At 38.4% G+C, this 72089-nt stretch overlaps 1 protein-coding gene across 1 annotated transcript; it reads left to right on the forward strand.

Annotated features, from left to right (window-relative positions):
* Positions 1–3993: 3993 nt before the first annotated feature.
* Positions 3994–49923, forward strand: LOC145984476 (uncharacterized). Its single transcript, XM_083118135.1, has 3 exons — positions 3994–4052; positions 30239–30423; positions 49745–49923. Exons 1-3 carry the CDS (start codon positions 4040–4042, stop codon positions 49904–49906), a joined length of 360 nt encoding a protein of 119 aa, XP_082974261.1. The 5' UTR covers positions 3994–4039; the 3' UTR covers positions 49907–49923.
* The last annotated feature ends 22166 nt before the right edge of the window (positions 49924–72089 follow it).

Below are 72089 nucleotides of genomic sequence, written 5' to 3' on the forward strand. Positions count from 1 at the left end.
AATATTGATGTTTTGTCAGAGGGACCACCCCCGAATAAATATCTGTGGATGTTTTACAGGATTCATCGTTTTTAAGAAGGTAATTTTTCCGGTGCAGCTTTCCTCCGTACAACATGTATTTTGCCACTCAAGCTGAAGAGCCAATTCATAGGTGCAACGACCTTGGCAGAAAGAAACTCTGATTGGCACCATGTTGACAAAAGACTCAAGAAGTCCCGCAACCGACAGAACTCGAAGCGCTCGGATCCTACGGTGATATACACTTTGGTTGAACACAAACGGATGCATTGGTAGGAAATGCAGTGATTTTATGGGCCGTCCCTTTCTGGGAAGTCGGGGACCTTTTGTAAACACACTTTCCCTTCATGCACACCAGGGGGCCTAAGCCAGGTCACCCCCTCCCACAAAATCTCCTCTTCATCTGACTCTGGTTATCGGCCGCGCCGAAACGCACTGCAGGTAGCTAGGACTTTCTGGGTTAATTACTTTATGGTTCAGGATGGACATAGGCTTTTCAAATTGCAAGAGACAAAATTCTATTGTTTGTCCCTTTTCTGGCGGGAGATGAATGACAAAGATGTCGCGGTTCCTTCAGATTCCCACATTCAACCCTTATGCTCATAACCTGCAATGAAGGGAAAGGCCATAATAAGCCATTGTAATATAGCGACTTTATATCCTTCCTTGGTAACTTTACACGCATTTTCAAGAACAATCTGCTTCTTTTTGCCTTACTGTGTTGATTGGTCGACAATTGATGACTGTCAGCTAGTTCGAAGAACAGTTTGATCCGAGAAGTGGTTTCATAGTTATCTTCTGTAAACGCGATTCCGGTAGGATCACGGAGTGCTTGAGATCTCTTTTCATACATTGCGAGTGAAAATTCGATTGATTTGTTTCATTTTATGCCGCTTTTCTGCCACATTTGGATAATTGCGAGGATGGCGATTAGTGATGATATGATGAAATTGATCAATGGACACTACAAACACCCATGCTCAGTCAGGGATTCGAATCCGGGACCCCTGGTGTCGTAGCACGATGTGATAACCACTCCGTCACGGAGGCCGGCGAAGCTGCCAGCTTGTCTTCCTCTCGAAAAAATTGAAGTAGGGTCGACTGATCAACCACATGTTTGATCTCACATGTGATGAAGAATAAGTCACGTTTCATTTATGGAAGGAAACGAGGTATGTAGTCAACTTTTTATTAGTAGTGTGCATGCTCTAGAAATATTACGTTTCAAATTCTGCACATTTTTATGACTTTTTCTGATTTTTCATCATTTAGCGTCCACCAGGGTGGCCAAAGGTCCAGGAACCAGTAAGTTTTAATGGGTTTTATTGGGTTCCGTTGCAGGACCGGAAGCGTTTTTCTCGCACAATATAAATTCGGTCCAAGTAGTGTATTGTTCCATTAAAAAAAGGTTACTGGATCGTATTTAAATTGATCTGGAAAAAGATTCATGCACGGAATTTTAATTGATCCGTGAAAAAAAGGTTCCTGGACAGTGTTAAAATTCAGCCGCAAACAAGATTCCCGGACTGTATTTAAATTCAACCGGAAAAAAGAGTTCCTGCACCGTATTTAAATTCATACGGAAAAAAAAGTTCCTGGACCGAATTGAGGCCTAGAACATATTTACACTTGCTGATTTTCTCTCTCGGATGGGAAATGAATTTATTTACAATTCCTGGAACTCTAACAACCCTGGGATTGTTAAAGATCAAGAAACGCATACATTCTAATTTGTTCTACAGGGTTCCGTAACAGGACCGGAACCTTTTCTCTCGCACAATTGAAATTCGTACCAAGTTGCAAATTGCTCATGTCAATATGGAACTTGGACCCTATTTAAACTGATCCGGAAAAAAATGTTTGACCGTATTTAAATTCAACCCGAAATAAGGTTCCTGGACCGATTTTAAATTCATCTGGAACAATATTCCTAGACCGAATTGAAAACATTACAGATAAAAAGGTTCTTTACGGTCCAGAACCCATTTACGCTTGCTGATTTTCTCTCCTGGACTGGAATTGAATTCATTTAAAATTCCTGGACCTTTAACAACCCTGGCCTCCACCCGCAAATGCAGTGGCTGCTGCTTAGGCGGGAAAGTTGACTACACATACAAATAGAATTAATTTGAAGTTATATAACGAATAATACATACTTACATAATAATATCATGAAATATGGAGAGTCAAATTACTTATCAAGCATATTCTGTTATTTACCTATCCTAGTGGGAGCGAGAATCTTTTGCCCATGGTGATGAACTCTGTTCCAAAAAATTCAAGACGGCATTTTGTAATTTTCATTTCTATTTGGGCCGACAACTCCGTGGTGGAATGGTTAGCAGGTTCCGCTAGGAATCAGTGTGTCCCGGGTTCGAATCCCGGCCTGGGCATGTGTCATGTTTGTGATGGTTCTTTCATCAATTTAATCTTAACTCATTCTCATCTTCACGATTAGCAAAAAGGGTCAGAAAAGTGAAGTAAAAATGAACCAAGTCAATCAATCATTTATATTTCGTTATATTACGCCGCTTTTCTACCTCTTGGGTTAAATGCGACGATGAGATTGAATGATGATCCTAAGGAATAGCGATGCGAGATACATGATGCAACCACACCTGTCGAAGGTCCGAAACTGGGACCTATGGTTTCGTAGCGCGTTTGCTCATGCTTCGGGAGTGGAATCGTTTGAATGAATGTATGTATAAATATAAAAGTAGGGGGAAAGAAAACAACATTGTACTGTGCTAAAAAGCCATGTTTAGGTCCTCTAAAGAAAACTACAATTATTCAGTAAAATTAATTTTGAAGCATAAAACATGCGAAGAGTTTTTCCGTTCGGTGACGCGTGGTCATCACATCGAGTACCATCTAGTTTTGAGAGTGGAATTCGCTTACATATTGATTTGAAGTAGCATCCCAATTGTCCTCACGATGTTGGGCCATCACAGAAATTTTGGAGTTCCTTCCAGGGATCAAACCTTGAATCTGTCGTACTAAAGACGAGAGCACAATAATTTTAGTGCGCGGGAATTTTGTTATTTCTATTGCCATCGTATATTCAGTTTCGCACGTACAAAGAAGATTACTTTTAAGAAATGAGATGTGTGCATAAAATTTCTTATATACGACGCCACAAAGACTCGGACATGTCCCATAGAATAGTGGTTGACGCTGTCGCCTTGCAGTAAAGGGCGCCAGATTCGATTCTGCTATAAACAAAAGCCATGGTGTTCTCTACTTCTCAATTTTCTTCGATCAAATTTACATATCCAAGGAGTAAGGACTAATGGTATTGTTCTTGGTGTCTCAAATCTAACATTAGAGAAAATACATGGATTTTTGAAGACTGTCTAGATTGCATTAAGTTAATGAGTTCATTCTGCATTTACATTCCCGAATAATGGCCGTGGATTTCGCGAGTCTATATTCGTAAATTTTTTATGTAATATATATATATATATATATATATATATAAATAAAGCACACACACACACTCACATACTGTACATATTTATATGTAGGCTTATATGGTATATTAATAGTTTGTTAGTTTTTAATGGTTTGAAAGAAAAAAATCTTAAGTTTTGGGTCCCCCCAAACTGATCAACCTAGCTACGTCCCTGACGAATCGTAAATTTTTAGTACGTGTTTTTGTGTATTTTTGTCATTTTTAGGCGAATACTTTCATGTATATATTGCCATTTTTAGTACATGTGAAATGATCCTATACTAGATAGTATCTCAAATGCCCGACGGTAATTGCGTGAACAATACCAAGAACAATGAATGTGTACAAGAGAGAATGACATTCTTGGAGTCTAATTCATTGCCATAAGGCATACAATAGGAACACAGGACATGATGACTTTCGTTTCAGGAACGCACTTGCGTTTGTATGTGTGTGTGTGTGTGTGTGTTTGTGTGTGTGTGTGTGTAAACTCCTCTGGCCACTTCTGAGAGCACATAAGGTCAGCCAACTCATTAGTGCGTCGTTCGGTGCTTCAGTTTGGTAGGAGACATGGATTGCTTCCGTAAGAATATTGCGATACTTTCTTCTATTCATTTAAAAACTCATTGCTTGACTTTTTCCCGCTATGATCTCGAACTTCAATTTTCATACTAATTACGTATTAACATTTTTTAATTAATGAACGTTACCCGTTTGTCTGCGTTGAAAGATAACCAAGAAAATTAGTAAAATGGTTAGTGGTAAATGCTTGATATGACTAAGGAAATTGTTGTGTTGTAGTGTGTTAGCAGTGTGCATACTGGTAAGAGATAACTAAATTTTTTACGTTGTTTGGGCCTAAAGTTTTAAGAATACATCCAGATTTGTAAGAAGTTAGATGTTGTAGTACTTTATATGATATTGATAGAATGGCAGGGGAAAATAGGTAGATGTAAAGTACTAGATAGTTAAAACTGCGGACAACCTCTGTTTCAGGGTAATCATCTAACATTGATACTACAGTTATAAATTGTAATTAACTTTGAGGATACATGTGTAACTTTATAAAGTTTTCAATTTGAAATTACATCGTTCAACAATAAGAAATACAAATTAAATAAAAGTAGTCAATTCTTACCAGTTTGGTGGTGCTGATATAACAAGAAATGTTATAATGAACATATTTGTATGTACTTATTTTAGTGTACTTCAATAATTCACGTTTACTTTTGGTAAATATCATCAAAGCTGCCACACTACGTTTATCATTCTGTTGGTGGACTTTCTAGTTAAAATCTTGTACACGAAAAGACAACAGTGTAAGGAACGGTTAAAGGAATGATTCATATAATCGGTTCACATACCATGCGGGATTACGGTTTCCGGGCCGATTCTGGACAGAAAAATTGTTGTGTTGATTATGTGAGTAATGTGATATTCTAATAAGTGGATTTAAGTGAAAACTCTAACTTAACGAGTGAATTTGAAGCAGCGGAGTTCGAAACATTGAACTTATTACGGCGAATCGAAGAGCGGACTCGTTTGTTGACGAACGGGTAAAAGATCCATTGAGTACGTTCGTTCGTCCGGGAAAAGGAAGATGGAAAGCCCATAAGGTTTTGTTCGGACAAGAATATCAAGGAATATCCGAACATCTGGAAATTTGCCATGCAATCCATATGGCGTAAATGATCCACAAAGGTTCAGGAAACATGCAACGCAAAGAATATCGGTCCACCAAGTAAGGATACAGCCGATATTTGATAACTTTGTTGTGCAAGTGATCTACGGATCGTGGTTCGGGCATTGGCTGTAAGTACCAAACTTTATATATTAAGTGCACCCAGACGTCTGTACGAATAACTGCATTAAAGATTTCTACTTCGCAAAATATGCTAGCATTCGTGTGCGTCGTTATTGGCCATTAATCAGTATGCATCGCACCGTTAGTTTGAGCGGGAAAGCAGCGCGTGGGGTAGCCATATTGGCGTAAAAATACCGCTGATCAGCAATTGCAAACTGTAAATCGTTAAATGTAAATATTCGTTGAATATTCTACTTAATGCACACAATTCATATTATTACTATGTTGTCAGAGTTTTGTTAGCTGAATAAGGGTAAAACATTGTGCTGCATATAGAAATAACTTTGCCTGCTGTAAGCACGAAAAGTTGAAGTTTTGCAGTAGTGTTTCAATATTGAATACACGATCTATTAAGGACTAAATAATTAATGTAGGTTCAAGCGAGGTATAAGCAAAGTTCTGTTATTGAATTTCTTTAACTATATCCACAAAAGTAATCGATAGAACTTGTCGAATTAATTGTGCTGGATTATTAGGTCATGAGATGACAGCCTAAAACAGCTGATTCATTGTATCGCATTTTCTTTTGTTATTTTAGTCACAGGGAGTAATAATTTTCTTCAAGTTGAATGAAACAATATGTAACCTGCTATAGGGCACAGTAGGTAAATTGAATGCCATAAGTACTGAAAATTAGTTTATTGGTTTATTTTCCTCTCTAGTAATAATAAAATATATTAATATCTCATTTCATTGTGTTGACATTTATCAAAACAAAGGCTCCTTCTGTGCATTATGAATATACATATATGAATTAATGTAAATGTTGCTTTTCAGGAAGAAGTTCATTTTGTGCTGGTCACTTAAGTATGAATAATGCCCAGTAATATTTTGACAGTTGGGTTATCAATTAGGTCAGGCTAAAGGGTTATGTTCACTGAAGTTCAGATCTTAATCTATGCACACAGCCTCCCTTGGGTAACTTTTCTTGAGACCCAGTTTTCTGTACATCAGCTGATATTAACACAAGCGAGTCAGGTCCAAGAGAGAGGGTAAAATTGTATGGTGAATCAAAATTTTATCAATTGGAATGGGAATTGTTGTTTACTATTCAGTTTTTCATGAACCGTAAATAGTATGCGAGTTATTCAGTTTCACATATAGGGTGAACTGATGTAAATTGGCACTTCAATCACAGAAAATACAATTTCAGTTGGGTGTAACTTACTGGTTTCTCTACGAATTTCATGTAATTGAATGAAGTGAACATGTATGCAAATTTTTACTTTATTGCTTAGTATGCCTATTGATACGTAATCCTGTAGATTATCGGACACAGCAACCAGCGCTACCAGAGTAATGGGTTACATTGAAATTGTGGGCAGAATTAAACTAATTTCAGTGTTCATCTAAATGGGATTGTTCGTAATGTGGTAGTTTCCATTTAGCATACCTATTCATCAAGGCGACGAAACTCCCATAGTGTGTACTGGCACACGTTGAGTACGTCACATTAAGATTACGAGACGTCAGTGTTAAAAGTTTTATAGGCATTAAGCAAATTTTTATTTTAATTTTTGGGCAAAAAAAAAAAAGATGGGAACGGAAAACGAACCTGTGACGTTGGAATCGTTGTTCGCGTTCATCAAGCAGAGTGATGAAAGGAATGATCAACGGTTCCAAGCGTCAAAAGCAAGTATTGAGTTGCTGAAGTCAGAATTAAATGACAGTAACCAATTGCTAAAGTCAGAATTAAATGACAGTAACCAATTGCTGAAGTCAGAATTAGATGACAGTAACAAAGTGCTGAAGTCTGAACTTACTGCTCACACTAGTAGGTTGGTGGGAAAACTTCAGTCAGACCTCAGTGATACCAGCAAATGTATCTTAGACTTGCAACAAGATGTGGTCAAAACAAGTGAGGGTCTTCATGATCTCACTTTGACAGTATCTCAATACAGATTAGAATGCATGAGTAGAGCTGAAGGGTTAGACAGGAAGTATGATGAATTGGCACGTAGGTTAGATTCGGAAGTACAGGGTGTGCGGAAATCGTTGGAACAAATTAAAACTGATAACGAAAGTCACATTAGATCTTTGGAAGGGCAAATTGTTGAAAAGGTTTTGTTTAAGATTGCAGGTAGAAGTCAGGACTCCAATCGAGTTTCTAAGGATTATCAATTAGGAAAGTCGATCAGTGATAGTGAAGTGGTAGTGGTAAAGAGGGAGTCTCAATCATCCTCTCAACCGGTTGTGCATGTTTCTTCTCAGCACCTAGGGTCGGAAACTTCGGTTGTGAATACTCTGCCGCCAGAAGTTATGGTAACACTAAAGTCTCTCGAAAATTCTATGGATAGGGTTAGCAGAGTTATGGCCAACTGGGAGCAGGGGAGTCCTCGTAAGGTATTTGAAATGCAGAATAGTGGAGAAAAACCGGTTAAGGGTAAAAGTGTCGATCCCTCGGTAACTGAAATCACTGGGGTGGGTCGTTTGGATAAGGCCACTTCCACAGACAATTCGGATGCAGGGAATGTCAAGTCAGGTATAATGCGGAAACCATTTGCGGGCTATTGTGTTTCTAGTGCAGAGTCATCGACTGATGCTGAGAAATCTTGGAGAGTTAATTCAGCGATAAGTAAGAAGGGTTACCTAAAAACCAGGCACAGAAGATCTAAAATGTGTGGGTTTGGGGAAAAAGATGATGATCCGAAGGGAGTGAATGAAGGGAAGAAGGAACAATCTGATTTTAATGCTGTTCATGGTGTTGCTCCTGTGAAAGCATATAGCATAAAGCCTCAGGACTTAGTAAAGTTCCCGAAATTCAATGGCTTGATCACGAATGTAACTCCAACCGAATTCCTGGAAAAGGTAGAGGAACTTTTGGAGTTATATGGAATTGATCAAGCACATTACATTAAATATGTTCCTAAACTACTGACTGAAAGTGCGAAGCTCTGGTTTTCAGAGAGAAAAGCTCAGTTGGTTTCTTATGATGCATTTAAATTGGAATTCATAAGCCATTATGAAAGTTCTAGATGGCGTAGTACATGTCTTGCCAAAATCTTGAACTCTCCTTACCAGAAAACCTCTGAGGAAAGTGTATTACAGTATTTTTCTAAGAACTTCAAGTTGCTACGTTCAATACAACCTAAGGCGGAAGAGTCTCATATTGTTGCTCAATTAGGCTCACTTTTGCCATATAAATTGAGGGAGCACTTCGTAATGCAGGACATCTCGTCATTTGCAGATGCCACGCATGCTATAGAAAATTTTGAATCGTTTAGGGATTTACCCATGAGGCGAGATCTAGCTCCGCTTCAAAAGGGCAAAAGCTTTAAAGCTGGGGTAAACAAAGTCACGATCGCCGCGTCTCAGGGTTCTGAGGTGAAGGGTAAACCAGGGGCTCAGACTTTAAAGACTTCACCCACTAGCGTTAGAAAGAACACAAATTTCAGTCCCAATTCGAAACGACGTTTTCAGTACAATAGAGATTCAGCCGAAGATTCCTTGTTGGGAAACGGAGACCAACTCACATCGTAGGAGGTGATGTGGGTTTAGGCATGAATAAACCTCCAGTTAATAGGGTTGCGTCTGCGTTACCTCAAAGAAGTAAGGAAGCAGAACAACAGACAAGTGCTATACAACCGTTGTTAGAAGGGAAACAATTAATCGGCGACAGTATGTTACTCAGAGTAGCTCAGAAGTTTGGTAATTATCAGTTCAATTTCGATGAACAAGGAAATCGCAGGATAGGATTAACAGTCAGTGGACAAACTACCGAGCAATTAAACGGTAGGTTAAAGTCGTGCTCAAAATTGGCTGACTCAGTGATAGTTATGATAGGTACGAACGATATACTTAACTTTCAGACGGAAGAAACTATAAAGCGCAACTTGTCGGAGACGCTGGAATTGTTGAAAGGAAGGACAAAGGAGATCAATTGGTTGACCCTACCTCCCATAGCACGTATTATGCGTAACAAAAGTTCCAATGTCTGGCACAAATGGAAAGGGATTAATGATTTCATAGCCTCGTTTCATAATGCAAGAAATGTCAAAGTACACGATATCTCGTCTTTGTTTTTTGATAGCTCGGGTGAAATTCGATATGACGTTTATGAAGAATATTTGGGAAATCCTTCGCGGGGAAAAGTTGATCGAGTACATTGGAACAGAGAAGGAATGTCTCAGGTTCTCAATTTCCTTAGGAAAAGGGGAATTTTAAGAAAGATAGGACAAGGGGTTTCCGAACCTGGTTCTCAAATCATAGTTGAAGCTGAGATCCATGCGATGGACGAGCCATCCAGGGAATGTCCAAGTTCGGAAAACCGGAGAGGAGCTCTTACCGTTGGGCAGGGGGTGAGGGCAAGATAAAACATCCTGCTATATTTTTTGTACATATTAATGATGTTGGTGAAGGGAGTGATACCGACGATTCAATTAGTTTAGGAATACCAATTAATGCTGATTCTCAGCGACATGCATCAGCTTTGATCAGGATAACTATTTTAGGCAAATCTTATGACGCCCTCTGTGATAGTGGCGCTGAGGTGAGCCTGCTTGAATTCGAAGCGTGGAAATCAGTTTCATCCTTGATCTCTAGGCCAAGGTTGGAATCGGCTTCCAACATTAAATTAATAGATTATTCGGGTACAAAATCAAAGCTGTTGAAGGGATTGTTAAGTTAATGATCAATTTGGGGGGTTATGATTACTATGTACGATTTGTTGTGGTTAAGAATTTAAATGTACCAGTTTTGTTGGGCTTAGATGTAATTTACGGGATACAAGGGGAACTTAATTTTGATGAGGATGCATTTTTCTATAGTACTCCTAACGGTAGAACCTTTTTAAAATTTACTCCTCTCAAAGATGTGGACACCATTGAATCGGATATGGCGATAACTAACGTTTCTTCGGAACTTGATCATGCCGCAGTTGAGCATTCAAATTTCGAACTTAAAATTGAAGAATCGCTAAGTTTGGAAGGCGATTCAAAGTTAAGATTCAAAGAAATGTTAAGCGTTTTTGAACAAATCTTTTCTGACACTCCGGGTTTGTGCAAAGAATATGTGCATCGTATGGAACTAGATACTGATGCACCAATCGTCGCGAAGAATTATCCCATTCCTTACGCATACAGGGATAGAGTGAGGGAACAATTGAATCAAATGCTAGCATGGGGAATAATCGAACTGTCTGATTCAGAACATAGATCGCCTATGTTAGTAGTCCCAAAACCTCATGGAGGGATTCGTCTATGTGTCGATTTAAAAAGAGTAAATCAGCACGTGAGACCAATGCAACTTACACCTATGAAAGTTAACGAGCTCTTGACGTCATTTCTAGGCTGTAAGTTCTTTACATCGCTCGACTTAGGGAATGCATATTGGCAGGTGACTTTGCATGTTGATGGTCGCAAGTTCACAGCGTTTGCTTTTGAGGGTATACTGTATCAGTTCAAAAGGGTGGTATTTGGTTCTGTGAACGGCACTGCGGTGTTTGTAGATGTTATGAATAGAGTGTTAGGTTCCTTCTTGGACTTTGTGGTGGTGTACATGGATGACATCATCATAAAGTCTAAGGATTTTGAGTCGCATCTAAAGCATGTGAAATTGGTTTTGGAAAGGCTAGGGCGTGCAGGTTTCACGTTAAAGCTGGAGAAGTGTAGGTTCGCAGTAAAAGAGTTCAAATTTTTGGGACACGTCATTTCCACACAGGGTTTTACAAAAGATCCGTCTTATGTAGAAAGCATTGTTAACTTGCGTAAGCCGGAGAATTTGAAACAACTTCAAAAGATCTTGGGATGTTTCAATTGGTTGGCAAAATATATACCGAACTATGCTCTCATAGCACATCCCATGTATGCTCTGTTAAAGTTGAAGACGAAGTGGCAGTGGACCGCAGAGGCTGAGGAGGCTTTTAAACGCTTAAAGTCATTGGTGGTCCAAGAGGTCACTCTCAATTTTCCAGATTTCGAAGAAAAGTTCTACATCCAGACGGATGCATCTCTGATTGGAATAGGGGGTTTTTGTTATCAGATTTTAGAGGGGAATATGAAACCTTTAGGCTTCGTCAGCAGATTGCTGAGATCCTACGAGAAGTCATACACTTCTACTGAAATTGAGGTGTTGGCTATTTTATACACCATTGGGAAATTTTCTACATACCTTAAGGGTAGGCAATTTGTTGTAGTTTCCGATCACAAAGCTCTTACTTGGTTGGAATCTGCTCACTCTTGGAATGCCAGACTAACCAGGTGGTTCATTCAGATACAGCAGTACTCCTTTGTCGTCCAATACTGTAAAGGTTCAGAGAACGTGCTGGCTGACACACTGAGCAGGAATTTTCCTGTTGTTCCAGACACGCACTATTTGATTAATGTCTCAACCGTCTTACGGTCGGTCAAGGAAATTTTCTCTCAAGAGGAGTTAATCTCCTTGCAGAATGATGATGCCGATTTGAAGCAAATCATTTACCATTTAAAGGGTATTAAAGGGGATGTAAACTCTCGTTCTAGGTCATGGAATGAAACGTACAGTTTAGATAATGGTGTATTGTACATAAAGGACTTTCATGTAGACTCACGGTACAGGATTTGCATTCCTATAAAGTTAATTGGAAAGGTATTAATAGGTTGTCATGATGACATGGGGCATTTTGGTGTGGCAAAAACCTTGTCGCAGATATACCAAGCTTTTCACTGGAAGGGTATGAAGTCGGACATCAAGTCCTATATTAAAAATTGCGAGTTGTGCCAGCGTACTAAACCTAACAAGCATCCGGCTAAATATATTGCTAGATCACATGTAATGGATAAGCCAGGGCAACTGTTGTTTATTGACCTGCAAGGCCCATTGACTTTAGGACCAAAACGAGAAAGGTTTCTTTTCACGGTCTTGGATGCGGCATCGCGGTACTTGGTGGCTTACCCCGTTACTAATAGCAATGCAAAAACCGTTGTGAATAAATTATCGCAAATTTACTTCGTACATTTGGGGGTTCCAAAACAAATAGTCTCTGATAATGGGCCTCAATTTAAGTCCATTTTTCAAGAAGCAATGAAAGCATGGGGGTACAACTCATATACACTCCAGTGTATCATCCGTGTTCTAACCTTGTTGAGCGCTATCATTCGGAATTGAATCGCCTGATGAGAATGCTGTGTAGTTCAAATCATGCAAAGTGGCCACAGCACGTTGCTGAAGCCTTATATCTCTTGAACGGTTCAATCACTCCTCAAACGGGATACTCTCCTTCGGAACTCAGGTTAAATATGCCGAGGAGATTGACCGACATACCGCTTTTGGACGTGGGTAATAGTGTGACCTGGGATGGCAAATTGGTTATGTCAAATTTAACCAGTTTCGGCAAAAGACAGGAAAGGTTGAGAAAACTTAATGCCAAAAGGGCAGCTAATCCTAACGTTGAGGAGGGGAATTTGATCTTCGTAAAAAATCAAAATCCTGGTGGCATGAAAGATAGGGTAATCAAGAAATATTGCGAGCTCTTTCTGGGGCCCTACATTTGTGTTAAAAATAACGGTGATTCAACACTTTCGTTGATTGATTGTGTCACTGGGGAAAGAGTGAACAATCAATCTATTGAACACTGCAAATTATGGAAGTGTTCAATGGATAAATTGAGGTATTGGGTGATAAAGGTGCAGGACTCGAATCTGGTTGGAATAGAGGAGTTGCTTCAGAAATTAATGGATTCCTGTGAGTCAGGAAAATTCTGTGGTCAGGGTTCAGAACGTCAATGAGAAAAATGAACATAGGTAGTTTAATTTCCTTTGTGAGTCAAGTGAGTAGTGCCTGCGGCGGGCAGATTTGTCAAGTTGGTACTATTTCGCGGCGGGCCAGAACAAAAGAATACTTCCTATTGTCTCTATCTCACTTGGCGATTCTTAAATGGAGAATATGCATGTTGGTTGTTTGCTCAAAGCAATTATTGGTTTTAGTCGATGGTGGGACTGGTATTTTAGGGAATATATGGTAAGTTTGAGACAGTTACGCTCCAACGCATATAAGGTAGTATGCTGGAAGTACTTTTCGGTAGAGTCAGGCTCAAACATTGATCTTATTTTGTGCCAAGATGACGGCAACAGGAATTTGTGTCGAGCTTGATCTTTAATCTCGTACAAAGTAGTTGAACAGGTGATGTCAGGTGTCGATGAAAGGTTGACAAGATGGCTTCTGCGGTTGTGGGCTAGTGTCAGCGGCGGGCTGAATGGTCAAGTGGACATAACCTTGCGGCGAGATGGCACGCAAACTGTGGAGTTCAATCTTAAGTCAATACCAGTTCAAGGGCACGTGTATGGGGGTGGCCAGTACGAATTCAAGTTCTTTCCTTCTATAGGAACTTTTGTAATCACCACGCTTTAAAGATAGGGTGAATGAAAATAATATAAAGGAACGGTCATTATAGATATAAGGTGATTTGTGCAAATGTAAATATTCTGTGTTTTATACTTATATGTAATAGTGTGAGTAGTTATGTTGTGTCTGGGTTGTATAGGTAGTTGTATATTGTTTGGGTTCAGCCTCTTGTTGGGCGCCAATTATAACAAGAAATGTTATAATGAACATATTTGTATGTACTTATTTTAGTGTACTTCAATAATTCACGTTTACTTTTGGTAAATTTCATCAAAGCTGCCACACTACGTTTATCATTCTGTTGGTGGACTTTCTAGTTAAAATCTTGTACACGAAAAGACAACAGTGTAAGGAACGGTTAAAGGAATGATTCATATAATCGGTTCACATACCATGCGGGATTACGGTTTCCGGGCCGATTCTGGACAGAAAAATTGTTGTGTTGATTATGTGAGTAATGTGATATTCTAATAAGTGGATTTAAGTGAAAACTCTAACTTAACGAGTGAATTTGAAGCAGCGGAGTTCGAAACATTGAACTTATTACGGCGAATCGAAGAGCGGACTCGTTTGTTGACGAACGGGTAAAAGATCCATTGAGTACGTTCGTTCTTCCGGGAAAAGGAAGATGGAAAGCCCATAAGGTTTTGTTCGGACAAGAATATCAAGGAATATCCCGAACATCTGGAAATTTGCCATGCAATCCATATGGCGTAAATGATCCACAAAGGTTCAGGAAACATGCAACGCAAAGAATATCGGTCCACCAAGTAAGGATACAGCCGATATTTGATAACTTTGTTGTGCAAGTGATCTACGGATCGTGGTTCGGGCATTGGCTGTAAGTACCAAACTTTATATATTAAGTGCACCCAGACGTCTGTACGAATAACTGCATTAAAGATTTCTACTTCGCAAAATATGCTAGCATTCGTGTGCGTCGTTATTGGCCATTAATCAGTATGCATCGCACCGTTAGTTTGAGCGGGAAAGCAGCGCGTGGGGTAGCCATATTGGCGTAAAAATACCGCTGATCAGCAATTGCAAACTGTAAATCGTTAAATGTAAATATTCGTTGAATATTCTACTTAATGCACACAATTCATATTATTACTATGTTGTCAGAGTTTTGTTAGCTGAATAAGGGTAAAACATTGTGCTGCATATAGAAATAACTTTGCCTGCTGTAAGCACGAAAAGTTGAAGTTTTGCAGTAGTGTTTCAATATTGAATACACGATCTATTAAGGACTAAATAATTAATGTAGGTTCAAGCGAGGTATAAGCAAAGTTCTGTTATTGAATTTCTTTAACTATATCCACAAAAGTAATCGATAGAACTTGTCGAATTAATTGTGCTGGATTATTAGGTCATGAGATGACAGCCTAAAACAGCTGATTCATTGTATCGCATTTTCTTTTGTTATTTTAGTCACAGGGAGTAATAATTTTCTTCAAGTTGAATGAAACAATATGTAACCTGCTATAGGGCACAGTAGGTAAATTGAATGCCATAAGTACTGAAAATTAGTTTATTGGTTTATTTTCCTCTCTAGTAATAATAAAATATATTAATATCTCATTTCATTGTGTTGACATTTATCAAAACAAAGGCTCCTTCTGTGCATTATGAATATACATATATGAATTAATGTAAATGTTGCTTTTCAGGAAGAAGTTCATTTTGTGCTGGTCACTTAAGTATGAATAATGCCCAGTAATATTTTGACAGTTGGGTTATCAATTAGGTCAGGCTAAAGGGTTATGTTCACTGAAGTTCAGATCTTAATCTATGCACACAGCCTCCCTTGGGTAACTTTTCTTGAGACCCAGTTTTCTGTACATCAGCTGATATTAACACAAGCGAGTCAGGTCCAAGAGAGAGGGTAAAATTGTATGGTGAATCAAAATTTTATCAATTGGAATGGGAATTGTTGTTTACTATTCAGTTTTTCATGAACCGTAAATAGTATGCGAGTTATTCAGTTTCACATATAGGGTGAACTGATGTAAATTGGCACTTCAATCACAGAAAATACAATTTCAGTTGGGTGTAACTTACTGGTTTCTCTACGAATTTCATGTAATTGAATGAAGTGAACATGTATGCAAATTTTTACTTTATTGCTTAGTATGCCTATTGATACGTAATCCTGTAGATTATCGGACACAGCAACCAGCGCTACCAGAGTAATGGGTTACATTGAAATTGTGGGCAGAATTAAACTAATTTCAGTGTTCATCTAAATGGGATTGTTCGTAATGTGGTAGTTTCCATTTAGCATACCTATTCATCAAGGCGACGAAACTCCCATAGTGTGTACTGGCACACGTTGAGTACGTCACACTGATAGTGGAAATGGAAATGAAAAGTGAAAATTATCTCTGATTTTAATTTTACACAGAGTGGTTACAAATCAGGCCCGTACCCAGGGGAGGGGCCCTGCCCTCCCCCACCGCCTGAAATGAAATATTTAAATGTGAGCTATTGATTGATTGATTGATTGATTTAGTTTATTTTACTTCGCGTTTTGTGCCTCTTGGCTAATTTGCGAAGATGGGGATGAGTGATGAAGTGATGAAATTGATGAATGGACATTCACAAACAACCAAGCCCGACCGGAATTCGAACCCGGGACCCTGGGCGTCGTAGCGCGATGTGCTAACCACTTTTTTTTTTAAAGGATTACCCCTATGCGGTGGTATCCCCCGTCATTCACACTTTTTCAACTTTTACACTTTTCAATTTTTACAGTATTCACAGTTTTTCACGTTTGGACAAACACAAATATCCATGCCTTACCCGGGACTCGAACCCGGAACCCCTGGCGTTGCAGCGCGCTGTGCTAACCACTCCGCCACGGAGGTCGACACCACTCGGCCACAGGGTCGGGCTCAAATGTGAGCTATAAAAGGTACGAAAGTAACATATATGATTTTGCAAATTTGCAAAAATTTCAATTTTGTTCATGCATAAATTAATATTTGTTGCGTAGAAGTCTGCAGTTTGCAATATTGGGTAGTTTTAGTTTGATATTCATCGATGCAAGGCTACAAGACGTCCGACTTGCGATTTAGTGAGTGACAGTCCATTACTCTTAATTCGTGTCCCGACTCCTTTTCGAACTGTAGTCGTGATGCAAAAATGTATTCTCTTTTTTGAAACTCACATTTAGATATGTACATTATTGTAATAATTGTTAATACATAGCATTTAATTTACAATGTATTATTTTCTAAAGATAGAGTTATCATAACTTTTCAAAGGCCAGTATAAGAAAATTAGTTAAAGGAAATTTGAAATCATTGTTAATTTTCGGAATACAGAACTATTTGGATACTTCGGAGAATTGAATGTAAAGAATAAGCACTAAGCTGTATACGCTGTGTGACACATTTGTCTGCAAGTGACTGCGTGGCTGATTGTTGGGATGAGGGGGGTGAATCGGTGAGTTGATTTTTTTTTTGTAACATGTTGATCACGACTTTCAGTACGCACGATACTTTGGACCACAAGTTTCAAATCTACAATTGTACGTTTATCTCTAGCTGTATGTAATCTTGTCATAGTTTTGGTGGCCACATCTAATGCTCAAACAGCATTCTCCAACCACCGTGGCAGAGTGGTTAGCAGAGCCCGCTAAGACGTAAGGGGTTCCTGGTTCGAATCTCAGCCTGAGCATAGGTTCTTTGTGAGTATGTTCCTTCATCAATTTCATCATATCATCTCTCATCCTGGTCGTCGCTATTAGACAAACTTGGTTGAAAAGCTACCTAAAATAACCTAATTCAATCAATCTCACAGCATTACTGATCTTCTTTTTGCTCCACATATTCAAATCTATCCCCTCCCTCTTAACGAAATCTTGGCAACATGTACTAGATAAAGATAAAACAAGAATGCAAAACTGATATAAGTACGACATCTTATTGATATTTGATATTATTAGCAGAAAGCAAGAATTAAATAAAATAATCTAACATTAAACATTTAAACTATTTTGTAATCTCTCTCTCTCTCATATAATATATATATTGTTTGTTTGAGTTTGTGCTTGAAGTCCACTTTGTGTATATATATATGCGTGTGTGTGTGTATGTATGTATGTATGTATCTATGTGTATATATATTTCGGATTTGGCCCCTCCGTAAAAAAAATCCTGGGTACGGGCCTGTTACAATATACGAAATTACTGCTTTTGGTTGGTAACACTGTATAAAATTTCATACAGTCAGTTTTTTTCGGTTCCTAATCTTAATTGTGCTTTTGTATACTGGAATTAAGGTATCCTGTGCAATTTTCTGTGTGGAAGCGACAGTTTGAGTGGGTCGAATATTTGTCTGAGTCCTCCTCCGTGACCGTGCGGTCTAAGGTGCTGTGCTTTGGCAGAGGCGTAGCCTGAAGGGGGTTCAAGGAGCACACGAACCCCCAACCGAAAACGGAAAATTTTCAATTTGTTTTCTTTTCTCCACAATAAAACACTACATTTCAATATATTTATTTTACAAAGCAGCTTTTTTCGTTCATAAAGTTTTCCCAATGCATCAATTTTCCCCAAATGTTGATAAAAAAAAGCTGACCAGGTTAGGCAGCGAGAGCCCGGGACACATCTGGCGCTATGAACTCCCTCTGCTGTATTCTCCCTGTGTTGTTGTAGCTCTACCGAAGGAGCCGAGAGAAACCAAGGGGGAAAGCTGGAGATCGGAGCACATGCGCCTTCCGAAAGAACACTGTCAACAGATGGCAGCAACTGTTTGGAGAATGACGATAGAGGCGGAGGGACGAGGTATTTCATTTTTCGTTTCGTTTAGCTTCTGTATTGGGGAAAGTAAGCAGTAGTTAAGATATAATGCAAGCACTGTTATAGTAATTCCTAATATCTTCGATGTTTTAGCCTAATAGCTTCCTTTTCCAATACATTTCACCAAAAATTAACGCCGCAAACCTCCTCAACAACTCCATTGCAAATAGTTGTCGCACACCCAAAACCTTGCATGCCGAAGGTTTTAAGTTCTAAAACACTGTATCACCAAAATGAGCAGATTTACACTTACATCGAAAGTTAAAATGTGTTGCATAAACCTTTGCATAATTGAGTCAAAACGAAAGAAGACTAAGATACTGTTAGTATGGATAATTGCCAGTTACATATTTTGGAAAATAAATTATAATTGTTATAAACTCCTAAAGATAAGCTTTAAAACAATATTTTTTAAGTATCGAGAGTTGTAATTCTCATCATGAAACGAATGAAAAATAGGGAAGCTACTGTGAAATTACAAATAGCTATTTAAAAACAATCACATATTCGACCGTATCGTGATTAGCTAAAATGAGAACGGGGGTTAATTCTTAGGAGCAAAGAAAGGAATTTCCAAAACTAAAATAAAGAGAAAAGTAATTGTTTAATGGTTTGGTTTATTTTACTTCGTTTTTCTGCCTCTTTTGGCTAATCACCAAGATGAGGATGAGTGATGACATGATGAAACTGATGAAGGAACATTGATAACTATTCTGCCACGGAGTTCGGCGAGGAGAAAAGTAAGGAATTTCAATAATTCAAACTTGCAAAAGAATTTTTGCATTGTTTAACTTGGTAATTTTACCTTTTTTTTAGGGAGTCTTCAAGGTCACAGGTTCGTATCCTCGATTAAACACGTACTGTTATATTCGTATTTTATGTTGCTTTTGTTGGACAGTTGGCAAAGGCACTAGAAAGAAATGGAATCTTAGCTTCGAACCTTGGCTAAAATTTCGCCTTTTGTATCTCGATTAACCAATGTCACTTAGGTTCACTGTTCTCTTCTCTGCGATGGTGATCAATAATTTATTTCTCTGTGTGTTTGTAGCTCCCTCTGTCTGGAGGAGGGGGGTATAAATTTTCTCTGATATTAGTCTAGCTGCCCATACAGAACAACATGGTTTCAGATATGTTACGGATACGTAACTCGTGAAACATTGTAACATTGCAGCAACATTGAGAAACATTACTGTGATGCTTCAGGTATGTTTCAGCAATGTAAAAATGTCTGCGAATCTAACATAACATTCGTAATGTTACAGAAACATGTCAGTGCAACATTACAGAAACGTGTCAATGTAGCATTGCAGAAACATGTCAGGGGAACATTACAAATACATTTCCGTAAGGTTTTGTGATATTTCAGTTACATTACGGTGATATTATTTCACATTATTCCCATACAGCACAACATGGTTTCAGATATATTACGGATACGTAACTCGTGAAACATTGTAACATTGCGAAACATTAGTGATGTTTCATGCATGTTTCAGTAATATAAAAATGTCCGCGAATATAACATAACATTCGTAATTTTACAGACACATGTCAGTGTAACATTACAGATACATTTCCGTAAGGTTTTGTGATATTTCAGCTACATTACAATGATATTTCAGGTACATTACAGTGATATAATTTTACATTACGGTTATATTGAATGGAATTAGTACTGTATTCATGAGTGGCATATTTAAGGGGGCTTATTGGGATTAAGCCCCTTTATTTCAATATTAATTTGTAAATCATTTCCTGAAAATAAAATTCACAATGTTTGAAACCTAATTAGGAATGATATTTAATTATATTTATTTTACCTCTCCTCAAATGACCACGTATCTCAATTGCTACAATTATTCTCGAGGGGAGAAAAAGTGCATAAAAGTACGAAATACACATTCATTCACACAACAGTTACAACTAAAAAAAGAAAAATACTCGTATTCGCCACCAAATCCTAAACTACCTTAAAATGTGTATAAAGTTTTACATGCAATAATAATGCTCTACGTGGTTTGTTGCACCCTGTCACAAAGAAGGTGGGATTTGAGTGATGTAATCAGCATAATGCTCCCGTCCCCTTTACCAATAGATGAGAGGCTGGAAGCATTTTAGTGTTGTATGAAATTCATTCATGATTCTATGAGTCACGGTCATCTAAAAATTCTACTCTAATGTCATATCTGTATGAATGAAAACATTTTTCCTGGACAGAATACATGTTCCACATGTATGGTTTTCAACCTATATGGTGTTCGAACTTTCAGAATTACACAGCAATATTCCAAATTAATTTCAAACATCACAAACTGAGCACATGTCTTCAAATATAACTTTCGGATACTAAAATTTACTATGTCACATTCTCACCTTTTATCTCAAATAAAAATTCAAAATGAATGTAATAACTAAATAGCAAATTTCAATGTTTGTAATTTAACAAAACCTTGTACATAGCTACTGGAAATTCTTTACATTTTACATTCTAATAATATTAATTCTGGAAAATAATGTATTATTCTGTAAACACCTTACTTGAAACTTTTTGGAGATCAATCAGACGGCCTTACAAGTAACCTAAATTGGAATTATTTTCTTTTTAAGTTGCTAAGAATATCCTATATACTTACTTAATTGGAGAAATGTAGATACACATTGACCACAAAATAAATTCAGTAAATGAACCAGCAACCAGAACTGGGAAATAAATGTCAATTCACAAGTGCAAAGTGGGGACAAGCTAAACTTTAGCAATTATTAGGCAGTAACAATACGAATAATACTATAATTGAATAATAAGTACAAATTTATAAATCAATGAAAAGTTTTGACATTCTCCATAATATTAAATGTGCAGTGTGTACAGATGTTGTGGTTACTAGTTAGAAAATTCACTTAATGTTACTTGTGAGCAATTTCCATTGAATTATTACTTCAAAGATATAATTATATGTTTTAATCAATTATATTTCACACATCTTTGACTTTCAACGTTCTTATGGTGGTTAGGATGGGTTGGTCAGTTTCAGAATACAGTGAGAAATTGAATTAAGCTCCTTGTAATCAAGGGATTTCTGGTTCGAAACTCTGGTAGAGGCACATTGCACTGATACGGATCCCTTTTTGAATTGTAGGTCCAGTCCCGATTAGCCTATTTGTGCATAAAGTGGACTTAAAACATCAATTCAAAGAACCAAATAAATATAAATAAGCATACTTTGATACATTTTTTTTACACCAGCGAGTGATGAGACACTATCCATGTCACCATTGAACTCTAAAAATTAGACATGCATCACTTCAAAGAAAAATTATTATAAAAGAATATTTTTTCATAAAATATTTGTCTAAATTTGTCAAAATACATTTGCTTCTGTTTTGCTAAGAAGTATTTCATTGCAGGTTCTCCGCCATAACCTCATGTTGGAGTAGAGAAACGTTCAATTTTTCCTGAAAGGAAATATTGTTATATAATATCAATTCTGGTCAGAATTTTCATTTCAAAAAACAATATTTTGCACAAGTAAAATAAACATCTTAGCCTTGAAGAAAATTGCAAAGCAACATCAAGAATTTACATTCTTTATGTCAACACCATTCAGTTTTTTTATAAAGGTAACCTTGGAGAATGCCATAAAACGGATTGAATTTTGGCAAGAAAAATTGCTTTCACTTCATATTATTTGCTCAGAACTAGCAAAAAGATAGTGAATGCTCAATATGTTATGTAACATCGAAATCGTTAATATTAGTGAAAATCAGTGTTGCCATCTATTATTTTAGAAAATTCCTCAGCATTCCGCAGAAAAAAAATCATGTTTCATCTTTCTTTTAGTATATCAAGTTAAGTACAACATCTGCAACTTGTGCAATCGTGCAGCATCATAATTACATTTTAACCTTTTATTTTATTTTTGTCAATAATCTATAATTCTACCTACCTAATTACGAAGAAATTATGAATAAAGTATATGGAGGGCATCACAAGCCTCATGAGAAACAAAACTATACAAGACTACATGAGAGAGAGAGAGATGATTAACATAAGTGAGTAACCTAACAAGTGATTAAGAGAGGAATATAATTAGGAATTAAGTTTTGTCACAGAAAAAAATACCCATGTGGTGATTGATGGCTGGAAATGCTAGCTTTGCACATTATCTACCTAACCTGATAAGCAGCATGAAAAAATGAAAGTATTTACCCATGTGGTGATTGATGACTGGAAATATAGGAAAAGCTAGCTTTGCACATTATCTACCTAACCTGATAAGAAGCATGAAAAAATGAAAGTATATAACAAAATCTCTTCTGATTTTGCATGTATTTCATAACAAGAAATTCTTACATTATAGTGGATAATGAGACAGGTCAAAATACTTATATAAACACTAGCTTGATAGTCTGGTATAGCTAGTCATTTTTTATAATATTACACTGTCTAATTTCATATTACTGTCACTTTCAGGGGGCTGTTTTTTTTAAGCCAGTACCATGTCTGTTTTGTTTATAATTGCACTTCAATGTAAACAGAATTTTGATTATGACTGCTATGTTCATTTGACCTATTATTAAAGGTTTTTGTCATAGGCTAATTTTATTCTTGATAGCTTGTGCAACCAAACAAGAGTTGATCTAACAAGTATGGCCGTGGCTGTGGTGCTGCCGTAGACTTACATTTCGTAACGATGTCACAGAATAAATTAGTTGATTCGTAATTTGTATTAGATCCAGGTTCTGAACGTAACAACTTACATGGTGTTCTATGCCTCTTCACTACTCACAGGAAAGTGAGAAACAACATTTTTAAAAAAGAAGAGGACAAATTTTGTGCAAAATTTAGGGGGGGAGTCATATACCGTAAACGAAAACTATATAGGTATTTTTAACAGTAAAAACATACAGGGAAATACTTTGCGTCTCGACCATTCACTTTTTCACTACACACAACGCAGGCAACTTATTTCTCGGGATTATAGTTTCATGAGGTGTGAGAAGTTCAGTGCTTCTTTACGTCCACGTATTTTAATTAAACAAATAAAACGAAATACTCCTTTAAACACTGGTTTGAAACTGCCTTGTTCCACTTCCACTTTTTCACACACGTTACACAACACAGATTAAATATATAGCGTGCATAAGTATAACACAATTAAACACACTGATCACCTTACAGTATTATCAATGTCTCTTTGGTATTAATAATAATCAACTTACCGCTCAATAAACAACATTATTATTCATAAGATGTGCACGACTCTAGATCAGCGTCAACATGGCCGCCACAGAAAATGTCCCAGATGGCCGCCACTTATGCGTGATGACTGAATCCAACATTTCAAAATCTTTCTGAAACATTCCTCCGAGATGTAAGAAAAATGAGACGTTCCATAAACTAGACAATGAAACGATAACATTGCAATGTTTCAGAAACAAAACTGGGACTTTGTGTGATGCTTTCTGTAACGTCAATGAGAAACCAGAATGTTAGAAACGTAAATGAAAGATTGCAATATTTCTGAAATATGTCTGAAACTTGGTGTGCTGTAAGGGTGTGAACACCCAAGGATTTACTCCACTCGACGCCACTGGCTTTGGGCTCCGACCGCGGGACCACATGGGTTCGAGTCCGCCTGAGTTCAGTCTCTGGGTTCTCGGCCTGTGTATAGGGCCGGTGGCAACCCACCATCGTGAGGAAATTGGGGAGCTACTAGTGAGTAGCAAAACCCGGTCTCGGAAATCTCCTACAACGGATGGGGGTTCGACGTGCTAACCCCACGTCACCCCATTACCGGTTGAAGAACTCCACACCTCTAGATAGGATTGTGGGAGGGAAACTGGTAGTCGAGAGATAGGCCCAGGCCCTTTCAAGGGATGTCGAGGCATGGGTTATTATTATTAATACTTTTCTGAACAGATAAAAATGCTGCGATGTTGTGGGTTGTGCCATCAGTGCTACATATATGAGGAAGTTTCATTTTCTGCACAGAAACAGCAAAAAATAGCATGTATTAACGAAACTATAGCATATTATTCCTAATCAGGGTCCAAGATGAAGCGCGAAGGTGTTACGAGTGATAGTCGGTCCGTTTAAGAGATTTGGGCTAACCCACTGTGGACACCTTCGATGGACCGACACAGCGCCGCGTCGTGACTCAGGCTCAGCTAAAGAACCACGAAATAAACCAGGTACAGTGGTGGCACGGCACTTTGAGATTATCGCCCATTACCAATATTTAATACAGACCCTTGGATATCTGCAAAAGTAAAAGAATTTTGGAAAATACGCGATTACTTTCACCTGAAGTATGTTAACACCGGAGATCAAGACGCGCTTCTCTCTTATAAATATTTTAAAAATCGTGCGAAAAAAGCCGTGAGAAACGCAAAATTCCACCATTATGACCGGGTTCTCAATGAAAAAGTTAAAAACGCTAGAGCATTTTGGCAGACATTAAAACGAGAGGGAGTTGTTACTAATAAGTTTAACCAAAAATTACCCTCAAGTGTACTCAATGCGGATGCAATAAATGACTTTTTTGTAAATTCTGCTTGTCAGCAAACAAACACGACCGAGGTTGAGAAATTAATCGAGTCATATAAAACACGGCAGACAAGCGGAACCTTCAAACTGAAGAAGGTTAATGAGGCTACTGTGTTGAAAGAGCTCAAAAAAATACATTCCAATGCCAAGGGTCATGATGGCATCAGTCTAAAAATGTTGAGACTATGCATCCCACATTGCCTAAAGAGCCTAACTCACATCATAAACTGCTCTCTTTCTCAAGGGGTATTTCCCGAAGATTGGAAAAAGGCTGTAGTGACGCCCGTACCGAAAACCACTGTTTCCCTTGATGTTAAAGATCTAAGACCAATAAGCGTACTGCCAATTATGTCTAAAGTTATAGAACGCATAGTAAAAGAACAATTAGTAGACCATCTGATGTTGCATGACCACTATTCTCCACATCAATCAGGCTTCAGGAAACAGCACAGCACGGTAACTACTTTAGTTAGCGTTGTTGATGACATAGCCAAGGGGATGGATAATGGTAAAATTTCGTTTCTGGTACTCCTTGATTACACCAAGGCATTTGACTCCATAAACCACAACCTTTTGGCAGAGAAATTGAAATCTATCGGCATAAGAAATAAGGAATTGTTATGGTTTCGGTCTTATCTAACGAACAGGCAACAATGTGTAAAATTAGTACATGAGAATAAATCGTGCATGTCTAAATGGCTTGATATCAAACAAGGAGTACCACAAGGAAGTATTCTAGGACCTATCCTATTTTCGCTATACATCAAAGATTTTAATGATTCACTAAAACACTGCAAATACCACCAGTATGCGGATGACACACAAATATATATACAAACACCATTAAGAAACAGTGCAATGGCCCTAGAAGCATTGCAACAGGACCTAAATTCAATATCTAAATGGTCTGAATGTAATGCACTCAAATTGAATTCATCCAAGTCTTACATTTTAACTTTAGGCACAACGAGTAACCTCAAAAAGTTGGAACAATTACAACTCCCCCTCCCTACACTGAATAATTCCAAAATAAAGAAAGTAGAAACAGCACGCAACCTTGGCATAATATTGGACGAGAATCTACATTGGGGTTCTCATGTCACACATATAATTAAAAACTCAATAGCCAAACTGAAATCACTTTTTCCATTAAAACATATGCTAAGCAAAGAAACGAAAACTCACCTAGTCAACACACTTGTAATGCCAAAAATTGATTATGCTTCCCCAGTTTTTATAAACATCCACAGTGCTCTAAATTACAAGATACAAAAACTTCAAAACAGTTGCATAAGATTTATACTGAATGTCAAAAGAAGAGAACACATATCCCCGTACTTACAGGAACTTAATTGGTTAAACGTTAAGAATAGGAGAACATTTTTGGCATTGTCTTTATTGTACAGGATCCTGAACAATAAGGAACCAAGATATTTATATGATCAAATTGCTCCGTACAGGAAGAAAGGAAAACAAATTAACCTTCGTCAAAAAACACACTTCACGATTCCTGTACACAGAACAACATTCTATGGGAATTCTTTCATAGTCACCGCAATAAAAGAATGGAATGACCTCCCCCCACCACTGACCTCAGGGGAGCTCCACCCTGCAACATACAAAATAAATCTAAAGAAACATCTGCTGTCCAAACAATAGTGCCTGGCTTTGTCTTTTCTGTAATGAATGGGAATGAGGTATTGGTTGTAGTTTTAGCTGTAATAATTGTATTTTAATTGTGGTATTTAACTCTGTACCTTCAGTACATTAATTGTTTACATTATAAGTAGGAATGTTTTTTTTTTTTTAATTTCTTTTTTTTGTATTTTTTTTTTTTTTTGTATTTTTATTCTTTCTACTGCAACAAAGATTTTCAAGAAGTGGAAAGTGTCAATTGTAATATGTTTTTTTTAAAGGGTTTGTTGTAAGAACGGCCCGCGAGGCCGAAACACGCCCTCTCAATAAAGACGATATTATTATTATTATTATTATTATTATTATTATTATTATTACTATGCAAGCGAGTGGGGAGATGACCACTCACGAGCCAGTAAGATTGCCACCACTGTACATGGTTTATTTTGTGGTCCTGACTGAGTCACGAGTCACTTAACACTATCACTCGCAATACTCGATCAAGATGCCTCAGGTGACCTCTCGATACCCGGGGACTGCTGGCGTTTTTTTTTTATTATACAGCATTTTATTCCGGCTCGTGACACTCCAACATTCCATTGTGTACATTCTGAGTGTTTAGCATTGTCGTGAATTGTTGCTTGAACTAAGTTTCTCCTCAGCTACTCCCAGCAAAAGCTTACCCAGCATACATTTCCCTCATAAACAGGAAGAACTAGCGATATTCGTAAATTGCTGGATATGAGAGCTTCTACGACAACATTCTGCTGTGGCCAACAACAGATACTGAATGGTTCAACTCGGAGTATGAGGAAGATTAGGACCGTTAATGTACTATTATTTTGTTCTCTGAAAATGTGATTTCTTTTTATCTTTTAACGTGGGAGATTTTTTCCCTTTCCCCCCTGAAGTTGAGCTTAAATAATTTGAATAATTATTACTGAAATAACAAACATCCATTTCTAGTAAAATTCTACTCTCAAAACCAACATGGTTATTAATGTTGCGTAATGATTATTTTTTGTTACACGTGCGCTTGCGGTATCTCAGTAAACCACCAATATTATTTATAATAGGGAGTGGTGTTAACGGAGGGCGCTCAAGTATCAACCTTTCTTCCACGTAGTATACCGTGGACTACATTGCTGCAGATTAATGAGGCTCCGGTAAGTGGATCCACAGCCAGTGTAATCCAATGACGGGTTCTGTTTTGCTTTGTCCATGTTCCTTCGTGATTGTCCTTTCATCTTATCATCATTCGTCCTCAACGCCGCGATTAAAGTCAGTTTTTGAGAACTAGATATTATCGTAGGAATAAAAGGGGAGGAAAACAATAAAGCAAAAGCAGTAAATGTATCCACAATTTCCAATTTCTTCCCTGCAATATGTTCAAATTCACATTTCTTCTTCTTCTTCTTCTTATTATTATTATTATTATTATTATTATTATTATTATTATATTTATTTATTTATTTATTTATTCCTTGTTTTGGATGGCGAAGTTAAGGCACAAGCCTTTTCTTCCACTTAACCATCTCTACATTACATTTTATAAGTTGATTTTTATAGCTAACTGTATGTTAAATATATAAAAAACTAAATATTTAAGATACCAAGAAATGAAATCTATAAAAAACTAAGAACATTGAGATACCAAAAAAAAAAGAAAGAAAAACACAAGAAAAAATAAAAGAGAAAGACGCAAAAAACATAAAAAGTAAAGACAAAAATACATACACACTAAGTAAAAAAAATACACGTAAAACATAAACACACTAAGTAAAAAAAAAATACACGTAAAACATAAACACACACGCAACAAACATAGTCAAATTACGGAAAAAGTCGGTGGGTGTTGGTCCTACCAGTTTACACGAAGGTTTAATTTTATTTCCCTGTTTTCAGTTCTGGTAAGTTGACTCCAGAAGATGATTTGTTAATTTTGATTTGAATTGGAGAAGAGAAGAAGAGTTTCTTATGTCGTTGGGGAGGTCGTTTTCTTTGAATAAAGCATTTTCCATATCATCAATTTCATCTACATAGCTACTATTCATCATATTCGTTGCGATTAACCTAATGTAAATAAAGTGACGCAAATATAAGGTGCATATTTGCCTGCCGTTTAAAAAATTCTTAGCGTCTATAAATCTACACCCCGGCTCATTACTCTAAGAAACAACAGCATTACGTGCTTTGTAGTACTGAAGTATGAAATACTCGGAAGGCAGTTTCATCTTGATGTCAGAGAAACCCTCCCGCAGTTGTAAACATAAGAGGACGGAGGAAAGCCCAGTGGACCTTCTGGCTTCTGGTACTGAATGCCGACGCAGAGAGATGTATCCCATTCTCATTGGCCGACAGTCTGTCCGTTTCTTTTCATCTTTCCTCAATTTGGTCACACCCTAAATGCAAGTGTGCAGGGCGGTACACCCTCAGATTTGTCTGTCAGCTTGAACACAATAGAATCACGAATGTACTCCTTCCAGAAATAGTTTATGACGGGAAATCGGTAGAAACTTTGTTTCACAAATAAAATAAATATGCCGCTGTTCGGTGTCTGTCTGTCAGAAAATTTGGACTGGTAACCTAAGAAAGAAAAAAAACTGCCAAATGCAAACCCCCATTAGCCGCCCCCGTGACGGAGTGGTTAGCACATCGCGCTACGACGCCAGGGGTCCCGAGTTCGAATTCCGGCCGGAGCATGGGTGTTTGTTGAGTGTCTATTCATGAATTTCATCATATCACCACTCATCCTGATCTTCGCAATTAGCCAAAAGTGCCAGAAAAGCGAAGTAAAAGCAATCAATGAAACAAACCACCATTACTGGCCTCGCCGATGGCGCAGTGGTTAAGTCGCCGCTTGTAATCAAGGGTTCCCGGTTTCGGATCCCAGCGGAGGCACACAGTAGTTCGGATCCCATTTTTAACTGTAGGTCCAGTCCCGATTAATCTTCCTGTGCATAAAGTGGGCTTAAAACGCCAACTCAATCAAGCAAGCCATGATCATTATTTTTCTTAGTACAATTTTAACCTCCTAGAGTGTATTATCCACTTTTACTATTCTACCAGCCCCCCCCCCCCCCGAAAAAAACGTCCTGCGTACGATGGCGAGTAGCAAGCGTGTGTATATGAGAGTTGATTTTAATTTAACAACGACTGTCTGTCGCTCATTCTCTCTATCTCACTCTCATCCTATATTTTGATTTGATTTGATTTACTCTACTTCGCTTTTTGTGCAGCTTTTCGCTAATTTGCAAAGATGGGGATGAGTGATGATATGATTAAATTTATGAATGGACACTCAGAAACATCCATGCCCAGGCCAGGATTCGAACCCGGGACCCCTGGCATCGTAGCGGAGTGTTAGCTAATTTTTCCTTTGAAAAATTTGTTTGCATTCATGCTGCTTGTTTTGCTACGAAATGAAACATGAAACTTGAAATGAGATTCCACATCTTCAAAAATTTACTGGTAATGGAGGTAGTGATTATTCTCCAAACTCATTCCTCCTTTTGAACATTTAATGTTGTTAAAACATAGTTCAGAATATTGCCTGTGTTATTTTGCTCTTGCATACTAAACGTTGTTTTATATACTTTTAGAGACAAGCGAAAATGCAAATGACACAACCCGCAGGTCATTCTATGAATGCGCATTTATCCTGGCTGCGATTGAGGTGTTCTTCTGTTTGATCTTCCTCATCCTCTTCTTTATTGCATGCGCAATATACCTCTGCAAGTGTACTCACATCAGCAACTGCAAAAAGAGTGGTGTCTCCGATAACTCGGTAAGTTCCACAACTAGTTTTTATTTCTATGTTTATGGTTTGTTTATGAACTATCATGCGCCGACCTCCGTGGTGGAGTAGTTAGCACACACCGACACAACGACAAATGTCCCAAGTTCGAATCCAAGCCTGGGCATCGTACTCTTTGTGAGTGTTCCTTCATCAATTTCATCATAGCATCATCATTCATCCAGATCGTTGCGATTTGCCAAAAGTGACAGAAAAGTTACGCTAAATAACAAGAATCAAAATCAAATAAAGTACCATGCAACCTACTTGTTAATAGAAAAAAAAAACAGAAAAATCTAGAAAATTATCGAAACCAATGGCGCAGGAACGGGGACTATAGAGTGGACGGACAATTCCTTAATAATGACAATAATAATAATAAAAACAATTTTCTTAACAATATCTCTTTTTTAAATAAATAGTTCAAGCCAACACAATCTTATGTCCCTTGACAAAATTTAGTTTTCCTTTTAAAATATTATACTGAGATGTCAATTCGCCTGGAAGAAGAAGCACGCATTCTGACCACACATTGCAGGGATTGTCCAGGGACGGAGGTGTTTCGATTCATGTACGTCGTCTAAATTTCAAGTTCAACAATTGAACCGGAACCAGTCCCAATCTCGAGCAAATTCCTGCACGCATTTTCCACTTTAGCAATGTTTACTTACTGCGTTTGTTTTATTATTCCGCCTGGATGGGCGGAGAATTGTGGTGTTAACATTGACATTGTTCATTTGATATGTAAAAAAAAAAAAAAATAAATAAACTTTATGTTTATGATGGTAGATGAAATATGCGATTTCATTCAATATTCTAGCAGAATTAGTGAAGAAAAGATGAATTGGTTTCAAAGCTACTTCAAAATATAACGCTTCCATGAGAATGTATTCAAAACTATAATGATAATTTGATTTTTATGTACAAAATCACATAAGATAAACTGTATGACTAACTTTCAACTTTTTCTTGATAGAGGTGGGTTACATTGTTGAAATGATTATGTATTTCAATGTATTAATAGTTTGATATCTGTAAAAACTAAGGAACACATTTGAGTCAGATATTGATATATTTGGTGTTTCGAGAATAATAATTCTCCAGACATTTATTAATACGATAATAATAACGATTACATTGATGGATTTTCATAGTATGGACTCATCATAGCACAAGTAAACACGATGTAGGTTATTTTGGTCTGTCAGTCACGCAATACGGGGATTAACTAAAACAAATGGGAGGAAAGATCCCTAACAAGAAAATGAAATATGTCCTTACTCAATTTTTAAGGCTAATTCATTCATTCATTAGTTAACAAGAAGTAACACTATTCTGTCTCTGAGAGCTAAAATAGGTTAACAGCTGAGGCTCTAAAGGTGCACTCAACATACAGAAGGTCAAACACAGAACAACACAATCCTACAAAGGATTATCATGACCGTGTGTCCAGGTGCCAGAGCTTAGTTGGCCTGCAAGAAGCAGTTACCTGGATGTACTACATGGAAGTGGAATTTTGGGTGCCTTCCCAGAAGGTCGCCCCTTACATCCCAATAATAAACTTATTATTGTTTATGTAAATTTTATATTTTTAGTAATCAATTTTTAAGAGTTCGACAAGACATTCCTCTACAAATATTACTACCGACACCCATGTTTCCAGTTTGAGAAATATATCGTAAAATTTAGGAACGACGTTGAGAGACTTCCTTGATCTGGAACAGTTTACGGTCCCTCGGAAATCGAACATCTTCCGTTCAGCACTACACGTGTATTGTGTGACATATCTCAACCTGGAAATGATAATAATGATATGAATAGAGGAAAGTGACCAAAGTAGGACCCCCGTTTTGTTTTTCATCCCTGGAGTCATTATGGCATATAACACCCGAAATAAACAGCTCTTAAAGTCTTACTTCACCAGGCTAACATTAGTTCAAGAAGGACCCCAACAGATGGCAATTAAAATATTCAACCATTTACCAAATGATATAAAAGCAGAAAGTATGACAAGTTTCAAAAATAAATTAAAGAAACTATTAGTTAATAAGGAATATTATAGCGTTAGTGAATATCTAGATTGTAAATTATAGAAAATTTGTAATTATATAATTTTCTTTTATATGAACTGTACTGAACCCTCCAAATACCAATGTATATGGTTAATATGGAGTAACAAAATTGAAAAAAGAAATTGAATCTATATGAAATTTAATAAAGTGGGTTCTTTGATATGTTTGCTAATGTTTTGAGTAACTATATCCACCTTAAAGCGCATGACCCTTTGCCAGTAAGCATTTCTGTCATAAGGGACGAAAAGTAACAACGGAGAAAAAATTACCAACGGACCCCTCCTTTAACAATTTCTAAAAATTGGAAAGGAAGCAAAGAAATGTTAATATATGATATGTAGTAAATGAATTACATTTATTGAGCTTGCATAAAGAGTATAGATGTACAAATATAATATAATATAGACTATCAATATCTTCTGTGTCGGCGACTCAAATTATAGGCTACTTCTATTGTTAAGAACGTTCTTTACATTGGCTATACAATTATAAAATAAGAATAAACATTCTAGAAGTTCTAAAAATAGTTACATGGCCTTTAATGACAGAAAGCACAGACATAGATATCCCGCTCATTACCCGTACAATGTTCATGAGCCCATAAACCACATAGTGCACACTGAATCCACAATTCTTTGTTGCAGTCCATTGAAAACTTTCCACTACAAAACAAGCACTCCGCATCACCTTCAGTTGGACTACCTCCTTGTGGAATGTCGAGGTCGGCGTCCATGCTATCAGCTAACGAAAATTCTTCACTGTCTGCACTCTCTACACTCCTGTGCTTTGCAAATATTGACATGTTTCTTTCTTCTTGTGCCTCCATCAGATGGTTTTCGTTTGTTCTTTGATCTTTCCAAAGATGTCATTAGATTTTGTTTGTAAGGAGAAGTAGTTATCACAGCAGACGAAGTTGTCTTCCAACCTCTCGTAGACGTTTTCTTCTGAATGGTGGGCACAGGGGTTATGAGTAGCCTTGGTTGTTTTGGAGAAACCTCTCGTTCAGTAGTTTCGACTTCCCTGGACTGAACTTCTGGGGCGACAGGAATGAACTCAGAGTCTTGAAAATGTGTCTGTTTACAGGATACAAGCCGGTGCAGCGAACATCTGAAACAATATGTAAAAGGACTTTACTAACGAGTAAAGACCCTTTGCTTCAATTATAATTGAAATGTTAGGCATTCATTGAGAGGTCCGACTTTGGGCAGTAGACAGGGTTCCTACTTAGGGCATTTTACTCGTGGAGTCTTATTGTTTATACAATAAAACACACGTATCTTCAAACAAACCATTACCATAATTTCAAAGTACAATACTTACTATGTCTAAATTGTAACAAGATTGCTACTTACCTCTCTCTTAATTAGCAAAATTCCCACTGTTGTGCACCGATGTACAAACTTACATTTACACAAAAACAAATCATGGCGGACTACAGCAAATTATACTTGCACGTTACTGCTGATACCTTCCCTACACAATCTTTCCGTTATTCTTGACTTGTTTCGCCCCTTGCCACCACTCGGCAGCACCTACTTACGGAAACAGGAAGAGAGTCCGGCTTAGGGAGTGAGGTCCGGGTTTGGTTATTTTCCTCTATATCAAGAATTTTACTGTTAGTAAAAAGTAATCCCATAACAATGTGTTTTATCATCCTTTAGATCTCCTGCATGAATTTTATTATATTGACTAAAAAAAACCTAGTGAGACAATGAGAAGAATGCACAGGGTGAAAAATAGTTGTTCTTTGTTACAGTATTTGAAAAGTGTGCCAGTGTCCATATTCCATGCCATTTTCCCTATACAGTTTGTTTCATGTACATATGTTACCTGAAATTCAAATATAGGTCATTATTTTGTGTATGGATATATATATATATATATATATATATATATATATATACAAGTATATATATATACAAGTATATATTTGTGTGTGTGTGTGTGTGATTTGTTCTGTAATGCATATATAAACTTAATCTTGCATTTGAAATGTGTGTCATTTGCTGCAAGGGTCATCTGCTTCCATACAAATCTTTATTTTTTTGGGTATGCATCTTCCCCTGTCGTTTCTGCTTTAGACATCCACAGTTGCAAGGATATTTTCAATTGAGACTTTAAACCAAACTTACGAAATTCATACTCTCCCAGTGTAGAAGGCTTCAGTGGCGCAGGAACGGGTGGGGGCGTACAGGGGTACGTTGTACCCCCTCAAATTTTTGAAGGGGGTACTGTACCCCCTAAATTCGTAAATCCCGTTGTACCCCCTGTACCCCCTTAGATAATTTGACAGACGCAAGGTGCTACTGTTAAAGGAACATATTTTCAATTCGCTCAATAAAAAAATGTTTAGGTATATTGTTTATAACTTACAAGCATTATCTAATTTATCTTACTTAGCTACCACAGAAATGCAAACCATTGTAAACTTATTCTACTACATTGTGCTTGCTACTATGCATGGGCGTCCGGAAGGGGGGAGGCAAGGGGGGGCGTGGCCCGCCCTGGAAAATGAAAGTCAACCAAAAGTTATGTATTTCACACATATAATTTCATTTTAGCCACAATAATATGGGTTAATTATTGCATTAACACCATAAATTCAAATTTTAGCAATTTTTTTTTAGGGAACTACACTCTTTTGGGGGAAATGTGACTTGTTTGCCCTCCTGGAAAAAATACCTTCCTTGCCCCTCCCTGGAACAAATCCTGCGGACGTCCATGCTACTATGTAGTTAGTTCACTGGAAACCTCTTTAAGGAGATGAAAATTGTGTAAAATTTATGTGAAACGATGGAATCAGATGAAGTTTACTCTCAGAAAATCACGCTCCAGATGAATGCTCCTTTGCGTAAGGAGGGTACACTTTTCTAAAGAAGTGATCGTTTCGATTCAAAGATGAAATCTTCTGATATTCATCAGAAGAGTATATGACTGACCTTTTCTTTTGAATTTTTCAAATGGAATTTTCCGAAACGAAATACTTACACAAATGAGACAAGACATTGGGGGGTACACACAATGTACTCCTGTCCTTCATAACTTTGTAAGAGGGAGAACTATACTTAAACCTATATATTAAGAGATTTTTTAACATAGAGATGATACTGAGACAAGAAGTCTGTGTTTCCTCTCAAATTTCGAAACGAGACTGAAATAAATCTCTGCAAAATCAAAACGAGGCGATACTTGATGTCCGAGATGATCTCTCTCGAAACTCTGGTATCATATTTGAAGATATTGGTAAAAATAAATTTAAATTACTGTGTGTCTTATCAGACATACCAAGCGTTTAATTTATTGACTTCCCTTTTTCAAAATGTCGTGTATTTTGTTTACTGTAATTGCAAAGTTAATGCATTAGTAACAATTGCGAACCTGTGCTGCCCGGTTTAATCTATTTATAATATAATTCCGCATTTCGACGTTTCACAGCATCGAAACAAGATATAATGCTGAAAAACGTTATTTAGAAAAGTTTTGCTTTGATGACATATACGTTGTGAAACTTTGAGTGGTGACACAATGTACGTATTGCTTATACTACACATTTCGTGGGTCAGGACGAGATTCTCGCCTTGTAATTGAAGGCAAGATATCTCGCCTTGAATTACACAATTCAATGCACAGAGCTTTGGATTCCATTTTAAACTGCAGATTCAGTCCCGATTAGCCCATGAAGTGAATATACATAGAATAAGTTTTAACAACTTTTGAGTTCACACCGAAACAAAAGAAAAGCACAAACAAGAACGAGAAGGACCTCACCACACAGGAGGGCCTCTCCCAATGGCCCAGTGGTGAGTCTCGCGGAAGCAGCCGTACGAGCAACATCGTCTCGCGTGGCGCTTGCAGCTTGGTTCGAACGAGGCCGTGTCCTGGTGAGTAGGAAGGAATACTAGTTACGAGTCAAATAGAAGTAATTCGGACTGTTGTATAATGGAAACACGTCGTGTTAACACGTTAAAATTGTCTTTTTCGAGTGCTCAAAAGAGACCCACGTCAGTGAAGTTACACCGTTGGATTAGTGAAACGCTGGCTCTCACCGAAGACCAGGTTCTAAGCATTGAAATTGACCATTTTCGTAAGTGTGTATACATTAAACTGGTATCACACCTGTTAGGTGAGCAAATAATACGGACGTGTGGACGAATGTTGGTGTTTCGTAATGAGGATGGTGATCATGATGTACGATTGGAATGGGCGGACAGAATATCAACAATGGTGCGACTACATGTCATCCCGATGGAAGTTACGGATGAGGCATTATCTGCGGTACTCATAAAATATGGCGAAATACAGTCTATTGACGACGAGACTTACTCGCAGGAACATATCTATCGTACCCGCACTGGCATAAAAGTGTTGAGGATGGTATTGAAGCAGTCAATACCGTCTTACGTCACGATCCAAGGTGCGAGATATTGGGTCACATATTATGGGCAGCAGCCGTCTTGCAAGATCTGTGACGAATTGACACAAGCAAGAGCCACGTGTCCCCAAAGACGACGACGCACTAATCCTAACGTAGCAAGTTCAACCGCAGTCCAAGCGGGCACATCTATGAACAACCAGGAACCCAGCACCTATGTCCAACGTGTCAATCGACCACCAACGCAACTCACTGTCAAAGAAACACAATTGGACTCTCGACCCACAGTGTTGCCAATACCCACCAGAACGAAATTGAGTCAGAAGACAGAGGGTGATGTACCAACAGCGTCAACTGAGAAAGCACCGAAAGACGATCCTGCAGTGGTAACAATTTCGGGGAACAACGCGACGGACGAAACCATGGAAACTTCACTGTTATGGGCTGATGAAGTGGAACGGGAAGAAACTGTACAAATGGAACTACATGAAGATCTACCAGAGGTGCCCACCAAATTAAGTGTGAAGACCAGATGAATGTGCATGACAATCCTGATATCCAGCTGACTCCAGATGAAGTCCCAAGTTATGTGAAGCCTGTTGCTGTTTCAAGGGCCCCGTTGATGGATGCCACCAGAAGGAAGCTACCCATGGAAGGACAGCAGAAGCAGCTGAAGAATCAGAAGCGCAAGAAAAGTTCTCAAAGGGATGCGGAAATCAACCCACCGACCAAGAAGATTGATGACCAACGCCCCCTCTCTCCCTCCCCAGTGCGAATTACCCGGTCCCAAAGTGTTAATAATCTAGGTGCTAGTGTTAGTGCTAGTGAAAAGATAATTCTTCATGAAAATTAATGATGCGTGTGATAGTGTTACTGTTTTTTTGTGTTAATGTTTGGTATAATGTATACAACGCGCTTCTTGCCAGTAAGGGGGCTAAAGCGTCCCTGATCAGGTTTAGGAATACCCACTTAGCTATGTTTACCTCACTCAGAATAGCCACGATTAACATTAATAAATTGCAAAACCGTAATAAACAAGAGGCGCTGGGTGACTTTTTCATCCAGTCGTCTCTCGATATAGCCTTCCTCCAGGAGGTACAAGTGACCAATTTTGACTTACCCCCATCAATTGTAGTCTATAACAATGCAAATTGTCAGGCAACGGGGACTGCTATTCTAGCGAGAAATACTGTGCCGATCACAAATGTTTCGTGTCATCCAAACGGACGAATTATATGTGCGAAAGTGGCAAATGTTTGGATTTGCAATATATATGCCCCGTCAGGTACTCAACAGAGACAACAGAGAAATATTTTTTTTGCGACAGACGTGGCAGCTGAATTGCAGGGTGCAAAGGAACATATCATTTGTGGCGGGGACTTTAATTGCGTATTGCGACCACAAGATCAACGTCCAGGTTTTTACACATCAAATTCTCTTCAAAAATTGGTGTCGGGTTTTAAATTTGTAGACGTTTGGACAGATAAACATTTCGGTAAGAGGGGATATACATAGTTACATTAGAGACAATTGTGCGTCCCGTTTGGACCGGTTCTATGTTACCCCGTTACTGCGTCAGAAAGTAAGTTCGATTTACCTCACACCTACATGTTTTTCGGACCATCTGGTAGTGGTAATGGCAATTAACATTGATCTTCCCTTAGTGCCTCGGGGATATGGGTATTGGAAATTGAATACGTCAATCTTTTCTGATGACGATTTCAAACGAGCATTTCATGAGCAATGGAGTCTTTGGGAGGCGCACCGCCTTAGACATACTGACATCCTTCGTTGGTGGGACGAGTTCTTAAAACCGGCAATTAAACGATTCTGTTTAGCATACTGTAAAGAGAGGTCTCGTGATTGGAATAATAAATATCAGTTTTATTATCGGGTTTTGCGCGAATTAATAGACGAAGCATCGGCAGGGAGACCGGTCAACACTGATATAAAACGTGTACAGGCTATCCTCTTACGCATGACAGCGCACAAACGTATGGGTGCTAAAATTCGAAGTAGACTTCCTCAGGTGGACCATGAAGAAAGCTGTCTCGATTAGTCACGTGATCCAAGAACGACATAATGCACAACGGAAAATCATCACTGAACTCTCAGATGGTGCGGGTAATAAAATCACAGCACCTAAGGATATACAAGGTAAAATATATGAGCACTTTAGTTTGATGTTTTCGCAGAAGCACCCGGACAACTCAAATTATGGTACAGTGGTGGATGCCGTGTCGGAGGTACTCTCAGATGAAGATAGAACTAAGTTGGACGCGGATTTCACAATCGAAGAAGTGTATAAAGCGGTGAAAGCGGCGAAGCCATTCTCCGCCCCTGGTGTTGATGGGCTTCCTACAAGTTTATTTCAAACTTTTTGGACGCTAATGGGACAGACCTTAACTGAGTGGGTCAATGCTGTCTTTCAGCAACAGAAAATGGGTAAAACTTCCCAGACCGGAATTATAGTATTAGTACCGAAATGCGCAAAGCCGACAGAAATTACTCATTATCGCCCCATTACTCTCTTGTGCTCAGACTATAAAATTTTCTCACGATGTATGCTTGCACGTTTAATGCCATACTCCACCAACTTGGTGGGTGATATGCAATATGTATATGGTGGAAACAAAAACATTTATGCCGTGCTGCAAACGCTACGTGAGGTAGTTACTAATCATCACAATACCAAAAGTTCACAAGATGAAGCGATTTTAGCTCTGGATTTCGAACGTGCGTTTGACTCTCTGACCCATAACTATATGTTTCATGTTTTCCAAAAACTTGGAATACGCGGGACATTTCTCGCAGCGTTGCAGGGGCTTTATCACAATGCTGAATCGCGAATACAGATTGATGGTTTTTTGACAAAATCGCTTCGCATAATGACAGGTGTCCGACAGGGAGATCCCCTATCAATGCTAGCATTCTGTATTTCCCTAAGTCCCCTGCTTACTTCTTTGGAAGCACAGCTAAAAGGCATTACTATACTGTCGAAGTCTCTAAAAGTGTTAGCTTATGCGGACGATGTCAGCATCTTAGTTCAGTCACCTGTGGATGTCGATATGGTTCATAAATTAACGACGGCATTTGGCGTGCATTCAGGCCTCCACATTAATGTAAAAAAATCTTGTCTGATGTATTTAAATACCGCCCCATCCAACACACCTGTACAACACTTCCCTGTTGTTAACACCTTAAAAATTCTTGGGGTAGTCTTTACGCCTTCTCTGCAACAAATGATACACGTAAATTATGATAGAGTGATTGGGAGCGTTAAAGCTGTGTTGCAAATTAATAAGTTTCGAACTATTAGTTTGCAAGCACGTGTCACGTTTGTCAATGTATATGCACTGTCGAAAGTCTGGTTTGTAGCAAAAATAATTCCAATGCGTATGCTAGATGTAGCAAAACTGAAAAGTGCGGTGAACTGGTTTGTGTGGAATGGGCAGTTGTTACGAGTTAAGCACGAGACCTTGTGTTTACATAATACAGGAGGAGGCTTGAATCTTGCACACGTGCAACATAAGAGCCAGGCGCTCCGCATTCAAGCGGACATCGAGACGATGATTCAGAGGCCGGATAGCATTACCAGTTACGTTCTTCGATACTGCTTGGCTCGTATACCGTTGGAGTCTCCCATAAACGTGACCTCAATTCCCCCCAACCTTAGGTACCTCCGTGATACCTTAGTAGAGATCTGCTATGGCTTGTTACAAACTCCTACCCTGCCTGTTCCAGTGGTGTCGCAAATGTACAGAAGAATGCGTGTAGCGTCTCAACAGGCTGTTAAGATAGTTGCAAGACACCCGGAAGTTCGTTGGCCTGTGGTGTGGAAAAATATACACGCGAGGCATCTCCCAACAAGAATACGATCGGCGTGGTTCGTTATAGTGCATCAAATACTGCTGACTCGAGTGAAACTCTATGATCTGCACATGGCAGATTCGTCATTATGTGTAATATGTAACGTGCCTGATAGTTTAGTGCATAAGCTCAGTGAATGCTTAATAACCGCTACGTCATGGAAATATGTTGCGAAACTCGTAAGTGTCATTTGTCGTACCAATGAGAAGAATATTACAATTGATCATCTTCTGTTCCCCAATTTTAGTTATTTCCCTAACAAGAAACAGAACAGTGTATTGTGGTTACTGGGGCACTATGCTTGGTTTGCCGCTATTTATCAGCAACTTGACTTTCATGAACAATTTGTGCATTATTTAAGGCACACATTTCAAAATATGTCGGCAAATAAAAAGAACAATGTCTATGCAAATTTTCTAAATGTAATATATCCTAGTTTGTAAAACCTGTATAGTAATCATGAAAAGTTTGTTATAATCAGATGTAAATAGTAAAGGAAATAAAAAAAAATAATAATAAAAAAAAAGTGGTAGCGTCGTCGCCTTGTAATCAAGGGGTCCCGAGTTCGATACCCGGTGGAGGCACATTGCACAGTGGTTCGGATCCCACTTTAAACCCCGATTAGCCTTACTGTGCATAAAGTGGACTTAAAACACCAACTCAAACAAACTCAAACTCACCACACAGGAGACGAGATGAGGCTGTGACAATTCTCGACTCGTCTCATCTCGATGTCATTCCTAGGTGAAATGAAAGTTTCCCCCTTCCTAGACATTAGAACAGGTTGCAACGCCATTTGAAGTTAAACCCTAAAGTCAAACTGGAAGATAATTACATTAGTCAAATGAATGCACGGGATAAATGAGACTCACTGCAGGTCCTATTTTTTGCCAGTTGGCTTGTCAAGGCCACTGTGTTATCTAGACTAGACTTCATTCAATTTCTTGCATTTTTTTCTATTCAAAGAAATGCACTGGGGGTATAAGGAAAGTAAAAGTATGTTTAAAACTTCTAAAGTATTTTTCTACTCAGTTAAGCTTAGGTTTAGGACATTTCACATTCGGCTGGTAGATATTGGTAGATTTTTGATTGAATTCACAAGGTCTTTGAACAAGATTGGAATGTTTGATTGAGTGATTTGGTTTATTTTACTTCGCATTTCTGCCACTTCAGGCTAATCGCGAAGACGAGGATGAGTGATGCTATGATGAAATTGATGAAGGGACACTCACAAATAACACCCATGCCCAGGCCGGGATAGCGCACTATGCTAACCCCTCCGCCACAGAGGCCGGCGAGGTGGGAATGTGTTTTGGATTTTCTTTGTAGATGCAGAAATCTTTAACTGTGATGCGCACATACATTTGCTTACATTAAAGTTCACCTTTTTACGTAAACGAGGAATTGACAAGTCACCTTAAAACATGCATGTAAGAATAAAAGTTCCTTAAAACCTGTATTACGAACCCAATAATTTGAAGCAAAAGCCCTTATTGCTGTCACCACATGTTACTAACGTAAGAGACCATGCAATACCTGAACTGTGGTAACATTTGCTTTTCTGGATAATCTCAACAGCAACACACACTATGAGATTTTATTAATCCTTTATAAGTACTGAAATACACACAAACATAACTAACTCCCACCAAAGTATACTTCTTAATATGTAGTAGAGTATGTGCTCACACGCTGGAACATCAATGGACAGTCCCCCCTTGAGATCTATATAAATGGACTGATGAACACATCTATTATTATTCTTTTGAAAGCCAATTACCACTGTATCTTCATAATTATGTGATACTCATTCATTCAAACTTGACAATATGGCTTAAATTTGATGATTTGGTTTTGGATTATTGATTTCAACATCTTCTATCATCTGATGGACAAACGTATAAATATAATACAATGTAGGCGAAGCTGCGGGCAAGTAGCTAGTCAAAAATATTTAAGGAAACTTTACAATATAATATTCCTATTTAGTGAAAATTGATTGATTAAGTTGGTATTTTAAGTCCACTTTATGCACAGTAAGGCTAATTGGAACTGGTAGCACAATTTAAAGTGGGATTCGAATCACTATGTGCCTCCACAGAGTATAGAACTCAGGACCCCTTGATTAAATTGCAACGACGCTACCATTGCGCCATCGGGGAGGCCCTATTAGTGAAAAATAAAATGAAAAGTTGCCTTTAATATGACCTCATTATGATTAACAGATAAATATGCTTTGTATTGCAAGATTTTTACAGGACTTAAATATTATATCTGTATGTCTGAGTCATATACAGAACATATTTGACAACATTGACAATTACTGTAGGATTACCACCAAAGCCTTCCAGTGGCGCAGGAACGTTTTTCATTTGGGGGGGGTACAAAATTCAGTCTCCCATATAACTACTTCAAAGGTAGTACAGTTGGATCCATGAGTATTACCGTGCAAATTGTCCATCACCATGTTCATGCACTTTATTTGACCAAATAAGAGCTTCAAAAATTTAAAAAAAAACTCAAGACAAGCTGTTGACAACTTCTCCACCAGCATACATAAAAATCCATCTCTTAAAAACACATAGGATTATAAGAGAAAAATTAATGAAAATAGTCATGGACAATTTGCACGGTAATACTCATGGATCCCACTGTACCTATAGGTATGATGTGAAGGCATCGGAAATATTCCATTTTAGAACAGCACACGAATTTCCTGTTGTTTTTTTTAAATTAAAAATTGGCATAAATAATTTTTATTTCTTTGTTTTCCTTAGTATTTATGGTCATTTTAAAAACAGATTTTAATCAGATAACAATTCCGAAAAATATAAAGCTCTGGACCTTGTTCATGGGCTCATTTTGAATTTAACGAAACGGAATATCAGGAGTTCGAAATGTGAAAATTGCGAACAAAGATACATCTATTGATTTTTAATGCAGGGTGAGATTAAAGGGGGTGAGGAGGATTCCCCCTCCTCTATCTTCAGCCATTTCAACCAGGAATAATCGTATCTCACCAACTGGATATATAAACCATATTATTGAATATATCATACTTATAGAGTCCACATCAGTTCAGGTCATTTTAATTGTAAAGTCCCATAGCTAAGCATAAAAATATCTCTAAACAAATTATGGCAGATGTGTACCACATCCAATGCCTTTTAAAAACCATGTATTCGGTATTTCCTCAGACATCTATAGGGTGTTGTATTTTTTTTTAAAAAAAAATATTGAGTTGAGATGGTCTCGTAAGAGGTCTAAGTTTGGAATATTTGTAAAACATTTGACAAAGCATTTATTTGTAAGATATGAACTTGCCAAGTGATAGAATTGAAAAGTGTGGTGCAGGTTCCACCTGGCATCTCAACAGGCCTCATCCAATGAAAATTAAAGAAAAAGAAAAGATTAATGAAAAACAACCATTTCATTATTTTTTTTTCAGTATATTTTACTACATTGACAAGGATTCGAAGTATCTATGTGTACTTGCCTTTGTTGCACTTATGGAAGTATTTTGTAAATGTAGTGTTGAACATCAAATATCTGAAAAATCTTTAACATAATTACACAGCTACAAAGTGCAGTGTAGTGTAAGCTAGTGCAAAGGCTGACCTCTCCTTATTGATACTTTTGTTTCAATTCTTGAACTGTACCTTGCGGAAACCAGAACCAGAGAACATGCTGATGGACAATCTGCCTCTGTTATATGTGCTGTTTGCTGTACCTGTCACTTTTGAGCTTATTGGATAATATTCCGTTGCTAACTGATTACCAATTGTCAATGGCATTCGGTGTGATATATCACATGTGCAGAGATAAAGATAACCCTTTAGCATATGAGAAGGTGTGCTCGTACATGTAAGAATCATAAACTAGGAGTTTGTTTCAAGATAAGCCATTCATTTTCCACGAAACTTTAAGTGCTGTAAGTTATTAATATATGCATGAATGTAGCTGCGTATCGAATGAAAGTAAACTGTTTCATGGATACGTAAGAGCCGGCCCCCATGGCGGAGTGGTTAACTCATCTCCATCTTCACAAATAAGTCAAAAGTGGCACAGAAAGCGAAATAAAATAAAGCAAATCAATCAATGGATACGTAAGTACATTCTGTGTATATATTGTTAATCAATATCAGTCATTGTTGAAAAATATCCCAATCATTACAGAGGGAATAATACACACTTTTATCTGCTCTACATTAGTGCATCAACATTGTGAAATATTCCTATAGTTTTATTGCCTGTTTGAATGTGTATATCACATATGCTGCTGCTTTAACATATTCCAAACATCACCAACATATGCAGGTGACATTTTTGTATTTTTTTTTTTACGGTTAGTAATGCATGGTGTGTGCATATAAGGTTGACAGTTGGATGCATAAATATTACAAAGCAAATTGTTGATAACCATATTTATTCTCTTTTGTTTTCCGTAATGAGAGCTTCAAGAATTGAAATAAATTATCGAAGAAGCTGCTGGCAACTTCTACAGGAGCATAGTTAAAAATCCAGCTCTTAAAAACAACCCAGTCAACAAGGTAATGTTACCACAACGTTGTGGCAATGTTAGCCCCTAACATACCTAACGTTGTTACAACGTTGAATGTATGTTGATACAACATTGTGAAAACATTGTGTCAACGTTTAAGGGTCATTTTTTTCAACGTTGCTGCAACGTTGGATGACAACGTTGTCACAACATATACTGAACATTATGTAGCAATGTTAGGTATGTCAGGGGTTAACGTTGCCACAACTTTTTTGCAACATTACCTTGCTGCCTGTGTAATTTATGAATATAACAATGCATATTTAAAATATGGTTATTTTGCATGGTAAGCTATTAGCAATCTTGCCTGCCAAGCCATTTTTGTATATAATACATATGCGTAACAGGAAAAACTCATGTTTGTAACGTCACAGTTTCTCTTTACATATTATAAAAACTTTTCCTGCTCCACCAAAATAGGCAATTGTTAGTCTGGAGATTGTGATGAATTAACCAATCTCTAACTACACCTGGTAATCAGTTTCTTTTTGCAGTACCTAGCTCCTGATTATATAGTCTGGAATAAAAATATTTATCATTGGAGTTTCACTTGTATTCAACACATTTCATTTTCTGATCTTCCTTACAACTTCAATATTCACACATCTTTCGAAGGATAATAAAACACATTTTTTCACTAATTACAATCGAAAGTATCCTTATTTGTGTTACTAAAAGTTATGTTTGTTTTGCATTTGAGTCGCACTGCCATCTAGTGTACGCTGTAGGAAATATAAGGTTTTGGTGGTCAGTGCACACACAAATTCAGATTAAACAAAACACTCCGATCTGACGCTTGTGGCGCTCATGGTGGTGATCATCCAAACTAAAGCGTATTCAGTGGAATGTTTTTTGCAACGTTAATGCAACGTTATCACAACGTTGTTCCCCTACATAAAACATTCATCATAAATACAACGTTGTGGCAACGTTATCACAACGTTGTTCCCCTACATACAACATTCATCATAAACACAACATTCATACAACGTTGTGGCAACGTTAGTGTGTTGACTGGGAAATACGATGCAAGAAAAGCGTATTGAAAATAGTCATGGACACCTTACCGAGCAATATTTGTGCATTCCACTGTTCTTGAGGACCTCAACTTGTGAACATTATAGAAGCAAGCATGAGAAGTGCATAATATATTATTGTGCAACTTCGGGATATACACTAAACTTCTCTTATGACATAACATGAATACCTTGCACTTGCTAGGCTATTATTTTTTAAATAGGGAGAAATCAGCTAGCAATATGTACGTCGAGCATCCTATACTTCTTTTCATTGTTTCCAATGCATGGTTCACATGCAAACATAATCACCTCATAATTTCTACCCCACAACACCCTCTAAAGTATGTCACTGTATGTATCTTTTAGAATACTGATAAGATTTTTACAGTCTATTGACACTATGCATCTAAGGTGCAGGTAATGGCTGTAAAGTTCATTGTAACAGCATCTTGCAATGTAAATGTTTCTCAACCCCCTCTTCGAGTATGCCACCGATATCCTTTGCAGGGAACCATAACATGTTGTCAGTAATATTTCATGCCATTCTTTCGGCATGCCGTGGGGGAGGAGTGGATGGGGCAGAGTGCAGGATCTCTGATGGCAATTGCAACATCCATGTTTCTGCAAAGCACCATTGAGTCTCACCAAACCTCTTAGCATGAATTTAGGAGCTAAAGGTAGCCAGAGTATGGTGCTCGTAACATCATTTTTCATCAAAACAGGCACACACATACAAAATTGTCAATAATCATAAGCACTAGTCTATGCATGCTACAAAACGTTAGTGTAAGTAATTGGGAGAAAAAAAATATTCTTCTCATGAATCTGCACCTGAGTGTAATGTACAGAGGAAGTTTTATATCTTTTTCTAATTTAATAGAGTTTCCAGCATAACTTGTGATTTTCTTGTTAATTTTTGTTTTATCTTGGTAGGTTAATAGTGACAATGATGGTGAACGATTGTCAAAATATATGAAACAGAACCTTAGGTTGAGCACCTCTTCACTCAGGGTGTGACATCCTTGGGGGAGAGGCTATTGGTAATTTCACCCACCAAAAATGTTGTCCTTAAGAAATCTCCACTCCCCCTCCCATCAAAAGTTTGTCAGAGCAGAGTTTTTTGTTATAACAACAAAGATAAAAAAATCGATTTGACCTCAAAACAAATATCGTTTTCTGTGTGTTTGCGATTGTTGCATGCATTACCTGCCTCTCTATCTCTCAATAAAAAGTACAACAAGAATGCAAGACTTATATCAGAATTAAATCTGATTTACGTTAATAAAAAGCAAAAAAAAAAGTACAAAAAATTTGAATACTAAAATTGGTATACGCTGTAAGTGCCACAATAATTCAAACACCGTTTTCCACGTTAAACTGTGAAATGTGTCATGCTTTATAATGTGGTAAACGTGAAATGTGGCTGGTAGCCCTCTAAGTAGTTCAAAGGGCTGATGTGCGGAACGATGCGATTTCCCAACACTTTCGCTTCTGGCACTTACAACGTTTACCACTTTTAGTCCTCAATTGCAAAGTAACAAATGATTTCCTTTAGGTATTATACAATATATATTTTGTAATATTTAGTCATTTACTTTTTATATCATTACATAATAAATATGTATGTGTGTGCCGGTCCTTGTGGCATAGTGGTTATCACTTCGTGCTACGATGCCAGTGGTCTTGGGTTCGAATCCCAGCCTCTGCATGGGTGTTTGTGAGGGTTCTTAATTTCATCCTCCATCTTCACGATTAGCCAAAAGTGGCAGGAAAAGCGAAGTAAAACAAATCAAATCAATCCATATGTATGTATATGTGTGTGTGCGGCGTGCGCGTGTTTGTGTAAATTAAGATCTTCCTCCACCAACCAGTCTTCAATGATTTGGCAAAATTTCTCCACCAATGATCTAATACTTGTCGAAGATTTTAATCTTCACATTGGATTGCCTAAATTTTCCTTACACATTATTTTTATCATTATTTACTTCGGAATTTTTGCAGTTTTTACCTTTGCCAATCGCCCTACACAAATATTTATATTTTTTTCCTCTCCTTTTTTTTTTGGGGGGGGGGTCATGCTAGCCAGTTCTCGTCCTATTCTCGATATTTTCTACCAATAATTTGGACATTTTCAATATCTTGAAATCGGCAAATCTGCAAACACAATAGGGGTAAATTGAACAACGGTGATTTTTTACACATCTTTTTTTCTTCTGTTACTTCCAATTTTCTGCATTTTAGTGAGACCCACCTGACCAATTCCGTCCTTTCTCTTAACTCAAACGCAGAAAATCGGAAGTAACTGAAGGTAAAAAATGTTTTAAAAGATACCATTGTTCAATTTATTCCAATTGCGTTTGTAGATTTACCGTGTTAAGTTACGAGAAATGCCCAAATTATTGTTAGAAAATATCGAGAGTAGGACGAGAACTGGCGGGTTATTGCGCAGACACACATTCAACTGTCACAATTTAAGTAGGATGCAATTGGTGGGCTGTTACTATGGCAACGATATGAACGCATGGATCGGATTGGCTAATTGATTGCCATGACAACCAATCAGTTTCAGAGCAACAACCAGATGGCTTTGCACGCTAAATTTAATGACGTAATGGTGTTCGCGAAATTTACATGGGAAGCGTAGGTAGTGACGAATCCTGTTTATTCTTGGTAACACTATAGAATTACAAACTGAAACACTCACCACATTTTCTAGTGATCTAGGGGTCGAGGGCGGGCAGGAAATCTCCCGTTTATTAAAATCTTTCTTATTTAGCCTGTAATTATCATCAATCTTTAATTTACCAATCATCTTCCGAACGCGTCTGCAGTTCGTATCTCACGTCTTTCATGAACAATAATAACTATGTCAAAACCTTCAAATGCGCGAAAAAAAAATTTCACTATATCCTCAAACCGGTGTAAAAACTCATGAACCAAGCTTTTTGAAGTTGCTGTAATATGTGTCAAACACTATTTTAGAGTATGAACGTTTCTCTCCTTTTTCTGGCACCACCATGATTGAAAATTTTTCTTTTTACATTTTTCTAAAATATATGCAAAATGAAGTTTACCCTTGGCACCATGATGCAGTATTTGTGATGAGTTGGGAGAGAGGGAATCAAAATATATTTCTTTAGTAATTTGTTTAAGTTTTATCTGGTTCCAAGTCACTTTTGCTACTAGGTGCGCCATTTTATATCCGTTAGATGAAGAAAAAGGAAGAATTTAGAGGGGGAGGTAGAACAAGTAAAGTGTCCAGTAAAGGTAAAAAACGGGCAACTTTCAATAATAAGATAGTCATGCTGTCGTAATTATAAATACTTCATGGGGATTATGAAATGATGGGGGGAAAGGGAGGGAAGAGAGACATGACCAAGATTTTCTTTAATCTTAATTATAATTTTCTTATTTTCAGGCAAATAGTGTCAACGGTGTCAACCACGTCAACCATGCCAATCCTGCCAACCCCGCCAACCCCTCCAACCCTGCCTACCCCGTCAACCCTGCCAATCCCGTCAATTCTGCCAACACTATCAACCGTGCCAGCACTGCAGCAGTGGACGAACATACCGTATAGAAACATATTGTACTGTAAAAGAGAGGAAACTGATCAAACAATTGAATATACTGAAATTATAATTGTTTGAAATTAATTCAATGTATTTATGTAAATTAATAAAGTTCTCGAACTTGATTATATGAAGAAAATCTTTGTTTCATTATGACGTTGCTTACTACCTTTCCTATAATTTATAGCAACATTGATAACATTAAATGAAATCAACATAAATAAGATAAATGGAAAATGCAGATGCCTTTCTTTAGATATATATTGAATATCATCATCAAGGAAATGCAATGAAAATGTTCATATATTCACACGCACACATATATACTGTATAAGTACATATATGTACACATACGCAACACCGCCATGTTTCCACAATGTGTAAGGCCTCTTGTCATAAAATCGATAACATACTGTTGGATAGACTGCGATACAAATCAAATAAGGGCAGCCTCTGTAGTGGGAATATATGTGAACGAAAGTTAGAAAAATCTATGTTTTTAAATGCCAAGGCACTAAATACGATAAGTAAGATGTGTAGGAATAATAATGCTACACTTGAGGGGAAACTCAAAAGCTACAAATTCTTTCCGACAGGGTCTTTGGCGGCATATTGGCACCTTTCCCCACGATTTTTTCAGTTCTTACTGCCAAACTATATGGCCTAAGCCATGTTTCATTTCTTCATCTCGGAATATGTAATCCAGACTTATATTTAAACATATCAGCAGAGCTTGGAGCGCCCGGAATAAGAGAAAAGAAATCGTCCACTCAATTAAATGTTTTGACAGATTTTACGCAAAATGACCGAGATTTTTGGATCTTAATCTTACGAAGTAGGAAGATTCGAAAATTGGTATATTATTCACCATCTTGCAACGTGTGGAGCGATTTGGCCTAAAATCAATATAGTAGACTTATTCTTATACCTAATATTTACTGTAGATATTGTACTTACATTTTCTTTTTCAAATTGAATCAAGTAGGCAAATAGGCACCCAAAGGATAAAAAATGCATTTCTCTGTTTCCTGGTTTGATCGTGGCGACGATGATGAATGGTGGTTAGATGAAAATAGGATAAAGTTATTTTATATTAAATAAATAAATTTAAGGGTACCTATTACTGTGAATAGGGTTCCCCCGATGTCTTCTGGTTTAGATCTACGGCGATGGAAGGATTCGATGCGCTCACCACGAGTCATATAAAGAATAGCTGAATGGCAGGCAGTGCCACTAAGACGGCTCTTGCGCGACGGAGTTGTTTGTAGCAGCATTACAGTGAAGAATTTCGAAATTATAGATAAGTTCAGTTCTTTTGCTATCATCCCATTTTTTAATTCCTACTATTCAAATATCTAATTCTCAAAAATTGCATATCACTTTTATGCACTGAAGTGTGACTGCAGAATTTAAGCAAACCTCAGTTTACAAGAATTTATTTTCATTGTGTTTTCATTTTAGTATTTCTGCATGTATAGAAACTTCCAGATTTTTTTCAGTAAACAATTCGTCGTAACACAGGATGGGCGTCAATCTTTAGTCCCTTATTTGGTGATATTCCAAGCACTTCAGATTGAAAATAGCGCTTGTAAAAAAAATGAACGGCAAATTCTAAATTTCTTCGTCAAATCTGTCTTCTCAATATTTTTTCGAAACTTCTCGTCGGAAGGAAACATGGAAACAATATCAGGTTTTTTTTTTAATATTGCGTTTTACTGTACTTGACGACAGTATTTGTGTCTCAAACTTAGATGTGAAATGAGAATCCTACAAAAATAAATCATAAGGAACACACGCAGTGACGTGCACTGAGGAGTAGCTAGTCTAGCAGAGATAGATCAATCAATCTCACATCTCGAATTATATTCAAATCACAATATTTATTGTCTTATTAAAGCCACAGTTCATATGCAACACTTTCTTTTCCACGCGCTTCTCGTCTATCGGTGTGATCCGTGGGCAAAGCTGGCTGGATACCCTAGCTCGCTCTTCTTCCGCCTGACCAGTTTCCAGGTAGAAACGGCCGGCCGAAGGAAAAGGAAGATTTCTACCTCTACCTCCCTTGTCCCCTCGCCCCCGCTGCAATGGTTGAAATCCCAGGCTTTCAGGTCCCCCAGCCTATCTCCTATAGGACAGATAGGGGATTGGTTTCTCATAGATTTTTTTTGTAAATCCTCTAATGAACTCAGGGTAAAAATTTCTGCAGTACTTATGTTCTCTGTATTTACACAACCTTTTCCACGTTGTACAATATGTATGTATAATATGGGATGTAGTTTTATTATTTATGAAATGGGAACGTGTTATGTGCAGACAATAATGCTTGCTTTTTTTTTCCAATATGGAATATATAATGATTAAATTACAAATATGTGCTCAGGCTCTCTCTCACTCTCGTTTTAGTAGTGTTTTATTTAAATATACTACTCTTGGCCTCTGACAGTCATAAAAACGGATGTATTTATTTGGGCAAGAGAACGCGTGTTCATATTGTTGTTGGTTTGGTTTATTTTACTTAGCTTTTCTGCCACATTTGGTTATAGCGAAAATGAGGATGAGTGATGATATGATGAAATTGATGAAGGGACCTCATATGAACAATCCAGGCCAGGATTCGAACCCGTGATGAGTGCGCATTCTTGTCCTATGTGTTGCAGTGAATAATGAAATAATTTGGAATGAAAAATGTATCTCTGAACTAAAAAGCCAAATGAATATCATTGAAGAAACTACAAAAAAGTGTGTTGTGTTTTGTTCTGTTTTGTTTCTGTGCACAAAGTGTACTTAAAACATCAAATCAACCAACCGTGGGGGAGTGGTTATCGCAGCGCGCTACGACACCAGGAGTTCCGGGTTCGAACCCCGATCTGGGCATGGGTGTTCTTTGTGTTTGTCCCTTCATCATCTTCGCAATTAACTAAATGTGACAAAAAAGCGACGCTAAGTAACAAAAATGAAATCAAATCAGTGATTGATTGCTCGATTTGGTTTATTTTACTTCGCTTTTCCGCCACTATTGGCTAATCGCGAAGACGATATGATAAAATTGATGAAGGGACACACACAAATAATACCCATGGCCAAGCCGAGATTAGAACCCAGGATCTCTGCCTTAGTGGTCAAATCAAATCGTTTTTTATTTTCTAATGTGGGTGGGGGTTACATGTACTTTTTTTAGTACTCATTCATCATTTTGCAATATTTTTTTAGGAATACTGGGCCCTAAAGGGGGAGGGGTGTGACCCAAACCAACCCCCTTTGAGCACGCCACTGACTGCTACCCCAAGTGTCGACGCCACCGCACGTCACTGAACACACGAATACAACAAAAATTACACAAGGTTATTTCACTTTTTAATCAGGGGTGTACTGTGTTCTCTTCCGCGGCCTTTCCTCCCTCTGAAGTCAAAATTTACAACTCCATCCATTTCCAAAAAGAGGCTTCAGAAACAGGCCTCTCAAGGCAGGCGATGTGCAGGTCAAAGGACTTTGGGTCGGCATTTTGGCCCCACAGATGAAATAGAAGTAAATATCTGGAAATATGAGTACTATATTTTTATTATCTCTCAAACCCTCCCAGAGAAGGAATGTTTACAGATTTTACAACCATGCCGATGTGTCAACAAATTTCAAGTCATTCTTGTTTGAGACAGTAGTGCGTGCGGGTGTGTAGAATCGCGATTATAGGAATGTCTAGGGCATTCCCTAGACAAGTTTCGTAAATTTGAATCTGGCCGGATTAAAAAAAGGGGGAAATGGACGCGTATTTAAAAAGTCACAAGGATGTCTTCGAGAAATTTTTCCTGCCTGCAAATACAGTCCATTTCAAATTTCGCCACAATAAACGAAAATAATGTAGATACACTTGACTTGATATGGTGTTTTAAGTCCACTTTATGCACGATATGGCTAATCGGGACTGGACCTGCAGTTTAAAGTGGGATCCGAACCACTTGTGCCTCCACCGGGTATCGAACCCAGGACCCCTTGATTACAAGGCGACGACGCTACCACTGCGCCATAGGGGAGGACCTAGATACGCTTGACGTCAGGAGTTTTAGTGTTAGTGTTGATGGTGGTGTTACAGGGTCTCTTCGTGATATAGTCCAAGTCGTGTGTACTAGTGGCGCCGGTGACCTAAAATGTAGCTCGTCTGTGAACCAGTGGCCAAATGTAGGAACTATTTGCGAGGAGGAATATGTTTCATGTTCATCTTCTGAACCAGGTGACAGATCTGCTCTGCTTTTAGATTCAGATTCATGCTCACAAGTGGATAATTGTTTATCGTCAGGTCCGTATTCGATCCGAGTTGCGTATTGATTCATTTCAATACGGAACTTGGACCCTATTTAAACTGATTCGGAAAGAAAGGTTCCTGGACCGTATTAAAATTGATCCTGGAATAAAGGTTCCTGGACCGAATTTAAATTGGTTCGGAATAAAGGTTCCTGGACCGAATTTAAATTGGTTCGGAATAAAGGTTCCTGGGCCGTATTTAAATTCATCCGGAAAAAAGGTTCCTGGACCTATTTAAATTCATTCTGAAAAAGGTTCCTGGACCCTGTATGTGGGGCAAGAGTACGAAATCAAAGGGATGAAAGTACGCACCAAAGGAACATTAAAAGGTCACAGGTGAAGGTGCCCACACCTTCATATGATGTGCACTGTTCATGCTACCATTCATTGCTATTTTACACTGGATCCAGTCTTCTGTTGGCGGATCACTGTAGGTAGCATGGCATGCAACACACTTGTACACTACTACCTGTGTAAGTTCGCCCCCCCCCCCCCAGTCCCTGGTTTCTATCCGGTCCTCTGGATTACTTCCTTGTATTATTCTTTCAATAGTCCTCCTCCGTAGTCGAGCGGGTTAAGGCGTTCACTCGTCTTGAGATTGTTCGCCGCGGGACGGCGTAGGTTCGAATCCGGCTCTGGTCGGAACTTATTCGGCCTACGTATAGGGCCGGTGGCAACCCACCATCGTGAGGAAATTGGGGAGCTCCGAATGAGTGAGCGTAATCCGGTCGAGACGACCTACTATAACGGCTGAGGATACGTCGGGCTGACCCCCCGACTATTCCACTACTGGTTGAAAATCTCCACGCTTAGAGGTGACGAATGAAAGCGTGGGAGGGAGACCGGCAGTCGGTAGGTATGCCTAGGCCCTTCATGGGCTGTTGCGCAAAGGATTATTATATTTATTATTATTATTATTATTCTTTCAATCTCTCCTTCCACCTCACCCTGGGTGCCAAGCGAGCAGATTATATTTGCGTCGGAATTACAATAGGGGGGTCTCACATAACAATTTATATTTTTTAGTCCTTGGTTCGTTACACATGTACAGCAAGTGAATAAAGATTTGTTTTATAATGGACAGTACAGTAGTTCCTGGAGTAAATTCAGCAAATCATAACATTTCTAGTAGGATTATATTTGTTTATTTTACGTTGTTATATATAAATATTTACATAGCGTTTCCATGTGTGCGTTTACGTAATCAACCAATTTCCTTAATTCAACAGGATTGCGCACCTATGGCTTACACCATCAGCACTTGCTTTACCGCAGAGTTAGCATAACTATCTCGGCGGGCCTACCCTCAGCTTAAATGATATTCCGTTTATTACAATTGCGTTTACTTACGCCTTCACTCTTTTTTTGGGCATAAATTATTCAATACGGAAATATCCAAATATTCAAAGCTTTTCTAAAGGCGACCCGGGACAGCAACAGGAGTTGGCTTACACCAAATGCTACATTATTATATTAAATCTAGCCACCAAAAGTGAACTAAACTTGAGGAGACCTTCCTCGCCGTCGATCAATGGCGAAACACTGTTGTTTTTTTTCTATAGCCCACTGGCCTTTTTATAGTCGAGGTAAACGTCCGTGGACGTGGACCCCGTAGCGTTGGAAAATTCCACTGTAACGGTCTTTGGAAAGAAAGCTAGCTCCCCCAACCGGGGAGATAAAAAGCAGGGGAATCTAAAATCCAGTAAAGCACAATTCATTAAGCACATACACTTACATGCAATAATAACATAAAAGTACACTCATGGAAACATATTACTTAACCCTACACCATGTAGCTGGCCAGCAATTAATTAATACAATATACCAAAACCAGCAATGGTCAATGGTCTCTTTGTGACTTTCTCACTGACCGAAGTTCTGTTTGGTTGTGTTGTTCTTAGTGCAACAAAGAAGTTTGCCTTCACCTTTTGGAGAACGCCGTTTCAGAAGTAAGTTCTGTTTGAAAGGAAGAATCTGTCAGAATCTCTGATTTACTGGTTGAGGACTTGGTGGCAGCTTATGACAATCAGTTTTTGTCACCTACTTTTTTTTTACTATTCTATATCCTAGGTTTTCATTATTTTATATTTTTCTGTAACCTTCGTATCCTCTGGAAGCTTCGGTAGAAAAACACCACGTTTCTGAACCTTTTGTGTTTCTCTGCTTTTGTCGACTTTTCCCCCTTTCGGTCGTAGGAGCTCGAAACTAACAATATGCTGTGATAAATCTTTCACTGTTTTTGAGGGACTTTTGTGCATTTGGCGACGGAAAGTCAACGTGGGAGGCCAATTACTGGAGGAACATGTTACGTACCGGACGAGGGTAGAACTATTCTTTTCACCCCATTCTAACGCAACACGTGTGCTTGAAGAAGCTGGATCAAGCAAAAAAGGGACGCTTGACCACCAACGTCGTAACTTCAGGTTTCCGCACCTAAAAGTCAGTCTGTTGTATTCGAAATTTCAAGACGTCTTTAAATAGTGGCAGAACGGACAAACACGTACAGTCTACCGCCAGTTTTTGAACCGACAACACCTCTGCGACAGTCGGAGTAAAGATTCGGGACTTTGTCTTTTTTCTACCGCGCCGTGTATTTTATCCTGCGTGAGTGAGTGACAGTGACTAGTTGTACGAATACGCAGTGTTAATTAGTGACCTGTGCACAGGATTCGCGTTATTCGTTTTGTGACGAGGAACATTAATACCACTATGGCGGGCTAAAATCAAGAGAAGGAGGGCTACGGGTCTTCCTAGCCTGCATGAAGCCGACAACGCAGCAGATCATCGCTCAGCGTCGCGACGTCACACCACTAAAACGCCGCCACAAGCGCTACAAAAGCCACAAACGCCACGTCGTCACAAATGACGCCCACAGCCCGATTAGAAGTCATGAAATGATACCGCCGAAAGCCGCCAGTCGAGACGCCGACGCCCGACGAGAATTCTACGGAGAGAGAAAGAGAGAGAGAGAGAGAAATTGGAAGATGAAGCGACACCAGCCCACACTTAGATCTACCGTCTAGAAGAGAAGATTGAGATAATGAAGCGACACCTACTGCGTCTTGAGACGACGCCGACGTCCCGCGTGAGATTAGCAGCGAGAATCCACGAGTACCCCCGGTAAAGAAACTTCGCCCGTTTTCGCCGTCCCCCCAGAAAGAGAGAGAGAGACGATGCGAAGCAATTAATCGCTCCATTACGAGGCCGACAAGATTATCGCCGTGATGTTGAAGCGTAGAAGGAAGGTGTGTCCAAGAAGATTGCGAAGTGCCGCTACAAAGAAGTAATGTGGGGAAGTGTTAGTGTCGCAAAGAGGACCGCGGATTGACGCCGCCGTTTAGAGGACTACGGTAAACGTCGCTGGAACGTCTAGAACGCCGAGATGGTATAGTATACTACTGTTAATTTTCTATATGTGTGAGTGATCATCTACCCAAGACTCCAAAGATCGGCCGTCGGACGAAAAGATACCTGTATTTAAAGTTAAAAGTCGCAAAGGTATTGATTATAATTATTTCTTGCCAACATCATCTAAATTTCACAATTGCTAATTCGGAAGATATATTCACAGCATACTGTTGTTTTCCATGCTCTGTGCCGAGCTGTTGAGTAATAATGTTTATTTATGTCACCTTATATGCTTTACTCGGTAAATATTTGTTTAAAACGGCATAAATCGTGTATCTCTTGCAGAGATCACCTCTCAAGTTTGCTAAGTGAGGAAGTAAGTTAACTTCGTGCTATTTTTAATATATTCATACATAAGTGTCTTCACTTTTCAGGCTGTAAACATGTGTGCCTTGCAGTTGATATCTATGTCTAATGTTATTGAAGTTCCAAGGCGCATTAGTGATAATTCTACAACAATTATTTAAATGTCTAAATAAATTGCACGAATAAAAAGTTTACGTGTCATGCCCGTTGGCAGAATGTAATGAGCACGCGCAGATGAAAGTTTAGTATCTTTAATTCTAAGCAAATTAACGTCTTCGGGCGCAGTTTAATATTCATAAGAAAAACTAAATATTGCATGGTGTCTAAAAAAGGGCCAATGTATTTATCTTAATGTAATTTTTCCCCTGCGGTATGAGAGAGTGTGTGAATGCTGAGTGATAGCGAGGGGTTGTGTAATCTGTCTATTTTTGTGTGTTATATAATATACATTTTTGTTATCTATGATTTGACTATGATTTGTGTTCATACAAATAGTATACTAATCCTCATAACTGTTGGTATTTATATTTTAGTTCAACGTTAAATCAGCAAAGCATTTCTGCGGGCTAACATCAATTATTATTATTATCTACGTCATTATTATTATTATTATTATTATTGATTATTATTATTATTATTCAACGTCACTTTATGCACGAGTCAGCTATTCGTCGGGGGTAAAAACCGATCCGGTCACACGTACCCTGGAATCAAACCGTTTAGCTGGGCCCGACACCTAGGAAGGGGACTTCGGTCTCCGGACTAAGTGTCAAACATAGGTCATGTACAAAGGTCCGGTGAGAATTTGGCATCCCGATCAGGGTCCGGTCTATCTTTTACCCTCGTCGAGGGAAGTACATTTTTTTTTTTTTAATTGATAGATAGCGTGAGGATTTTTTCATTGCTTTGGTTAAACTTTTATTGGGTATTTTGTGTTTACGTGTATTCTTGTGGCGTTTTTATTATTTTTTTGTGTCATTTAGTATTTTGAGTTTGCGTTATTCATTCTTGGCGCGTATTTGATTAACGTAAAGGGTAATTAAGTAGGCGAATATCGGCAAGGGCGAATTTTCTAGGAATTATTTCATGCAAATTTAGTGGCGACTTTGTTTTGTGTGTGTGTGCGTAGGCTTCTTTGTAGGTAGCAGAAAGGGGACCCGTCGTGCCCTCCTCTCTGCACTTTTGATAGTAATTTGTTTGTATTGTTTTCTCTGTAGTGCGTTTCATGTTTTTGAAGTGTAGACTTATTTTCTGACAACCTCAGGACATAGTGAGTGGTTTTAAGAATCTAATGAAATTGAGAAGTGATAAAGTTATTTATGGAAAGATGAGCGAAGCACGGAATTGTGTATTTTGTGGGATTGAAATCCCATTAGGTGAAATAGACCCGTTGAACGAAGCGCAGCCGCGTTGTAGTAATTGTGTTATTTCGTCAGGAATGTCAGGACACGGGGGCTTAGTTGTAAATACTGAATCCACGCCGGCTTCTCAAGACCTGAATCAGCTGACCGCTACCCAACCTAGCCCGGAAGAAGCCATCCCGGCCGCTGACGTGTTGAACAATAGCACCGGCACCAATGACCAAGTTTTTGAAATGCTACGGCAATTGTTGCAAGCGGAACACGCGAAAATGGAAGGGAGGCTCCAGGAGAGGATAAACGCAGCTAATGTGGAAACGCAAGCGCGAATCGAAGAACTTGAGATCCGATTTCAGGAAGTGGTGCGTGTTTCGGCGGAACAAATAACTGAACGTTTTTCCACGCGCTTGCAAGACAATGAGAAGAAACTCAACGCAGAAGTCGATCGCTTGGATTCCCGTGTTGATGACCAGGACCAGCAGTTGGCAACGCTGTCGCGACGGACAGATCAAACGGACCAGGATTTGGCAGTATTGAGACAATCGTCGGCTCAGCTTGAGGCTACCTGTCACCAGAACTTTGAAGGTTTGAGAGAGCGCGTGGCGAAAACAATGGGCGAGGTTGATGACCATTCCCAAAAGATACAGGCTTTGGAAAGAAGAATGGACAGTTTAGACCTTTCTCACCCTCAGCGACGAGAAACGCCCACGGCTACGAGGACAAACCCAGGTACTTCGACCACCAGCAATAACGAGGACCCTTCGCCTGAATTGACAAGTGTCAATGAGCCAGCGGTAAATGAGAGTTTCCCCGGTTTACCCACTCGACCAGCGACCACCAGCTGCCAAGCTCATTATTCGGCACCCACAATTGCGAGAACAGCTATTTTTCCTCTTGAATATAAAACCCATTTCAAAAGATTCAACTGGGCTGATCGGGTTTTACCATCTGCATTTTTGGAGGGATTTGAAACTACCTCAGAGGAGCTGTCCTTAGGGGATAATGAAAGGATCCTGGTTTTGCGAGGCTTAAGAGTGGCCTGGAGGTTGGCATGAAAGTAGTTTCCTGGCCCGATGCGATACAGAGACACCTAGCGACATATCAGAGGACTAGGAAGAGAACCTTCCTCCCTTCACCACCCCCTCCCCTCCACGTGACTCCCGCAGTGAGGTTTCCAGGAAAAGGACACCCACCTTTTTCTTTTAATTCTGGTTTCGGAGGCTAAAATTTCTCCACTGGCAAAGCAATTCGCATTTCACTGCTTGCTGGCTGACTCTTGCATGGAGCGAGACGAGTGGCAGGCTCTCGAAAAGGAATCTTCATCGCTGCAGTTTTGATTGAATAAATTTTGTTGATTACAGTGGCTACTATAATCATGTTGAATTTTCTTGTTGAGGTTAGAATTATCAATTGAGAGTAAAGAAGGAGGTAGAGAATATCAATTGAAAGAAAGTATTTTTTTTGAAGGGGGTGTTTTTTATACAAAATCTATATATATATATATATAATAATGATAATAATAAGGCAAGAATTAGTAACAATTATTATTTCAACTATTAACGAATCGAGTCCCTATTAGAGATGGGCAGGAGCGAAACTACCTGGAATTTAAAAAGGAGAAACGTGGACATGCGTAATGACATATGGAAAACTGAAAAGGAGAAGACGGACAAAACAATGTAACAAAATGTACAGTAGTAACAAAGATGTCAGGAAACAATAGTATAGTATTGAACTTACACTTTGATGAAGTAGTTTTCTTTGTTATGATCTGAATGAAGTCCCTTTGCACAGTTCTCATCGTTGGAGTTCACAGCAGCTTTAATCGGCCAAGATTGATTGATTTTGTTTATTTTACTTCGCCTTTCTGACACTCTTGGCTAATGATGATATGATGTAATCGATGAAGAGACGCTCACGAAGGACACGTATGCCCAGACCGGATTCGAACCCGGGACCACTGGCGTCGTAGCGAAATGAGATAAATACTCCGCCACGGGGCAGACTAATCGGCCAAGGGTGGGGACAAACTCTCAGTGGTGATGGGAATCCCCTGTGGAAACATATGACCAGTTGCATTTAACAAGTTCCTGCATCACATTAGTTGCTTTCACCTATTGTGATTTTTCCCAATGTTAATTGATTGCTTCCCAAGTGAAATTTCAGTCCAACTAATTATAGTATGATCTTCAAGATCAGCACTATACGTGTTACAAAGTACTCTTAAAAAAATCCCAGTGAATTGGTCAAAATAAAGTGACAGAATTTCGAGGAGAGGCCGAGCCTCTGTGCTACGCCAATATACGTAAGTAAACCCGTGGTGCTACAGCCCCTGAGGGCCAGAGCCCACCTACCGACTGCCGGCCTCACTTCCAGTCCAACCAGTTATGTGCGGTCAGCACGACGAACCCCTAATCTTTGTTGTAGGTTTCCGTGACTCATTCATAGCTTCCCAATCTCCTCACGATGGTGGGTGGCAACCGGTCCTATACACAGGCCGAAATCTCAGGAGAAAAGTTGATACGTTTCTCCTAAGAGACTCGAACCTGCGCGCGTCCCGTAGACGGAGCTCAAAGCATGATGCATCGGACCATACAGTCACGATGCAGAACAGCAGGCCCGTAGCCAGAATTTTTTTTCAGGGGGAAGGCTCATCCCTTATCAGCAGCTGCCATCTAAGGGCGAAAAAGTGAAGAATAGAACCCCTGAAAATGAATTTCTCAGTATATTACAAGTTATTGTACAAGATGTTTAATGTAAGTAAAATTAATCACCGCTATACCCTATTTTAATTACATATTTGTAGGATTTCGGAACGGTCTTCAGCCTCACCCCCCCCCCCCGGTCACGTGCCTGCGGGAGAAAATATACATAAGTGCTGATCTCTTATTCTGATTGGCGTTTTAAGAATAGAATATCCTTCAGAGCATCTCTAAGACATGGTCTTTTAAAAATCAATTCTAGAGAAGAAACCTTGTCCAATTCACGTTTTCAAGTTGTTTCCTTGTGTAGTTTTTAAAGCAGAGAAAAGTTATCACAATTGGTAATCTGGTGAACAAGATCGACGTCGAATATGTAATTGAAACAAAAATTTTAATGTTCGTACCACGATGGTTTACTGACTGAAAAGTTTATGTTTCACAATTTTGATTGAGCAGAGGGGGCTCTCTCACTGCACCAACCGCCGCCAACCCTATCTTAATCGTTTGAGTTTCTGTTTTAAGTCTACTTTATATACAGATAGACTAATCGGGACTGGATCTATATTCCAACTTCATCACGTAGTATGTTTACTGTGGACAAATATTCCTGTCATTCCTGGTATTCCTGAGAAGTTGGGAAGGACAAATTATAACTTTATTAAAAAGTTTTAATATAACGGAAGAATATAACTTTGCAAAATGGCCTCCACTTCCTTCAAAATATCAACTCTTGTGTCACGGGGAGGAATCATTAAAGTAGTTTTACTGTCATATCGAGATAAGAATCGCATCCACGAATGAAGGGAGCTAACCGAGCTAGCTAACAGACGTCCGTAATTTCGCATATTGTGAGCGAAAAGGCAACAACACGAACAATCTTCGCTTTCAATTGTTCATTGACTAAGTCATAAATCCTCTCCTCAACTTTATTTCTGATTTTTTTATTAGCGTTGCTTTTCTGCCACGTTTGCCTAATGGCGACGATGAGGATGAGTAATGATATGATGAAATTGATGAAGGAACACATACAAAGAAACCCATGCTCAGGCCGGATTCGAACCCGCAACCTCTGGTGTCGCAACGGGTTGTGATAACCACTCCGCCACAGATTATGGCAAATTTATTTCGTGATAAAGAAATACTTCTGAATGAATTTACTTTATCAGGGTACACAATTTCTACGCTTTTCAGTATTCACTTCACAACAAAAGTAAGCATTTCACTTGAAAAATCTACATTCCTCTTCTATAGTCCTTTTCTTACTCCAACGAAGTTTGGGCAGCGATATGGTTCTCTCAAAACATTTACAGAAACTGGCCTTTCTTCCAGGTAAATCCTTGAAAATCAAGAAACAGACTCATAGACGACAGAAAGTATGCACGCTGCCCTCCCCCACCTGGCAAGATATTTTCGTACTTCAGAAGTAACCTGTCAATCAGCTTGCTTAGTTGACACAACACCTAGTCTATAATGGAATGTATACCTGTGTAGGGAAAATTGGTCCATGTGTTGAAGCTTGGATGAGATTGTTCTTGTATCACGAGAAAAGAGAAAACGGGATAACTACAAATGTATAGATAATTTCAAGCATGAGGTGTTAAGTGGGGCCAAGGCGGGCCGCATTAATGGATGCTGGGGCCTACATGCGGCCCGCGGGCCGCGAGTTTGACTGGCCGAAATATCAGGAGAAAAGTTGTTACGCTTCATCCACGAGACTCGAACCTGCGCGCGTCCCGTAGCTGGAGCCCAAACCATGAAGCCTTAGACCGTACGGTCACGATGCAGAATAGCATCTAATGGCGAAAAAGTGGGGAACACCTGAAGATGAGTTTTTGTTTCCTAATTTTGATTTGGCAAAGGGGGCTCTCTCACAGCACCAAGCGCCGTCAACCCTATGCCGGTCGTTTGAGTATCTTGAGTTTGAGTTTCTGTAAGTATACTTTATGTATAGATAGGCTAATCGGGACTGGACCTACATTTATAGTGGGATTGAACTATTGGGCGTCCACCAGGTACCAAACTCGGGACCTTTTGACATTATGAGGGTCATCTTTACCATTACGCTATAGGGGTGGCAAAATATATCCGAAACTAAGAAGACATTTTGAATGGACATGTAGAATGTAGGAGGCAGGGTTTGCGCTGAAGAGGAAGAAGACAGGGAATTCTCCCTCCCCTTTCCTAACCTGTACATCTCTAATGTAATTCTCAACCAAACCAAGAATCTTGTCCTTCTACATTTTATGTCGCTTTTGTTATTGTTAATGAAGAATTCAAACTAATAATTTCTTTAAATCTCAAGTTAGCAAGTCAGCCAAAATTATGTTTTTATACTAAATTTTACATTAATTGAAGATTTGCAAAGAAACAGTAGACCTTTTCATGATCTTTCCACTCCAAAAACAAATGTTTTGTAAGAGTCACATCAAGTTTATGATTGGAAGTAGTGAAGTTCTAGGAACCACACACACACACACATATATGTAAGCAACAACAATAGTAGGCTATTGTAATTTGGAGAGGATGTGATTTGTGAGCGGAACAAGCATGGGAATTTAACGAAGTTCCTTTGCGAATCATCAATTATGTGTGTGTGTGTGTACACGTATTTCCTATCTGCACCGTTGACTCACAAAGTACTACATGTGAGGTAAAACTATCGAAATTTAAAAAGAGGAAGCGCTACCAGCCTCCCCGCCATTTCTACATTTTATTCAAATCGAACACGAGGCACGTATCTAGATATATATTTCGGAGGGGCGTCCTAACGTAATGTCTCAAAATAATAATATTAATAATGTTAAATTAAAATAAGTATAATTATATTAAATTAATTAATATTTTTATTACATAAATAGGTAAAGGCGGTATAACAACAGTGATACAGTATAACATCACGTATTCATTATCTAGCTTACGTGTAGTTAAGGTCGGCAAAATTTGTAAAAAATAGAAACTGCCCTGGCAAGGATATTAATGTCAAATAGATAAAGAATATAATATTTATTGAGTATGAAAAAATGATGTTAGATCCAGTTGACGAAAGTAAAATTCGTGGTAATATTTTGCATGTTATTATAAGTAGTAATAATTCTTGCATAAATCTTCTTTGGTACTGTCATTCAAAGTCGTATTGCTTTTCAATATTTTTGCGGAAATAAACAAATTGCGATTAAACAACAACCTTATTTTCATTACTTAATTGAAGTTATTTTATGATCTCATTATTTTCATTATTTAATTTTTGTACTTGGTAAGTCTTTCGGGGGGAGGTTGGGACACCTGGACCCCCTAAATACGTCCTTCGCGGTAGGGGTCGAGATAAAGTTACTGTGTCACTAGTTCCAATTCACGGTAAATATGCTCTGCTTCTCTACACTCAAACATACACAAACTCATGGCCTTCCTGCTTTCTTGCCTGGGAAAGAGGCAATAAATCAAGCTGTGACAGCTACGGGACCTTCTGACGAGGGGATGAAACCCAGCTGTGCAGAGGATTCAAACACCCGCGAGAACTAGCCCTCACCGTCAGCCTGAGGCAATTCGAACAGAGACATCTAGTGGCCAAGTGGTGAACTATGCTCGCTGCCGCGGCCGTATCTTTCGCCATTGATAATACATGACATTTTTAAACAATCATTTTGGGCTGTGCAAGTGACTTTTGAAAGAAAAGCCCTCCCTAGCTTAGTCGTAAAAGGATTGAGCATTACGTTAGTATGCATCATAATGGCCATTTTCGTTGGTGCTACCCACAAATCGTATAACCATTCTGTGCTTATTTACGTATTTCCTTATGGGAAATTGAAAAAAAATAATGGAATTTGTGCACATTTATCGAACTGAAATTGCATAAATGTGTCATGTACTCAAAGTTTCATAAAGTAAGTTCACATCTACTGCGTGTTTTCCGGCAAATTTTTGTCCTAAAACGTTATATTCAACAAAATGCAAAAAAGCCCATGTTAAATTTAAGCACTTTCCACGGCGACCTTCGCCAAACTCCACCTCCCTCTTAATGGAAGACCGAGGACCACAGTTCACCAGCAGTGTCTGGAAAGATACACTTGAAGCTTACGGTGTGAAACCCCTCTGGACACCGTCATACAGGCCGCAGGCGAACCAGGTGGAGCGGATGCACTGCGAGATGAACCGACTGCTGCGAGTGTTCTGCCACGGTAACCACCAGGAATGGAGCAAGCATGTCACTTCTGTTGTACTTTTACTCAACAACACGGAGTCCGACACGTTAGGATTTACCCCCGCAGAGCTTCAATTTGGAAGTGTCCAACGAAGAGATGTGATACGTCACTTCGGGTTACAGGAGGATGACCGCGACCCAAAAATCAGTGAAAAAATCTTGATGGCCGTAGAGCGTACCAAGAGCGCCAGGAGAAAGGCGAATGAAAAGGCGACGCGAGCCGGCGCCGAGATCAAGCAAGGAGATCTCGTGTTTGTAAAGAACCACAGCCTGAGCTCGCAGGTGGAAGGAAAAATAAAGAAGTTATTTTTCATGTACGATGGACCATATTTCTGTAAGGGCAAACCTGCAACGAACATCTTGGATCTTTATGATTGCGTAACAGGAAAACAACTCGCGCCGCAGCACGTGGAGAATTGCAAACGGTGGAACTGCTCTGAAGAGAAACGGGAAGATTGGATGAAAAGCTATCGCGAAATCTGCAATTTGCCATTGGGCACTTAAGAGCCCGTATCAGCGTCACTCGAAAAACGCACCGGACAGATGTCAAATTTTCTTCCTACTCTTGCCAATCTTGATTCCATTCCCCCTTCGAACGCAAATCCATTGCATGGTAGACCGTTTGAGATTTTACTGGTGGGAGGGTTGCTCGGTCGAAAGAAACAGAAGACAAGGTTCCCTGTCCGCTACTCACCCCCCCCCCCCCCCGCCTGGAAGGTCAGGCTCTGACCATAATAGACCTTTCTTTTGAGCCCGCACGTTTATAACTCCGAGCCGAGAGGGCAAAGAGAATAATAGGATGAGAGCTGGCACTCAGCCCCTAATGTGGAAATCGTGCGTCGTCTGCTAGGAGGGGAAATGAGGGGAGGTAGGGGACTTGAGCTACACTAGCGGCATCTCGTCCTGGTCCCCCGAAACTCACGAACTAACGCAGCGCTCTACTGTTAACAAGTGAAGGAAGCGTTGCACGTAAGTTTGAATTTGAAGTAACCGTCGATGTTGCTCGCTTTGGTAGAACGCTTTGTTCGTGCTCCGTGTTTGGATGTTTTTTTAGGCGATTAGCAACAACTGAAGTGCAATTCAAAGCCCACCATACCTCGTAGATGTATGTTACGAGTTCGATTAATTTACGGGAAAAATCTACGAGATCTGAAGCTTGGATAAATTCGCGTTTCAGAATTCCGAAGGATCCAGACAGGTATGTACAATAAATCTTACGAGACATTAGGAAAATGTAGTTAGAAAATTCTTAGTTTGTTAATAAATAATGCGATCACCAAAGGTAAACATATTAGTATGTGTTGTATATATATAAGGTTGTAAACAATCAAAACACAGTTGCATGATACTTTGGTCCACCCTCTACTTTCACGAAATTTCACACTTTTGTCCTACAAGACGTGTTGGCTGGAGCTCAAGGGAGCCAAAAGGAAAGGATATCCGGTGATTCGGAGTCCACCATCGAATTTGAGATTTTTTTCCCCTATCTAAAGGAGGCATTTAAGAATACTTTTAACATACCAAGCCCCTTTGGAGGCGAAATTGTCAGTTCGACACGCAAGAAGCTCAGCCTGTGAAGCACGTTTTTCTGCAAATAATAAATGCTTCTATAATACAGATTTTCTGAAAAATTGAAGAAAAAATATAAACAAAGAGAGATTGTGTGTATGTGTATACATAAAACTTCCAGGGAAGAAGGAAATCAAGTATATCTCTGTATAACACACAGTTTTTAAATTAAATGATAAAATAAAATATAAAAATAAACATTGTGTGAAAACCTTAAAATTTTACAAATTATAAGTTCTTCGGATCTTAAATACCATATGCACACGTATGTGTTTAGATCTGCTTGTTAGAATGCATGTGATTGTATTTGTACATGGAACTGTAAATTATGAATCTAATGAAGGCAATTTTAACTTATGTTTTTATATTACAGATGTTCCTATGGTTGACCAGTCCTGGAAGCACAAAATGTGGAGAAATACTGTGCAGTGTCCATACATAACATGAAAGTGATTTCTGCTACGATTTAGTGACAAGTGTGAAATGTGATAAAAATTTATTTTTACTGCCTCACTGTGGACTAACAGCTCACCAATATAGTCATTAGTATATGTTTCAACGTTCCAAAATCTTCTGATATTGAAATATTTTCTTGGTGCATAGTTTACCTCAAGAAAAAAATAATTGGTGAGAGCTTTGATTCTTAAAAAGTTTAATTGTTCTTGTTGCCATTTCTTCATTTGTGTGTGGATGTATATAAGTGAGAAAAACTTGTGATACACTGTGAGAAATTCCAAATGTAGTGCCTTTTGCCCTTTTTCTTTATGAGATGTAATGCATCTTTATTCAAAACGGAAAGATGAGAAGACTATATTCGGATCGGTACATGAAAAACAAGGGAGTATGTATTTTGTGATTAATAGTGTCAGTGTTATGAAGAAAATTGCATGGATTCAAACGAAGTGTTGTTCTGACAACCATATTCTCATACTTTCATGCATCTTGGGGTATGGATTACCTCCCTTATGGTAAGAAACCACATTAAAATTTTAACTCCGCTATATCACTCTTCTGGTTCCACAAGTTTTAAGGCAATTCTTGCTTCTTTCTAATTTACTAACCAAACCATATTGACTGCAATTGAGTCATTGGCCCAAGTTCCTTTTGTTTCGTTGCGATTTCAACATGCTACGAATGCAATTTTTACATGGTTCAATTTCGGTGTACGTCTGTTAACACATACTGCGTAGTTTTAGCGATTACTTAAGGTTTTGTTCAATATATGCTTTCGTGGTTAGGTTAGGCCGGTTAGGTTTGGTTTTCTTAGAATTAAAATAAAGTCCCTAAATGCATTCTACTAAGTTTCCGATTTACTTCTACATTCATTCCCACGCTTCTACAATATTTACTGTCGCTTGTCGACAGAGAATATCTTGTCCATGAGAAGTGCGTAAGGTAATTTTATATATTTTTTTTCAACATAAATAACTTTTTTCGAGTCCAAACAGTGCTCATTACTTTAAGGAAGGTTCAAATTTCGTGTGACAATGATTTCCAAAATTCTACGATAATTAGTCTTTGTGCTAGGATAAATCATATAACAATCGGAACCGTTACCGAGTCATTTTAGAAATCTAGATTGTGAATTAAAGCCAGTGTATTTTAGGAAGAAAAATATAGTGGCAATGCTCTGCATTTGTGTTAGTTTACTAGTAAACTTATTAAAAATATTTCCAGTTTTCAGTGGCACATTTGCTTGTGTGCAGGACCCAGTACTGATTGCATTTGGGCAGCTAGTAAAAATAATGCTCCAACACAGTGTAGATACAACACATGTTAGTCACTAAAATAGGTACTTTAGTATTATACAGACTGCCTCATTTCAGACTGTGCATTTAGGGACTTTTTTTTAATGCTAAGAGAACCAAACCTGGCCTGTCTAACCTAACCACAAAAGCATAGATTGAACAAAATGTGGTTAGGTTAGGCAGACCAGGTTTGGTTCTCTTAGCATTAAAAAAAAGTCCCTAAATGCACGGTCTGAAATGAGGTATACCGTATAATACTAAAGTACCCTAAAATATAAATGTTTTATGCAACCTCAACATTATTTTTTAGAATATTTTTAGTGCTAATCTCATAACCAAAGGTTCCAGTTCAAGTCTGGGCCAGGGCTTGGGTATTTCTTTGTGAGAGTCCCTTTATGTCCGAGAAGTGACCCATAATTAGAAAGCTTTTAGTACAGAAGGGACGGATTAACTGATTGTTTACTGGTTTCGGCTAATATAGGAATAAGTAATGGATCATTAGAATTTTTTTCATCCACCCCCACCTTCGGCCGTGATCAAGAAAGTGTGGAATCCACACCCGCTAGAAGCCTTCATGGGAGCACTTTACTTTTTTTTTTAACTTTAATATATAGGCTCAATTGTCGTACCAATCCCATGTTAGAGGTTAAAATGTCATCTCAGTCTTTATTATAAAATTGAGTGAAGTTTTATTCCAGGAACTTTTGTTATGTTTACAAAGAGGAACAGTTTCACCTATGTAAAAATAATAATTTACATAGTTTTTCATTACATGTCTGTACTGTTATAATGATTTGGAGACAATAATGAAATAATTTTGAGTATCTGTCTTTGTTTATATGAACCTTTCTTTACTTGCCTATTGTTACTGCATTTCTCCACAAAAGACCTACAGTCGAGAGCCGTCAGCTATTAGAGGTTGAGTGTTCTGCACTGCAGAAGTGTGTCAAATGAAAAGTGCTACTGTTTCCTGTAGAAATGGCTGTGCGCTCAATTTATCATAATATAATATATATATATATATTTACCTGAGTTCAGTTTCATTTAAATATTGATGAAAATGCTTTCTTCTACATGCAGAACACTCAACATACATCCACATGTAGATAATAAAAATGTAATTAGTACATTTACTTCTTACTGGGAAAATATCGTAAGGAGGATCTGATGGAATTTTGTGATACATATATTTGTCCTGGTCAACATTATATGGATTACGACTCAATTAAATTCCTTTTTTTTCTTTTTCTTTGTTCAGTGAAGATGTGAACATGCGAGTCGTGATGAATGGGATTTATTTTTAATTGAATTCAGTTTACATTTTTTTCATGGATGATGATGAATGATGCTTTTTACACTATCATTGAGTTTAGAACAGTGGTGTATTCATCCACATTATCTGGTCTACCATTGTTAAACAAGCTTTTTGCATACATGTGGAAATTGCCTCAAAATTTGAAGTTGTTGTAATTCAATACTTGTTTTACTTGCATGCCTGCATTGGTGTTTTATTTCTTTTATATTTAATATATAATAAACATGTACAATAAGTAAGAATTGTTCCGGTAAACCAGGTAAAATATTACGAATACGCCACTGGCTTAGATTTGCCTCCGGCTATGTGCCACAGGAAAAAGCATGTTACAATTAATTACCTGGTGATTGGAATATTTAGATCCTATGTGGGTAAAGGTTGTAATGTAATGCAAAGCTAAATCCTAGGCAGTGCTTTTTTTCTGGTGGTATGCAAACTGTATGCCATACCGGTATCTTTTTACATGTGAAAATAAAAAATAACATCATTTTATTTTAATGTTAGAAGTTTGTGTTTGTGTGTAACTGTATGAATGCAGGATCACATGTGAACATACCTTACTATTCTGGGTAGTTCTTATGATGAACACAAGAACAAATTTTTTGGAGAGTACAGGAACCTATCTTCCCAGAAAAAAAGTACTGGTCCTAAGTAAGACCAGATGATTCTGTGCCAAAGTTTGAGGTTTAAGCCAACTTTATGCTGAGATAGGCTAATTTTGAATTTAAAATTGAATCAACCACTGCATTAAGCCTCCACCCATGACTTCTCCTGATTACAAGTCAACATCATCAGAGAAGCCGAGATTATCCTTCAGATCACTAATGTAGCTGCCCAGGGTGCGAAATCATTAAAAACTGGTGGGGGTAGAAAGTTCTTCATCTACAAACCCCCTCCCCCACAAACATGTGTAAATTATGTGATACATATTTGTAATGTTATTAAAAGTAAAAATAGTAGTAGATTTGTTAATGATCTCTTGAGAGAAGAATGCATTCAATACTCACAACTACACTAATTTGTGTGTGTTTTCGATATTATTCTTAGTAAAGTATATTTGAAATTAAAAGTAGTTGCTTATCTTTTGTTTGCTATAACAGAAACCCCTCCCTGCCTGGAAATTTTTGGTGGGGGGGGGATTTTTGAGGCCAATATTGTTGGTGGGGGGAAATTCCCCGCAGGATTTTGCACACTTTATTGGAGAGAGAGATGAAATTATTCATTTATGGAATTATTTACACATTTTCAGAAAGTAATGTGTCAGGTAAGGGTTTCAATTTTTTTAATGTTT

This window comes from Lepisma saccharinum, chromosome 2 (genome assembly GCF_977018435.1).
Source record: "Lepisma saccharinum chromosome 2, izLepSacc3.1, whole genome shotgun sequence".
NCBI classification, from domain to species: domain Eukaryota; kingdom Metazoa; phylum Arthropoda; class Insecta; order Zygentoma; family Lepismatidae; genus Lepisma; species Lepisma saccharinum.

What these genes read in the sequence shown, in the direction of transcription:
- LOC145984476 (XM_083118135.1), top strand. An exon ending in GTGGTGTCTCCGATAACTCG is followed by an intron (nt 30,424 to 49,744) that starts GTAAGTTCCACA and finishes TCTTATTTTCAG; the next exon opens with GCAAATAGTGTCAACGGTGT.